The 72,089-nt window shown below is 36.2% G+C and overlaps 3 protein-coding genes, 4 non-coding genes and 1 pseudogene across 9 annotated transcripts; 2 read left to right on the forward strand and 6 right to left on the reverse strand.

Annotated features, from left to right (window-relative positions):
* Positions 1-20,247: 20,247 nt before the first annotated feature.
* On the forward strand, positions 20,248-32,063 carry LOC113357973 (shaggy-related protein kinase alpha). Of its 2 annotated transcripts, none has more exons than XM_026601463.1 (13): positions 20,248-20,492; positions 28,294-28,488; positions 28,579-28,671; positions 28,745-28,804; positions 28,940-29,212; positions 29,522-29,596; positions 30,067-30,123; positions 30,242-30,382; positions 30,468-30,518; positions 30,826-30,921; positions 31,020-31,103; positions 31,439-31,541; positions 31,642-32,063. In XM_026601463.1, the coding sequence occupies exons 2-13, from the start codon at positions 28,375-28,377 to the stop codon at positions 31,722-31,724; spliced, it is 1,230 nt and encodes a 409-aa protein (XP_026457248.1). In that variant the 5' UTR covers positions 20,248-20,492; positions 28,294-28,374; the 3' UTR covers positions 31,725-32,063. The 2 variants fall into 2 exon arrangements, with proteins under 2 accessions (XP_026457248.1, XP_026457247.1); XM_026601462.1 differs by having other exon boundaries at positions 20,249-20,425.
* TRNAQ-UUG lies at positions 23,615-23,686 on the reverse strand. The gene has a single exon. It is a non-coding gene; the product is annotated as a tRNA-Gln (tRNA).
* On the reverse strand, positions 24,830-24,901 carry TRNAQ-UUG. The gene has a single exon. It is a non-coding gene; the product is annotated as a tRNA-Gln (tRNA).
* On the reverse strand, positions 25,596-25,667 carry TRNAQ-UUG. Its single transcript has one exon. It is a non-coding gene; the product is annotated as a tRNA-Gln (tRNA).
* Positions 27,512-27,583, reverse strand: TRNAQ-UUG. Its single transcript has one exon. It is a non-coding gene; the product is annotated as a tRNA-Gln (tRNA).
* Positions 32,064-36,128: 4,065 nt separating the features above from the next.
* On the forward strand, positions 36,129-38,451 carry LOC113357976 (polygalacturonase At1g48100-like). 2 transcript variants are annotated; one of them, XM_026601466.1, is made up of 6 exons: positions 36,129-36,716; positions 36,811-36,978; positions 37,078-37,122; positions 37,211-37,418; positions 37,506-37,587; positions 37,666-38,447. In XM_026601466.1, the coding sequence occupies exons 1-6, from the start codon at positions 36,330-36,332 to the stop codon at positions 38,168-38,170; spliced, it is 1,395 nt and encodes a 464-aa protein (XP_026457251.1). In that variant the 5' UTR covers positions 36,129-36,329; the 3' UTR covers positions 38,171-38,447. The 2 variants fall into 2 exon arrangements, with proteins under 2 accessions (XP_026457251.1, XP_026457250.1); XM_026601465.1 differs by having other exon boundaries at positions 37,211-37,587; positions 37,666-38,451.
* Positions 38,436-40,531, reverse strand: LOC113357974 (pentatricopeptide repeat-containing protein At3g62890-like). Its single transcript, XM_026601464.1, has one exon. The coding sequence runs from the start codon at positions 40,392-40,394 to the stop codon at positions 38,514-38,516; it is 1,881 nt and encodes a 626-aa protein (XP_026457249.1). The 5' UTR covers positions 40,395-40,531; the 3' UTR covers positions 38,436-38,513.
* Positions 40,532-71,889: 31,358 nt separating this feature from the next.
* The window catches only part of LOC113361882, a 1,673-nt pseudogene continuing 1,473 nt past the window's right edge, over positions 71,890-72,089 (reverse strand).

Genomic DNA, 72,089 nt, shown 5'->3' on the forward strand with positions numbered 1-72,089 from the left:
CAATGATCCCAAAGGTTGTAAGTTTAGCACCATCGTTGTTGAAGATCCGTAGCTATAACAATGAGAGAAATCGAGATTCTCGATCATTATTATACAATGTCATAGTATTATTATATAACATCGAAGTCCAATTGTATCATGACTTTAACAATAATACTACGGTGATATGTATCACCCCCCCTTAGTCAATACTCCATCTCGATCATGGAAACCACTCACCCTTACACAATGATCCGAAAACCATATGTATTTGTAGTGTGAACTACAATATTTCTCCCCTTTTTTTCAATAAAATTGGCAAAGGTACAAGAATGGGATCATAATGAAATTTCCACAAGAGACATTTCATGACCAAAAGAAAAATACATACCAACTTAATTTAGATGCAATCTAATAGCCGAAGCTAACAACATTCATCAAGGAGTTTTAAGATATAAGATAACCCCTATAAAATTCCATTGTCGCACTCCCCGTAAGATATTACCATTAAGCACAAGTTCAAAAGAACTCTCCCCCATTTGATGTCATTCCCGAGAGAACAACAAGAGCGACCTTAATTTCGAAAGAAAAGAAGGATTTTTTATTGGACACCAAAAACCATAGGAATGATTTTCTATATCCAAAGCTCAAACAAATTAATCACAAGTAAACCCATGATTAATTCAATTTGAATACGCAACTTAATCAAACCACAAAAGTGATCAATTTAATTGAAAGTGCTCAACATAAGTAAACTCACGGAGCTACGACTAAGTCAATCACACGGAGATGACTAACTTAACCGTTCAAATACTCAACATAAGGAAAACCTTACGGAATATATGACTACATTAACCAAAGAACATGATAGTGTAGCCTTTCATATACTCAACACAAGAACTTGTGGAATATATGAAAACTCAACTAGATTAATTACAAGAGAAGCTATAATTAATCTAATTGGAATAAAAATAACCAAACTAATCACCGAAGTAATCAATTTAATTATTTTGGGCTCAACATAAAAGAACTTATGGAACCCCGACTAAGTTCATCATAGAATATGACAACCTTAGCCGTACATGTATTCGACATAAGAAAGAAAACTTATGGAGTACAAACAAAATAACCAAACAGGTTGATTAATTTAGTTCTTAATGCTCGACATATATCATCTTATAGAACAACCAACAAAGACAAGGTAAATCGACTTAGTTGTAAGGTGCTCAACATAAGTCACACAATGGAGCGTTCATGGTAAAACGTAATAAAATGGATCAATGAAGATCAATACCGTGATAACATACAAGGATCTATTCTATTTTCCATCATAACGACATAATAGACTTTATCCTTGTTGAACAAAAGATTTTATCCTATTTTCCATCAAATTAATGATTACATAGGCTTAACTTTTTTATGTGTCAAAAGTCCATTCGTTCTTTCATTAATACGAATACCGATTCATGAACGACTTTACTTTTGACTGCAATATGGGACCTTCAAGTTCACGGACGTAAACAATACATATCCCATAAAAATATTGCAATATCACAAACCATTAAAATACTGCAAATATTTTAGAATATAATACCAATAAACCTAAAAAATAACACAAGAAGATGAAAACAAAAATAGCTATGTGTAGTCACAATCATCGCTATTCAAAGCACTAGTTATTCTTCCAACTAATCCAAAAAGAAGACATACTAGGCATATAAACTCAACAAAACAAATGACAGGCTTAAAGGGAAATGGATTCTCGTGGATCCTCAACAGCGAACAGGGACACATGAGGTACAGAATCCATATGAGACATGAAGTCTATGAGCTTGTGATCGACAACCTTCTCAGCATCAACGGAGAGATGATTCTCTTTTCGAAGATCCTTGATTTGAGATTTTATGAGACCAAGGTCAGACACAACCTTTTCCAACTCAGTTTTCACCATATCAAGACCTTTAAGAGTATCAGCAAGCTGTTGTTTTGCTTCCCCAAAGTACTTAAGAAAGTCATGAACAACTTCAGCAGAGATCATATCATCCTTTTCAGCATCTTCATGAGTATAAGCAAAGAATCATGAGGCATTGGGATGATCTTCATCTACAAGTGTTCTCTTCCTCTTAGATTCAACCTCAACACCTTTGTCAAGAAATCCTTTTGCAAAACCACCATAGCAAGAAGATGAGGAAGACATTCTTGAAAATCAAAAAACCACCAGGAGTACACGTACATGTCTTGTAACCCTAAGAGGTTGGATATTTTATCCTTGGGGACAACAATTTAGGGTTAAAAAAAACTGTTGACTCAGTCCAGAACGGAATCCGTTCGAGTACAACAAATACCCAAGAAATAAAGTCCTTCAAACATTTTGAAAACATGAACAAAATTTAAGACAGTATGCAACAACTTCTTTTGACTTAAACAATACTTGATCTTAGCGGATCTGCCAACACAAGTTTAGCTATGAACGATAAGAAAATAGCTTAACTTAACAGATTCAAGCAACAAGTATACATGTTTTTAACACAACTTACTCAACAGGATTTTATATGAGTAAGTTCTCGAACCTTATGATTAATTAGCACAAGTACGAGCCCCTGGCTCATTACGAGGTTTGTCTTTGGTTCAGTTTGTATTTCCTCTTAGTCTTAGAGAGGGATCCTGTTTGACATGAGAAATTATCATAAAATTTACTGTCATCAAGATAAGAGACATAGTTAGAGTTCTTACCAGAAGTGTCTTGACATGAGGAAGAGGATAATCTGTCGACAATCTCTTTATATCTTCCAACTATCTTTTTAATATCTTTTCTCATCTCATTGATTTTCCTTTCTTCTGGGATGGCTCTCTCAACAGGATCAACGTTGCTTTCAGGAGCACAACGGTTAACTTCCTTATGGTGATGTTTATTAAGACGTCTATTCTGCCTTTGAACATTGGAGGAACTCACTGTACTGACATTCCTGGGAGCATTCACAGGATAGGTACGAAAACCAATTGGCTCAATCATACGTATCTCAGTCACACCTTTGAGAATCAAATCTAGGGTGTGTTGAAGTTGAACTAAGGAGTCTTTATTCAACTTAGGGTTTCTCTCCTGTCTAACAGAACTCTTGGTCTCACAGACGAGACATACCTTTTGATCATAAGAATGATTGGAGGAAGTCGTCTTAATATCATCATCAGAAGATTTGTGCTTTTTACAGAATGTCCTAAGTTTGGTGGAAATATTAGGAACACATGTTTTTACTTCTGAATGTAAAGCATCAGAAGTTCTTGGTATATTAGATTGCTTTGAACAACCTTGAACGGAAAGTTTATTCAAACGGTGTTCAATATACAAGGCATCCTTTTCGAGGCTGGCCTCAAGAGTTAAGAACGAAGAATGATCTTCAGCATTGCCATGGACTTTGCAATCTCTTACAACACCAAGAAGAACATTGACATGGTGTTTTAGCTGATCCAATCTGACAGCGTGAATACTAACAAGATTTAGAATCAAATTACTCTCTTCAGTTGTATCCCACTCATTAGAAGAGAAGGTCTCTTTCGAAGGGAGATCAACAACACACCTGCCATTGTTTGTTTGTCTCGTCGAACCACAAGGTTCTTTTATATTCGAGATAGAATAGTCTTTCTCTTTAATAGAGTTATACGAGAGAGAATCTTTATTACTGGTGACGCGTTTATCAGAGATAGTACTCTTGCCCATAGAGTCAGATCGCTACAAACACGGACTTGTTAGGTCTTAAACGTGTTTGCCTGCTCTGATACCAATTGAAAAAGCGGGGGTCTAACAACACCACCCAATATTTCGATTAGCAATATGTATGGACTAACTCCGAAACACTTTGCTAGAGAATCAACTAGACAGTCATACTCAATCTAGATATAAAGTATCTCAAGGAGTTATTATCTCAATCTCAATCAAATAGAAATCTGCGAGTCTTTATCAAAGAAAGATAACTTGGACGATACTAAAGACCAATGTCCAAGGATCAATCAATATCAATCAACAACCAAAGGTTGGATTTCCAATTGATGATCACGAACGCACAACCCGTATTATTTCAATTATATAAAATATAATGCGGAAAAGAAATAACACAGACACCAGAAATTTTGTTAACGAGGAAACCGCAAATGCAGAAAAACCCCGGGACCTAGTCCAGATTGAATACACACTGTATTAAGCCGCTACAGACACTAGCCTACTGCAAACTAACTTCGGACTGGACTATAGTTGAACCCGAATCAGTCTCCCACCGATCCAAGGTACAGTTTTACTCCTACGCCTCTGATCCCAGCAGGATACTGCGCACTTGATTCCCTTAGCTGATCTCACCCACAACCAAGAGTTGTTGTAACCCAAAATCACAGATTTGATAATAAACAGATCTGTCTCACACATAAAAGTCTATAAGAGGATAAATCTGTCTCCCACAGATAAACCCTAGGTTTGTTCCGCCTTTAGATATAAAATCAAGGTAACATGAACCAATTGATAATCCGGTCTTATATTCCCGAAGAACAGCCTAGATTAATCAATCACCTCTCTACAATCCTTCCTGACTACACAAGCGGATTGTCGAGGACTCACAAACAGTGAGACGAAGATGTTTGTGACTTCTTTATCTTGCCTATCGGAGAACTCTCACGATGTCAAGTCAATCAATCGATTGTACTCGTACGATAGAAGATACAAGATCAGATCACACAACTATGATAAAGTAGTATCGGTCTGGCTTCACAATCCCAATGAAGTCTTTAAGACGTTAACCTGATTTTAGAGAAGAAAATCAAAGGTTAATAGAGATCGACTCTAGCGGGCGCACTAGTAGCACACATACGTGTGGGGATTAGTTTTGCACAATGCTAGATGTCTCCTTTATATAACCTTCAAATCAGGGTTTTGCCTTAGTTACAAAGAAATTCTTATTCACCGTTAGATGAAAACCTGATTTAGATTCAAGCTAATATTTCTTAACCGTTAGATCGAAAACTTAGCTTGTCACACACACTTGGGTAGACGTTTACTGGGTTCGTGAAAACCATGCCCAAACGTGTACGTGTATGTTGGTTCAACATAGTAACCCAAAGAGGTTAACCATATGAGCATTTCATATTAACCTTGTTCTTCTTCACCATAACTAGTTCAATTGACTCAAATGAACTAGTTAAAGAGTTGTTCAATTGCTATGAGATCTTATGTAACTACACAAGACACAATTGAAACAAAGATGATTCGATTCGATTGAATCGGCTCATGAACATTATAGCCATAGTTTTCATAAAGCATTCCTTAGTAATTTAATGCTTCATGTTCAGAGCACATATTTAGATCATAATCTCTTAAGTTCACAAGAAAGTTCGCGGACTTAAGTTAATCGGTTGAGTTTTCCAAACTTAGCAGAAATTCTCGGAAAGAGAATTTCCGCCAGTTCGCGGGATGGGTTCGCAGACTTAGCACACAAACGAGTTTTGGAAAATCCCAGCAAAAATTCTCGGTCGAGAACTTCCGACAGTTCGCGGACTTGGTAAGCCAATTCCACAATCCCCCCGATTTCTCTTGATCAACAAAGTTCGAAAACTTCGGTTCAAGGAATACATGGTTATGTAATCTAAACTCTCATTTCAATCATTGAGACATTCTCAGAGGACGCTATGTAGCCGTTATTCACAGACCGATTCACGTCAGAGAAATTCTCAAAGTGATTGAAACTTTTCATGACTTTCGTCACTAGGTGAAGATAAACTTGATCAAAGTGAAACGCTTTACCAACACACGATTTCGAGATAAAAGATAAGCAATGAATGCTCAACTTGAAATGTCAAATGTGTATGATCTAGTCTATATAGCATATGAATTTTGTCTCATAAGAAGTAGGAGATAGAAGAGATAGACTTTTGAGTGATAGATAAGTTCAAGTCTCCACATACCTTTTTGTTGATGAAGTTCCACCGTTCCTTGTATAAATCTTCGTCGTTGTATGATGAATCGCCATGAAGTCCTTGAGCTCAACTACACTTTTCTATCCTAGTCCGAGACTTAACTATGTAGGCTAGAAATCAAGACTTATAGTTTTGATCACTAACATTGACAAACATGCTTGAGATAGCAACGCATGCGAGGTTGACCGAGCTATGCTCTAACAATCTCCCCCTTTGTCAATTTTAGTGACAAAACTATTAATACATATGGAATACAAAAAAGATAAACTTTATTGGCTCCTATTCCATAGTCTAATCTTCAACGTTCCTTGAAATCTTCGTCCTTCCAAGTACTCCAATGATCCCAAAGGTTGTAAGTTTATCACCATCGTTATTGAAGATCCGTAGCTATAACAATGAGAGAAATCGAGATTCTCGATCATTATTATACAGTGTCATAGTATTATTATATAACATCAAAGTCCAAATGTATCACGACTTTAACAATAATACTACGGTGATATGTATCACCCCCCCTTAGTCAATACTCCATCTCGAACATGGAAACCACTCCCCCTTACACAATGATCCGAAAACCATATGTATTTGTAGTGTGAACTACAATATTTCTCCCCCCTTTTGTCAATAAAATTAGCAAAGGTACAAGAATGAGATCATAATAAAATTTCCACAAGAGACATTTCATGACCAAAAGAAAAATACATACCAACTTAATTTAGATGCAATATAATAGCCGAAGCTAACAACATTCATCAAGGAGTTTTAAGATACAAGATAACCCCTATAAAATTCCACAGCCGCACTCCCCGCAAGATATTACCATTAAGCACAAGTTCAAAAGAACTCTCCCCCATTTGATGTCATTCCCGAGAGAACAACAAGAGCGACCTTAATTTCGAAAGAAAAGAAGGATTTTTTATTGGACACCAAAAACCATAAGAATGATTTTCTATATCCAAAGCTCAACCAAATTAATCACAAGTAAACCCATGATTAATTCAATTGGAATACGCAACTAAATCAAACCACAAAAGTGATCAATTTAATTGAAAGTGCTCAACATAAGTAAACTCACGGAGCTACGACTAAGTCAATCACACAGAGATGACTAACTTAACCGTTCAAATACTCAACAGGTTGGGGCTCAACTACATTCCAGTCCGAAGTTAACTTGGAGTAGGCTAGTGTCTGTAGCGGCTTAATACAATGTGGTATTCAAATATGGACTAGGTCCTGAGGTTTTTCTGCATTTGCGGTTTCCTCGTTAACAAAACTTACGGTGTCTGTGTTATTTCTTTTCCGCATTATATTTGTTTATATAATTGAAATATCACAGGTTGTGCGTAAGTTCAATCAATTGTGATCCAAACTTTGGTTGTTGATTAAATTGATTGACACTTGGATATTGGTATTTGTTACCGTCCAAGTTATTTTTTATATTCAATCGGGCTCACAAATTCCTATTTGTTTGATTGCAGATTGAATTGAGAAATTGAAATATAACTCTTTGATATACTTTTTTTAAGATTGAGTCTGACTGTCTAGTTGATTCTCTTGAAAATATATTGGAGTTAGTCCATACAGATTTCTAAGCGAAATACTGGGTATGGTTGTTTGACCCCTGCTTTTTCACCCATAGTGAACACAAACACATACAGATTCTTATAAGTTTCTTCTTAATACACATATCAAAAAACAGATTGGTGATCTACCAGTGCATGTCTTCTGGTTCTCAATAACTACATATCGCTATTGAATTCTTCGTAATGCCCTTTTCCTATCTTTTGCAAGTATCATGTCTCCTTCATTTGAACATACTGATAATCATATCAGGAGGCATCTCCCTTAGGAAAATATCTACGTCAATTGGACCTCCCTGCTCAAGCTTAGCACGAATTCTAGCCATGATTCCCTGATCTATCTTATTTTTTTCCTCCTTGCTGAGGTTACAGTAGGCCAATACCTTAGCCTACATAGGATGAAAAAAAGTTTCAGAATTGCATCTAGTACAGTAATAATACCGTGCACGATGCAATTGCCCTTCTCTATATCATATGCTTTGGTAGATGAAACAACTACATCCTTAGGTACAACAATATGATCACAAGCCATGTTAAGTTTGTATAAGAAAATGAAATTTCTGGAAAATGAAATTTCTGGAAAATGATATCTCTTCTCTGCTCTAGATATCCTACTTGACCTTTCTCTTCTTTAGAAAACATAGTTTCTCGGTCCACAAAATTGTTTGAAAAGACCAAAATCAACAATTCATGGGTGAAAAAGACTTGTACATTTTGATACTGTTTAAATGGACAAAAATTAAAAAGATATTGTTCAAATGGACAAAAATATAAAAATAGCCAGGATGTAACCAGTTTTATCCTACCCATTTTCAAATATTTTTTCTTATTTTTAATTTACATGAGGATGCATCCAGTTTCATCCTTGCTATCTTTTAAGTTTAAGCCAGGATGAATCCAGTTTCATCCTTGCTAAATATTTTTTGTCCATTTGAACCATGTTTTAAATTTTTTTGGACAAATGACCCATTTTCCGTTTTCAGTCTTCATATAACTTTGATAGCAGTATCTAATTACACTTAATGAATTAGTCTTTTGGGTTCTCGATACACGGAAACGTCTCATATTCTCTTATCTTTTAAGCATACAATTGTAATGTGTCATTTGAGAAATCTTTTCTCAGTGCAAATATCATATAGCATGCACTAGGCATTGACTAAGAAATAAATTAGCCTTCACCATACGTTTAATAGGCCGAGATAATTTTAAATTCAGATAGACCAAATAAATTAAATCTTAGATGTCTATTATCCATCATAAACGCTTGTGCCTTTTTTGTGATAGGATAGTCGCAATATCTTAACTGGCTTATATCTTGATCTGCCAATTTATCTAACTATTCTCGTTCAGTCACTTATTCGCAAAACCCAAAAACAAACCTTTTACCTTAAGTTCTTTTTTTTAACTAACCTTTAGAAAGACATGTTATTCTAGGATTAGAGGAATTTTCTGAAACATAAGCACAACATTCTATACATATTCACTGGGGTTACAGTGCTCAAATTTTGAATTTTATTTCAACTTATAGTCAAAGCATCATGAGCTTCTTGCTAAGTTACAAGAGTTGGCAGTAGAGTTTCCTCCGAGTCTTTAAACTCATTTCCCTGGTCTTATCATTCAATGTCTAATCTCTACAATCTCTATAGTCATCTTAGTGGATTATCTCTGGCACAAAGATTGGCCAACCATAGTCATGAAAGTCTTTTATCAATCCCTCCTGAATTCATCAGAGATTATGGCATTAAAGATAACAACATTCTCGATAGAGTTTTCTCAACTTCTATTTTAAAGCAATGGGAAGTAAGAGGTGCTCTATGTAATTTCTGGGTAGTAAATATATGTTTCCAAATTAGAGAGGTGGATCCAAATCTTTACATTATCACATTTTACTCAACAAATGATTTAAGATGAATATCCACAAATGGTCAATAGTATCCTTTTGGTAATGTAATGGTTGCAACAACTGCATACCCAGGAATGAGTATCTCTACAGAAAAAGTAAATGAGATTCCTATCTGGGATAGTGTTCATAATGCAAAATATGAACATATATATAGGAGTAGAGAAATTTTAGGTTTAATAGCAAAAAATTAGAATAAGTGAGCAGAGTTTGTGTTGGCAGTGAAGTTCATGCACCTGATTGCTCACCGAGAGTTTTGGTTTAGATTAATATCGAAAAACCTCTTATATATAAACTTCTAGTCAAGGTATGAAGATACCCCATAACTGAGATCTTCTTCAAATATCTAAATCTACCATCAAAATTCTGTAATCATTGCTTGTATCCAGGACATAAGGATAACAATTGTGATATTATACAAGGTAGGCCTTTAGAGGATATTTATGATTATAGTGGAATCACCTTACCCAGGATATGATATCTTTTTTCTCAATGATATTCATATACAAATATGGAATCCAGAGGATAACTTCGGTAGTCTTGGCACTACTATTTCAATAGAAGATTTCCTTAATCAATTAGGGGTTAGGGATACTTATCAAGCTCTTTTTGGAACCTCATATCCCATTGACCCTCCTTCAATTCTTGAGGAACAAGCCCTCATTTATGTTCAAAGTGTCTCAGAAGAAGATGTGGATATTCTTTTGGCTAATGAAATTATTTTATGGAAAAGAACTTTTCCTTTTGCTTTACCAGAGGACTACATTCCTCCTTCTCTATCAGAATCGGTGTCATTCCGATCTGTCAACTCAGAAACTCACCAAGGGATTGAATTGACTAGAGCACTGGGTTCAAACATTCTATTGGAACTGGTCTTCTTTAGGATATTCCTAACCCAGTTCAAAATAATCATGTTCTAGCTTCTCCTATCATAGGCAGAAGATTATCTTTCTCGTCATACGAGAATTCTAGGGATACTTTTGAATCCCCAATTTCATCTTCTGCTTTTCAATTTCCGGTTGTTCTTTTACCTAATTTTGCTTCTCAAATCGTAACCCTTTCACAGTTAATTGAATCGGAAATTAAATATGCTTTTAAAATTACCATCCCAGAATTTTCCTCATCTTCATCTGATAAATTCTGCAACATCTCATCTGAAAAGGGTTTCTCTCTCATAATCAATCAATATGGATCCAATCTTAAGGAACAAATATTCAAGGATGCTGAGTTATATCTCCCTATACCATTTGCGGTATCATCCCCATCATAGTTGAAGGAAGAGACACAGGTACGTACCCTAATTCTTCTCTACTCATTTACCAAGTATTGCTTAATCAAATCACTGCTTATCAATTTCTGCATTTTAGTTAGCGAATTTAACTTTATAATCCGATTATACCTAAAAGGACTCGATACACTTTTATTTTCATCTCAGACACTCGGAGGAAAACTAAATTTTCGTCACAATAGGAGGCACTTAGGATAAATCTTTATCTTGTTCCTTAGAATATAATAACTTCCATACTTTTTTCTAGTTGAAAAACGTAGAATCTTTTCAGTCATTAGTTTCATTTCAAATATCATCTCTTGATCTTTTGGAAAGTATATAGGAAAATGAAAATTCTAGCATGGACTGTACAGGGTTGTGGTAACCCATTCACTCAAAACCAATTAAAAAATTTAATCCAGAATGAGAAACCAGAAATCCTCTTTCTTCATGAGACTAAGTCTCAAAGACACGTAGTCAAAAACCTAGTATCATTTTACCCTAACTATCATATAGTAGATCCAATAAGCAAAGCAGGGGGGACAGTCCAATGGAATATAAACATGATTATTTTCATAGTAAAAACTAATTTCAACACTAATAAATGGGTCTTAACCCGTTTATGTGGTAGCTCTTATGGTAGCTGATATAAGTGAACAAGTTAACAGTAGAAATATGCCCTGGATAATTCTAGGAGACTTAATATGATTTTTGACCAATCGGAAAAACAAGGAGGATTACCCTTTAAAAAATCTGACATTGAATATTTTGCCAACATTCTAGGAAATGCGGGTTTGTCCGATCTAGGTTTTGAAGGATAAGAATTTACATGGAATAACCACAGACAAGAAAATAAAAATATTTAGGAAATACTAGACGGAGCCGAGATAAATGCAGAATGGAACCTCCAATTTCCAACTGCATTTTTGTCTCATCTACCAGTCATAGGATCAGATCATAACCCCATACTTCCCACCTTAGACAATGAATATTCACACACAAGATGGGTGTTTAAATTCTATGACACATGGAAAAAGGAAGATTCGCGTGGTCAGGTTATCAAAAGTACTTGGAAATCTAGTACTTTTAAGGACTCAGTTGTAATCCTAGCATCTAACCTTAAAGACTTAGGTATATCCTTACTGTATTGGAAATGAAACATCGTTGGTCTCCTTTCAAGACAAATAGCAAAGTTAAGTAAAGAAATTGAAAGACTCTAAAATTACAGACCGACGGATTATCAACAGAGGAAACTGCAATATAAACTTTTAGAACTTCAGACACTATATAATAAACAAGAATCTATTGCTAACCAATAATCTATGGATAACATAATAAACCTATGACAACAAAATACTAAGTATTTTCATACATTAACACTAAGAAGAAAGAAATGGAATAATATAACAATAATTCTTTACAGACCGTGCAAATAGACAAACCCAAAACTGTGTTCTACGTGGAATCCCATGTGTCCTTCCAATTAGGTTGAAACTCAGATTCATATCTGAATGCAAATCTGAAAATTTGTGCCTTATATTAGGCGTTCATTTGTGTATTGAAGGATTCAATGGTTCCTGTCCGTCGAATTTAGATCTGATGATTGATCCTACATACTCTGGTCGGCGATTTAACTCCAAATCTCTTCTGTAAAATACTCCCATCGATTTAATTCATGATTTCTATTCTTTGTGATTTTTCGTTTTATTTGTTTCGCTGATTGTTTAACAATTGGTAATCTTTGTTGTTGTGTTTTTTCGTAGAAGAATCAGAATGGAGCCTTGTGATTTTTCAGACTCGGGTTTAGAAAAGCAGCCGACGTTTCAGTCTAGTTGGAAGGACACATGGGTTTCCAAGTATGATACGGTTTTGGGGTTGTCTGTTTACACGGTATGTTAAGAATTATTGATAATATAAACTGCATCTTAAACTCTAACAACTTAGTAAAGAGGAACATACGAGAAATCAACATTACTCTCACCAATTACTTTAAATCTTTATTTTCTGAAAATTCCACCGATTCATATTTAGAAGAAACCATACTTCAAAATGAAACCATTTTTAAAAATGTATTACCATCAGTCACTAACGAAAACAATCAGAACATTTTGGCCATTCCCTTGGAGGACGAGATCTCTCCGTCCTTAAGAAAATGAAACCAAACAATGGCTTCCCAGTAAGTTTCTTCAAAAATAATTGGGATACGGTAGGTTGTCGGGTAGTACAAACAATCCAATTTTTTTTTGAAACAAAACTTGTGAACAAAGAAATAAATAAAACTCATCTTTTCTTAATTCCTAAAACTAAACACCCAAAAAACCCAAGAAATTTCGCCCAATAGGTCTTTGTGATACTGTTTATAAATTGATAGCAAAAATCATAGATGATAGAATAAAACCACTCCTTGATAAAACTATCTCACCTTACCGATATGACTTTCTCTCCAATAGACAAATCTCCGATACCATTATTGTTGATCATGAAATAGTTCAATCCTTTAAGAAAAAGAAAGCAAAAACAGGAGGTCTGGGTATCAAAATTGACATGTCAAAATCTTTTGACAGGGTCAATTGGAAATTCTTACTAACAACGTTAAAATCCTTTGGTTTCTGTCAAGAAGTATGTACTCTTATAGAACAATGTATCTCCACGATATTAATAGGTGTCCTAGTGAATGGTTGGCCTATGGAATTCTTTAATCTCACTAGAGGACTAAGGCAAGGAGACCCACTCCCCCTACCTATTCATAATTTGTATGGAAGTCTTTTCCAGGATTCTTCTCACACAGGAATAATCTAAGATTTTTCACGGAGTTAAAATAACTCTAAAGAGTGAAACTATCTCTCATCCATTCTTTGCGGATGACTGTCTTTTCTTTGTTAAAGCTAGACACTTTTTGTGAAGTTTCTGGCCAGCCCATAAACTTTGACAAATCAGGAGTTTTTTTCAGTAAAAAAGTTCCACCAAAACATCAAAGGATTATGTCCAAGCTTCTAAAAATAAAAGATATAGACCTTAAGGACCCATACTTAGTAGCCCCACTTTTTATAAATAAATCCAAGATTAAAACCTTTGATCCAATTCTAGAAAAAATGGAAACTAAGTCCCAAAGTTGGAAGGGCGAATAACTTCCACATTTTAGCAGAATGATACTAAATAAATCAGTAATGGTCTGTATTCCTTCTTATCAGATGAGTTGTTTTATTCTACCTAAAAAAAATCACTAAGAAAATAGATGTTATGCAAAGAGACTTCTGGTGGGGAAAAAAACTAAATACTAAAGGATTTTACCCAAAAGCCTGGACAAGTCTTCGTAAACCAATGCATATAGGGGGGCTAGGATTTACGGATGCCAGAAAATTCAATTTTACCATGATAACTAAAGAATCTTGCCTTGGAGACTAATTCAGGAACCTAATTCTTTGTGGGCAAAAACCTTAGTGAAACCTACCGACATAAGCTCTTGGACTTGGAAGTGTATATGCACATGCTTAGAACTAATCAACAAGTATAGTATTTTGGAAGTTGGAGATGGACTAAGTATAAACATTTTGGAGGACACTTGGATACCAGGTCTAGGAGACTCCCTGAGCAGATATAGGAATACATGTGACAACTCTCTAACTCTGGTGGCAAATATGATGGACCCACTCACTAAAAAATGGAATACTTCTCTCATTACAACCTCTTTCCCTTCTGAAATAACAACCAAAATATGTGGAACCTACTTATTTTTTGGATAGATCAAATACTCAAAAACAAGATAAATTGAGATGGACACTAACATGTATGACAAATTAAATGAGGTAGGCACTGAAATAGTTAGTCAATCTCTATCAGAAGCTTTCTGGAAATCTCTATGGAATTTTGATATCTCACAAAGGATCAAGGTTTTTTTTTCTGGGAATGTATTCAAAATGCTTTGGAAACTAACACCAAGCTAGTTGGTAAGGTGAAAGATATAGACCCTGTTTGTACAATGTGTGGCACAACTCCAGAAATATCTAAACATTTACTTAATCATTGTAGTTATGCTCAATCCGTTTGGGAATTGGAACCAAACGTTATTAGTATTCAGTTTTCCCAAAACACCAGTATTTTAGACTTATGCAAAAATGGTTTTCATCACACAAGTCAGGTAATAACAATTGAGCTTATGTTAACAAAAATGTGGCATATCTGGAAGCAAGATGAAATAAAGTTTCTGAGAATAAATTTAGAACTGATAGAAAACTGCCTTTTGACATTCAGAAACACCTATTATTCTGGTCCAAAAAACCAAAAGTAAAAAGGACCAACAACAACACAAAGAAGAAAACTAAAACACCATGGACAACACCTAGCACACAATGCAGGAAAATAAACATAGATGCCTCTTCGATCTCAGAGAATTCTTTGTCTACTTATGCATTAATAGTAAGAGATGACACGGGTGAAGTTGAAGTAGGAAGAGCAGGTCACTCATCCAGTGTAGACCCTCAAGAGGGTGAAGCAGTAAGCATCTTACATGCAACTCTCTGGGAAAAAGAAAAAGCTATCAACAACTTCAGTATGAAGGGGATTGTGAAACACTTATTAAGTATTAACCATCTCAATTGACGAATATCTGAGATCTCTTGGCGTAGTAGAAGCATCATCAAAGAAGCGGATAAGGTAGCTAGAACTTTTTCTGAATTTTTAGTATTGTATTTTGTTTTTAGAACAGGAAATATGATGGCAGATACACTAACAAAATTTGTAAGACCTTTACATATAGCCTTGAAATGGACTACCAATCCACCATCTTGTGTTACTCAAAAATTATTACTAGTAGATAAATCTAATATGAGGAGGGATCAACCTTCAATATTAAATGGCTCACTATGACTGTAACACAGACTCTTCAAGGGTCTTAACTGCTTTTCTTAATAAAATGGTGATTCACAAAAAGAAAAGAAAAATAGGTCTAACCATCTAAAATGGAGATACTTTTTTCAGAAAACACTTTGAATTTTTTTACCAAGCATAAATTTTTATTACAAAGTGCTTTTGCACGCTCAGCGGGTCCGCCTGGAACGGTTCTTCCGTGGTGCTCCGATATACCTTGCCTTAATTGGCTTGAGTTACTGGTGCTACTAGTGATGATCGTTGTTTGGAAGACAATACGTGTTGGCGTATGAGTGGTGTTTGGTTCTCTAGCGCTTGTTGGATCTCTTCCCTGGGTAGCGAATGACAATTTAGAGTCCCACGACACACTAGGGAACTGAATAACACCTTCCCTAAGTTGTGGCTTGGCGAACCCAGCGAGGTGACAGGAGGGGAGACCCGAATGGGTCTTTGAATCATCGACGGTTGCGAAGGGAAAGGAATCTAGTCGCGTCAACCAGGGAAACTAGGATTCACGTAGGTAGTTGGAACTTAGGGTCATTGAATGGGAAACGTTGGGAGCTGGTTGACGTAGCGCGCAGGAGGCGAGTGGACATCTTATGTGTGCGCGAAACAAAATGGTCTGGAGGAACGGTAGAAGAAGTTTTAGGTTTTAGGCTCTGGCTTTCGGGAGAAATCACAAAGAAGAACGGAGTGGGAATTCTTATCAACAAGAACCTGGCGGACAAGGTCGTCGAAGTTAGAAGACAGGGAGATAGGATGATCCTCGTTAGACTCCTTATAGGAAAGGTAGCATTGAATGTTATTAGTGTGTATGCTCCCCACGAGCATACTCTTGAGGATGTTAAGAAGAATTTTTGGGAAGCCCTCGATGGGTTGGTAAGTAGTGTACCACCAAACGAAAAGTTGTACATTGGAGGAGACTTCAATGGACATGTTGGCGAGAGAGGGAGAGGATATGAAAGGATACATGGTGGATTTGGCTACGGGGACATGAACCAGAGCGGTGAAGATTTCTTGAACTTCACAAATGCATACGATTTTATGATTGCCAATACCTTCTTCCGGAAAAGTGAATCACTTCGGGTTACCCATGAGAGCGGACACCATGTGACACAAATCGAATTTATTCTTGCTAGAATGAGTGATAGGCAAGAGTGCTCTGACTGCAAGGTCATTCTGGATGATTGTGTTGCAACCCAACATAAATTCCTAGTGGCCGACTTCCATCTTAAGACGGGTTATCAGCGGAAGAGAGGCACTAATCCACCAAGAACTAAATGGTAGAATCTCAAGAAGGATAGCGCGCGGACATTCAGGGAAAAAGTTCTTTCAGACGGTATCCTTTGTGAGGAAGGTGACGCGGATTACATGTGGAAAGAAACCGCTATTCGTGTTCAACAACTAGGGGTGGAAATCCTTGGAGAACCGCGAGGAGGGGGAAAACGAGATCCAAAAAACACTTGGTGGTGGAACACCGAAGTGCAACAAGCCATCAAAGAAAAGAAGGATTGTTTCAGGGAGGCCAAGGAGCATAAAACAGAAGAGAATCTGCAGAAGTACAAGGCAGCTAAGTATCGAGTGAAACGGGCGGTGAGCGTTGCGAAGGCTCGTGTCTATGAGGGCTTCTACGACAAACTTAACACGATTGAGGGCGAGAAGGATATCTACAAGATTGCTCGGCTAAGGGAGAAGAAGACACGCGATATAATCCAGGTGAAATGCATAAAGGATGCGGAAGACCGTGTTCTGACAGAAGATGCAGAGATAAAGGAGCGGTGGAAGGAGTACTTCGAAGGACTTTTCAACGCAGGAAGCGATACCCGTACAATCGATCTTGGAGGCTCTATCGACCCGATAGACGCGAGAGATGATGCCAATTCCAGAGACATCCTTGCGACGGAAGTGAAGGAGGCCTTGAGAGGGACCAAAAGTGGAAAGGCGTTGGGACCTGACAACGTCCCTATCGAAGTGTGGAAATGTCTGGGAGATGAAAGGATAGCCTGGTTGACCAAGTTGTTCAATAAAATCTTCCAGTCAAATCGGATGCCTAATGACTGGCGAAGAAGCGTTATCGTGCCGATTTTCAAAAACAAAGGGGATATCCAGAACTGCTCGAATTACAGAGGTATTAAACTGATGAGTCATACCATGAAGCTTTGGGAAAGGGTCATCAATCGTCGTCTATGAAAGGATACGTGCGTAACGAATAACCAGTTCGGCTTTATGCCCAGAAGATCGATAACGGAGGCAATTTTCCTGATAAGACGGCTTATGGAAAGATACCGGGAACAAAAGCGAGACCTTCACATGGTATTCGTTGACCTCGAGAAAGCTTACGACAGAATTCCGTGTGAGGTGCTTTGGTGGATGCTGGAAAAGAAGAGAGTACCACATAATTACATTAACTTAATCAAGGATATGTACGAGGGAGCTGTCACTGGTGTCCGGACCTGCGACGGAGTCTCGAGTGATTTCCCCATAAAGATAGGGATACACCAAGGATCAGCCCTGAGTCCCTATTTATTTGCTCTAGTGATGGATCAAGTAACGAAAGACATATAAGGTGAGATCCCATGGTGTATTCTCTTTGCAGACGATGTAGTGCTAATTGGAGAGTCCAAGACAAAGGTGGATGAGAAGCTTAAGTGATGGCGACAAACTCTTGAATCTAAGGTGCGACTTCGACGATCCCAGACCGGATAGTGGGGATGTTTTTCTCGACGGACAACTGGTGCCTAAAAAGGATTCCTTTAAATATTTGGGTTCGATGATCCAAAGCGATGGTGGGATTGAACAGGACATTCGACACCGGACACAAGCAGGATGGGCAAAATGGAGATTGGCTAAAGGTGTCTTATGCGACCGGAAAGTCCCCCTTAAGTTGAAAGGCAAGTTCTACAAAACGACGATTCGACCCGTGATGCTTTATGGCGCTGAGTGCTGGGCGACGAAGGATCGGGACGTCAGACAACTGGGCATAACTGAGATGCGTATGCTGAGATGGGTATTCGGACACACGAGACACGATCGCATCAAGAATAAATACGTTCGCAAGAAGCTGATGGTAGCACCCATCAAGGAGATGCTCACCCAACATCGGTTGCGCTAGTTTGGGTACTTATGCCGAAGACCTCCGGATAGGCCGGTTCGCGTAGGACGCATTTTGCGCGGAGAGGGTAGGATAAAACGTTTAGGCCGACCGAAACTTACGTGGGATGAATCGGTGAAGCATGACTTGAGGAAGCAGAACCTAGCTGAGGAAGATGCACTAGATAGACAGAAATGGAGAGCAACGATTCACGTGGAAGAGGTATGATTTCTATTCCCAGTTTGAGTTGGCCCGTGTATGTATGTTCGCGCACGGCGTTTACATTGAGAATGACTTGTCTCGGGAGCTCGTGTTCCTCTTGTCACCACTGACATGAGTTGCTAGTTCTTCCTGAGACAGTTGTTGCTCAATGGACAATACATGTTGGCGTATGAGTGGTGTTTAGTTTTCGAGTGCTTGTTGGCTCCCCTCCCCGAGTGGTGAACGATAAGTCCGATTACCTCTTCATGCCCGTGTCGCACCCAAATTTGGTTCCTATGTTGCCTATATATCGAGTAAATATCGATGGTGTCCCCCGGTTGTCACTTAATCTTACCTATCGTTGTTAAGATAGATCTTTCGCGCACAGCGCTCCCGCTTGAAATGACTTTCCCCTGGTGCTCGTGCTCGCCTGGTCTTAAAAGCTTGGCTGGCTTGTTCTACTAGAGACAGTCGTTCCTTGATGGACAATACGTGTTGGCGTATGAGTGGTGTTTGGTTTTCGGTACTGGTTGTCCCCCGTTTCACGCGGCGACAACAAGCCCGACTACCTCTTCAGCTTCATCCCTGAGTTGCCTGAGGGAAAGACTCGTTTGGTTCCTGTGCTTATCTGTCGAAAAGTTATCGACTATTGCCCCGTACAACAACGAACATGTGAAATCATCCTAGCATATGTGAAGGGAGGGACTCCCTCCTGTGGCTATGCAGGCAACATGATCGTGAAGGGGGGACTCCTCCCTGTAGCCCTGCATGCCATGGACATGGATAAAGTGGGTATGCTATTTTAACGGCCGCGAATGCGTAAACCCTATTAAAATGGTGTGACCGTTCCCTGTTCCACCAGCAGCACGGAAGGTGTCAATGATTTACTACTGTCTCTGACAGATTGCCTAACCAGGTGAGCCGGCGTAGAAACATAACCATATTTTGGAGATAAGATCTTCACGAGATATTATCTCTGCCCTACCTGGTACTTGCTACTGTAAAAGGGGCTTTGGTTATTGGTGCTTTTGATGGGAAAAAAAACAATCTCAAACTGGCTATAATGTGTTCTCTTGTCATCTTCGTGTTATATAGCCAACTATGTGCAGTATTTTTTGTTGGGCACAAATATGCCTTTAACGATCAGAATACGACGGATTCAGTGAACCGTTATGAAAATTTTAAAGCCGGTGGTCGGTGGTGGTCCAATTTGCACAGGCGCGCACACATATTAACGTAAAATGAAGTTTCCATGGGACAACTGGTATTCGCCACCTGGAGATTAATATAAGAGGAAGATTCTGATCCAACGGTTACTTATAAATTCGAATAGATTTCTTTAACCGGGAAAGTTAAAATAAAAATGGAATAAAATACAATAAAATAACAATAATGAAATGAATGAGAGACGAAGTATTTTACTTTTTCTTCTTTTCTTTCTGTCTCGAAGAAAAAAACATGTTTTAGGGCTCTTCCCCCTTTTTGACTCATTCCCCACCGAAACCAGTTTTTTCTTTTTGGGAGGAGACGTGGATCTATTAATCTCTACTTTCCTTCTTCATTTTCAGATTATCCTCATCCGATCGGTATATTTTTCCTTATATATTGCTTTTAGTTTTAGCAATAATTTGGTGTTTTTTTCTTCTATTTTGGGTAAGTTTTGTTTGTTTTGTTTATTTAGGGTTTAGTTTTTTTTCATGATGAGATTTGTTCACTGGTATGATAATTTCATCTCTAATGTTACCTGATCTGAAATATTATTGTAGTTCTGTAAGGGTTTTTTGGATGAATTTATTTATTATTTGGGTGTTATATTGTGTTTGAAGTATGAATATGTGTAGATTTTAGCTGAAATTCGTGATGTTTTAACGGTGTATTTGGTTGTACTTTTGATTGTTGGAAGTTGAAACTTGAGTAGTTCCAATCATTGTTTACAGAGGGGGTAAATTTTAGTAGATTGATGACACGTGTTAGTAACAATTAGGTTGTATCTGTATGAGAACAGAGGGTTAATACAGTTACTGTTGCTAACCTTGATAAGAACGAAGGCGAAGCCTAAATTGAAAGTACGAGCAGGTTAGTTTGGTAAATTTTACTAGATTTTTGGTGCTAGTTAGTTGGAATTAGGTTGAAGAAAATGAAAAGTGATGCAAATGGAAGTGATGTTAGCGAGCTTAAGGACAAATTAATGTTATAGTTGATTTTTTAGGGAAAGATATTTACATGGCACGGTGATATTAGTATTGATATTAACAACTAGCCTTGAATAAACTACGACATGGTGTCATTAATTGGAGTATTAGATAGTGATGGTGGAAAATATATCTGCGGTTTTATTGTAGCATTCAATATCAGTGTCATTAGAACTGAAGTATGTCTTATCTCACATGGGAATGTAGGACTACAACAAGTTTGAAGAAGTAATGAAAAATAAACTATAATACTCGTGAGGCTAATGGGAAGTATATGGTATATTCTAGTTTGTCACTGTTGATTTTATTGGAATCACCATTATCATGGCTCTTGATATCAATCTTAACAACTAACAGCTTCCAACAAGCTACACTACGATGTCACTGTTAGAGTATGGGATATTAATGGTTGTGGACATTTATTGTTGTCAGCACTTAGCATGTCATTAACTACTAGAACTGAAGTAGATTTTGCTTTTGTGTCCAGAGGCACCATAGTACTTCTTATCTTATCTTAGAAATATATAGATTACACAATTGGTAACCTTAAAAAGAACGAATTGATGACTTCTTTTGGAATTATGATGTTACTGCGGTTGGCAGGAAATATACGATACGTATATGTTTGTCACATTTAGGGTAAAACCATTTCTACAGCATGGTGATTAATCAATCTTAACAATTAACATCATGAACAACCTGCGTGATGATGTCATTTTAAACGATATGTGATTGTACTTAGAAGTTCTAATGAGAACATATAGATTTAAACGATTGGTAACCTCAAAAAGAATGAATAAATGACTTATTTTGAAATTATTATCTTAGTACAGCGTCACCAGAAACTTATGTCTGTCACAGTTGTATATGAAGGGAGAACCCTTCTGTTAGAGCCTGGTGTTATCAATCTGACAATTAATTGCGTCGAACAACCCTTGTGATCATGTCTTGTTTTTTGCTGAAAGGGTCTGGAGGTGGTGGAATTTTGCTTGTCTACTTGTTGTTGTTGTTCTTCTTGTTTGAAACATCTTCGTTGTCATCGGATTCTGAGTCGGATGAGGAAGGGAATGATATGGGATGTTAGTGTTGGAGTCGGAGCTGTAGATTTGAGGATATGGGGGTTTTGAATTGAGCTTGAATTTGTTGCTTCTGTGTTCAGTTTGAATGATTTTAAGGTAAGAAATTTGTGGGTTCTGTTTATTGTTTAAACTTGAGTTGAAATTGAAATTATCAGGACCAAAGTTTCCGTTTATTTTTAGAGCAATTTGATTGTTGTTGAATATCTGGGTTAGGCGTGATTTTCTGATGTTTGTCGGTAGTTGTGTAAGGATACTAGTGATGCCCATCTTGGCTTAAGCTAACTAGGTAACTATTTTAGCATGGTACTCAGTCTGTAAAAGCATGTGTAACTTGCTCTATGTAGTATAGACGATGGTAGGGCGTTAGTTTGGCGAGGGTTTAAGTGCAGGTTTTTATAAGAAATTAGACGAATAGTAGCAGCAGCAGCAACAACAGGTAATGATAGTAATGGAGCTTCCAGTGATATAAGTGTAGTGAATTGAATGGGTCAGATGGGTTGAAGGATGAGGGAGAGAGGAATTTTTATGTGTAGTGAAGAACAAGAAAAAAGAACTGCTACTGCCATTGCTGATTGTTTTTGTGTTTTATTCCGAGAGTAACAACAAAAAAAGGAAACTAGGAAGAAAATGAGTGGAGAACCTCACTTTGGGTAGGCTATAGTAACTATAGATAGAAGACAAAACTGGATATAGCAAAACAAAAACAAGAAAGAGGTCCTACCGGAAGTCGAAGTCGAACCCAGGTTGCAGGATCAAAGTCCTGAGTGCTAACCACTACACCATAGAACCAGTTGTGACGTTGTTAGGTGTTTTAGATTCTGACAATTTTTAATGTCACCATCGTGGTACCCAGCATGGTGTTATCGATCTGAACACTTAACAGCGTTGAACAACCTGTGTGATGATGTCATGTTTTTAGCTGTATGGGTCATAAGTTGGCAGAATTTTGCTTGTCAATGTCTTGTTGCTGTTCTTCTTCTTGTTTGAAAGGTCTTCAGCATGGTGTTATCGATCTGAACACTTAACAGCGTTGAACAACCTGTGTGATCATGTCATGTTTTTAGCTGTATGGGTCATAAGTTGGCGGAATTTTGCTTGTCAATGTCTTGTTGCTGTTCTTCTTCTTGTTTGAAAGGTCTTCGTCGTTATAAGATTCTGAGTCGTATGAGGAATGGAATAATATGGGACTGTTAGTGTCGGATATAGAGCTTTAGAATCTTGTTTGGAGTGGGTTTGGGTGGAAGCTTGTGTAAGAAATTAGACGACTAGTAGAAGAGGAAGAAGAAGAGTGTAGATCTCTAACTGAGGCCGGGATTTTGTGTGTAGAGAAGAACGAGAATGAAGAAGAGCAGCTTCTGCTGTTGTTGATTGTTTTTTCTTCTTTTTCTAATGACAAATGGGAAACTAGAAGAGGAAGAAGAAGTGTAGATCTCTCACTGAGGCCGGGCTATTATAACTATAGATAGAAGGCAAAACAGGATAAAGCCAAACAAAAACAAGAAAGAGGTCCTACCGGGAGTTGAACCCAGGTTGCAGGATTCAAAGTCCTGAGTGCTAACCACTACACCATAGAACCAGTTGTGGCGTTGTTAGGTGTTTTAGATTTTGACAATTTCAAATGTCATTGTTGTGGTACGATCCAGTCCTTCTCTTTCGTTCTTTCTTTATCGTTTATAGTTTCTTTCGTTTCTTTTCCTTGGTGCAAGTTTTGTGTTTATTTAGGGCTTAGATTTTATAGGTTTTGTTTACCTTTGATGCCTTTTATGATGATTTCATATCTAAAATTATTTAAGTCACCTGATCTGAGATATTATCGTAATTTTTAAGGCTTTTGGAGTAATTATTTATTTTTGGGTGTTTATTTTTGGTCTTTGAAGTACAAATATCTACAGATTATAGCAGATTCATGATGTTTAATGGTGTGTTTGATTGATACTTGTACCTGTTGACTGAGGGGGTACATTTTATTAGATTGATGATGTGTCAGTAGCAATGAGGTTGTATGAGAACGTAGGATTATATACTTACTATCATTAACCTAGATAAGAACGAGGAGAAACCTAAATTGAAATTACAAGACAGTTTTTGGTAAATTTGGCTACATTTACTGTGAGTTAGTGAGGTTAATGAAAAATTTAGGTTATAGTTGATATCAACAACTAAGCTTTGAATAAGCTACGAGATGTTTTTGTCATTTGGAATATTAGATAGCTATGGTGGAAAATATATCTGGGGTTTAATAGTTGTATCCTGTTGATGTGCAAATATAGGAAGTTGAAACCTGCAAAATTCAACCCATTTTTATGAGCTAGTAGTTTTTTGTTTTGTATATTGGTGATGTGTGCTAATACTTAGTTGTAACTATATACTTGACAGAAATAGTAACCTTAAAAAAAACGAATTTGTCAATGTCTTGTTGTTCTTGTTTTTGTTTGAAACTTCTTCGTCATCATCAGATTTTGAGTTGTATGAGGAATGGAATGATATGGGGCTGTTAGTGTTAGTGGAATTTGTTTAACTTAGATGAGTAGTAGAATCAGGATCGGCAGCAAGTGATGGTAGTCACAAAGCTGTGAGTGATACAATTGCGGTAATGATGAGGGAGAGGAATATTTGTGTGTACGGAAGAACGAGAATGAAGAAGAACAGCTGCTACGCGGCTAGGCTATAATAACTATAAATGGAAGGCACACATGATAACAAAATAAAAACAAGAAAGAGGTTCTACCGGGAGTCGAACCCAGGTCGCAGGATTCAAAGTCCCGAGTGCTAACCACTACGCCATAGAACCAGTTGTATCGTCAGGTGTTTTAGATTCTTACAATTTCAAATGTCACCATCTTGGTACCACAGTTTATTTATTGGGAACACCGGTTTCACGCCACCTTTTTTTTTTGATCGGCATTTTCACAACACTTTGATATCGATCTCAACACCTAACAGCTTTAAGCAAGCTATGTGATGGTGTCATGTTTTTAGCTGTAAGGGTCATAAGTTGGCGTAAGTTTGCTTGTCAATGTCTTGTTGTTCTTTTCTCTTGTTTGAAACTTCTCCATCGTCATCAGATTCTGAGTCGTATGAGGAAAGGAATAATATGAGACTGTTAGTGTTGGATTTAGAGCTGTAGTAGAGGTTTCTGTAAGAAATTAGACGAGTAGTAGAAGCAGGATCAGCAGTAGGTCATGGTGGTAGTAATGGAACTTTAAGTGATGCAATTGTAGAAAATTTTGAGTGTAGAGAAGAAACAGAATGAAGAAGACCAGCTGCCGCGTTTGTTTATTGTTTTATTGCAAACAAACGGGAAACTAGAATAGGGATCTCTCGCTTTGGCCAGGCTGTGATAACTACAGATAGAAGGTAAAACAGGATAAAGCAAATTAATCTCTCGCTTTGGCCAGGCTGTGATAACTACAGATAGAAGGTAAAACAGGATAAAGCAAATCAAAAACAAGAAAACAGGATAAAGCAAATCAAAAACAAGAACGAGGTCCTACCGGGAGTCGAACCCAGGTCGCAGGATTCAAAGTCCTGAGTGCTAACCACTACACCATAGAACCAGTTGTGACGTTGTTAGGTGTTTTAGATTCTGACAGTTTCAAAGGTCACCATTGTGGTACCCCAGTCCATTCTCTTTCTTTTTTTTTCTTTTTGTATTGAAGAAAAGTCGTGTTTTGGGGTTCTTCCTCCTTTGGTTAGTTTTGATGTTTATTTAGCGCTTAGATATTATCTTAGTTTTTAATGCTTTTGGAGAAATGTTTATTGTTTGGGAGTTTTTGTGTGTTTGAAGTATGAACATGTATATTCGCATAAAAAAAGAGAGTATAAACATGTATTGAGTAAAGCTAAAATTCATGGTGTTCTAATGGTGTGTATGGTTGATACTTTTACCTGGTGGAAGTTGAAGCTCCAAAAATTTAATACTACCTCCGTTCCTAAAAAAGATGTACTATCACTTTTTCATTTTAGCCTAAAAATAGGCCAAATTGAAAAAGCAAAAGTAACTCTTTTTTAGGAACGGAGGAAGTAATTGTTTACAGAGGGGGTAAATTTTGGTAAATCTATGACACATGTTAGTAGCAATTAGGTTGTTTGAGAACTTATGGATAATACAATTACTATTACTAACCTTGATATGAATGAAGGAGTGACATAAACTAGGTTGAACTAGAAGGTATGGGTAAGTTATATGATTACAAACTTCAACAATATTGAAAAAGTTGTTTAAATGGAAGTTACGATTTTAATGAGGTTATTGAGAAATTTATGGTACAAGTTTGGTTGGTTAGGGAAATATATTTACATGGCGCTGTGATATTAATGTTGGTATTAACAACTAACAGCCTTGAATAAGCTTCGGGTGATGTCTTTATTTGGAAATAATATTTACATGGCGCTGTGATATTAGTGTTGGTATTATCAAGTAACAGCCTTGAATAAGCTTCAGGATGATGTCTTTATTTGGAAAGTATATCTGCAGTTTTTATCTTGTTATATGTCTTACCCCGCATGAGAACATAGAAGTAGGCCTAGGTCACAGTCAATGAGAGAGCTGATTCATGGACGTCCTCCCCAAACCCCTCTAAAACCCCTCACATACTCCCGATCTTTTCCATAATAGTTGTAGTATATTGAGGAAAACCCTTTTTTAGCATGGTGATGATTTCAATCTTAACAATTAATAGCGTCGAACAACCTGCGCGATTATGTCATTTTGGACGATGTGAGGTAGTACTTCGTAGTAAGTAGTTCCAACAAGAACATATGGATAATACAATTTGAAATTATGATCTTAGTATGGTTAACAGAAAATGTATGATATGTTACATGTTTGTCACAGTTCTATTTGATAAGAAAATCCTTCTTATAGTAGGATTATCAATCTGAAAACAGCATCAAGCAAGCTGTATGCTGACGTTGTGGTTTCTGCTGAATGGGTCATTAGGTGACAGAAGTTTTCCTGTCAATGTCTTATTGTTCCTCTTCTTCTTGTTTGAGACTTCTTCGGCGTCTTCGAAATCTAAGTCGGATGAGGAAGGCATAATATGTGACTGTTAGTGTTGGATTTGAAGCTATGTAATCTTGTTTGGAGAGGGTTTGAGTGGAAGTTTGTGTAAGAAATTAGACGAGTAGTAGAAGCAGGATCAGCAGTAGGTAATTGTAGTAATGGAGCTTTGAGTGCTACAATTGTAGTTGTAGTTAATGGAATGGGTGAGATGGGTTGAATGATGAGGGAGAGGGGAATTGTTCTGTAAAGAAGAACGGGAATAAAGAAGTGTTTTTGCCAGAATAACCGCAAATGGGAAATTAGAAGAGGAAAAAGAAGACGGTACATCTTTCACTTTGGCTAGGCTATTATGACTATAGATGGAAGGCAAAACAGGATAAAGCAAAAACAAGAAATAGGTCCTACCGGGAGTCGAACCCAGGTCGCAGGATTCAAAGTCCTGAGTGCTAACCACTACACCATAGAACCTGTTGTGACATTGTAGGTGTTTTAGATTTTGACAATTTCAAATGTCACCATCGTGGCACCCAGTCCCTTTTCTTTCTTTCTGTTTCTATTGTCTATGTTCTTTTTTACAAGCCTACAAGTTTTTTGGTATTCTGATGATGTGTGTTAGTACTTAGTAGTAAGTAGTTCTAACGAGAACATAATGTAACACAAAAAGTCAACTAGTAAGGCTTGTAAGTAGTATTTTGATAATGTGTGTCAGTACTGAGTAGTAAGTAGTTCTATCGAGAATATAAAGATAACACACAATGTCAACTAGTAACCTTCAAAAGAACGAATAACTGGCTTATTTTGGAATTATGATCTGAGTGTGGTTAACAGGAAATTTATGATATTAAGATATTTACATATTTGTCACAGGTATTTGAAGGGAAATCCCTTTTTTTATAGCATGGTGATTTCAACCTTAACAATTAACAGCGTCGAACAACCGGCCCAATGCTGTCATTATTGTAGTAGGAGATAATGATGGTGGAAAGTATATGTGTGGTTTATTTTGGTGGTTAGGTCTGAATGAAACTCGTGTTAATATTTGTGATTACATGTCAAAGTGTTACTTTTTTGGTTAATCATGTTCCATTTGAAGAGCACTTAGTGAGAGAACCCTTTTTTGATTCATCATACACTATGAGTTGCATCTATTCGTGTCACTAAGTTATTTTATTTCTCAGGCGTATGGATTGGTTTTTTTGAGGTCAAGACTTAATTTATCAAGGTGGTTGAACGAGAACTGCCAACTGCTGTTTTAATTAATGGCTTCAGTCAGCATGGCGCCCACTTCTGGGCTCAGAGAAACCAGTGGTAATAATGCCGGTGTTGATAAGTTGCCCGAAGAAATGAATGATATGAAAATTAGAGATGAGAAGGTAGATGGAGTGCTATTTTTATCTTGGTAGGTTTTTCGCTGATTATTAATGTGTAATCATTTATATGTAAGCTATTAACATCCTTTCTAGGAGATGGAAGCAACCGTTGTTGATGGAAATGGTACAGAAACAGGACATATCATTGTGACGACTATTGGTGGAAGAAATGGCCAGCCAAAGCAGGTATAGCTGTGTGATGATTCATGAAATTTTGCTCTCACAGTTTGTAGCTGACTTTTTTTCCCTTTTCCTGTAGACAATAAGCTATATGGCAGAGCGTGTCGTGGGACATGGGTCGTTTGGAATTGTGTTTCAGGTGTGTTTTCTGGTTCCTAAACTGCAAATGCTTTACATGTTATGGTTCATGGGTTTATCTAGTATAATTCTGTGAACGAAAGTGTCAGTTATTTAATACATTATTTCTCTTTTTATTTCTTGTATGGTTTGTTAGGCCAAGTGCTTAGAAACTGGTGAAACTGTTGCCATAAAAAAGGTCCTTCAAGACAAGAGGTACAAAAATCGTGAGCTGCAGACCATGCGTCTGTTAGATCACCCAAATGTTGTGTCGCTGAAGCACTGTTTCTTTTCAACAACCGAAAAAGACGAGCTTTATCTTAACCTGGTGCTTGAGTATGTACCTGAGACCGTTCACCGTGTCATCAAGCACTACAACAAGATGAACCAACGAATGCCATTGATATACGTAAAACTCTATACATACCAGGTGTGTCTCATTGCATTATTAGTTTTTACCACTGCTAAGTTGGCATTTTAAATTACCGAATAAACTATAAGCTGTGTATGATCGAAGTAACTTTTTCTTGAATTAACAAATAAGTTGTCATCGGCTCTTTTATTGGTTATTTCCCATCCTTGCTTATACTGTTAATAAGTTTTGTTCATTTGTATATTCTTTTCCCTCTTTATTAAATTATTGAGCCTCTGGGGTCATTCTTCCTTCTAGTTTTAACCGTAAATTTGGCTGGGACATTTATTTTTTTCAAAGCTAATAATATTGTGTTTATGTTCTCAGATTTGTAGGGCATTGGCTTATATCCATGGTAGTATTGGAGTATGTCACAGAGACATTAAGCCTCAAAATCTTTTGGTACGTTTAAGCCTATGTTACTCCTCACACTTTGATATCAATGGGTGTGCGTGTGACTCTAGTTCCTCAATCATCTGGTATCTTGTTTTTACCAATAACTCCTCAAATGGGGAAAGTCACTGTGACTCTAGTTCCTCAATCATCTGGTATCTTGTTTTACCAATAACTCCTCAAATGGGGAAAGTCACTGGTTTTAAAAGGGTAAAGCATCATTCTGATGCACTGGTAAGTGATGATAAAGAGGGTAATGGTTGATGTTGGTAATTGTTTTTTCATTGCTGAAGTAGCCTATATGGGAATCTGCATGAAGTTGGTTATTTTTGGGCGTCTAATGTCACAAATTGTCATGGATGGATGAGCAGCCATATCACTTTAGGAATTGATTTGTGTTTTATGTTTTCAAAAATGAAGCAAGTGTCTGATTGCATTACATGAAGTTAAAATGTTGTTTCATTGTTCGATGTCAACAGGTAAATCCGCATACTCATCAGCTGAAGTTGTGCGACTTTGGAAGTGCTAAAGTTTTGGTAAGCAGTTGTATTATCAGCCTATTGGATCGTATTTAAGTCATTTTATATTACCATCTCACTAGTTTAAGCCCTCTGAATCTCTATTCTTGTTATTTCCTTCCCTTGGTATAAACAGGTAAAAGGAGAGCCAAACATATCATACATTTGCTCTAGGTATTACAGAGCACCGGAGCTTATATTTGGAGCCACTGAGTACACTTCAGCCATTGACATCTGGTCTGCTGGCTGTGTTCTTGCAGAGCTACTCCTTGGACAGGTATTTTGATTACTCCTCCTGCATGTATGTGCTGGGCGTTCCACTATAGTTGGAAGCTTAACATGTTTTTTTTTCTTCTTCTCAGCCTCTCTTTCCTGGCGAAAGCGGAGTTGACCAGCTTGTTGAAATTATCAAGGTGAGCTTCAGTAGTAGTATTGCGGTTGAAATTGCTTTGTCAGATACTCATACCCTTGGCTCGACTATTACATCCTTTCTGTAGTCACATGCTCTTTTTAGGAGTTGAAAATGTATATAGCAAATATCCCCCCTGTTCTGGAACACAGAACCATGGTTGGTGGATACGACTGTTTTGATAACTTAATTGCTTAAATCACACACGTGCATTTTCTACTGACAGTAGAATTTACCTGTGTACCTGTTCTAGAACTTGTATGCATCACTGCACAGTTGCGTCATTGATATGTGACATGCTTCATTTGCAGGTATTGGGTACCCCAACTAGGGAGGAAATCAAGTGCATGAATCCTAACTACACAGAGTTTAAGTTTCCACAAATTAAAGCTCACCCATGGCACAAGGTACTAAGAATAGGGATTTAATTTTTGTACGACTTTCTCTTTAGGTTTAGCTCAAGTTTTTATAGAGATGTATTCTCAGAATGTTTATTTAATGTCAGATATTTCATAAGCGAATGCCACCAGAAGCTGTTGATTTGGTGTCAAGACTTCTGCAGTACTCTCCCAACCTACGTTCCACAGCTGTGAGTGCAATCAATTTTTTCTTCCATTGTATATCTAGTCTCGCTTTTCAGATAGCAAAATAGCAATGTACACTAAACTTGAGAATCTGATATGTGATTTCAGTACTCCAATTGTCAAATAAAAATATGCTAGACTTCCTTTAGTGTCCTGCATTACTAATTTAGTTTTTTTCGTCTGGTGGCTGGTATGTTATATACGGTCTTCATGATTGTTAAAAGGAATATTTTGTTAAAGAATTATTATTTTCTTTCTCTTCTCTCCCTCTGTATTCAGCCCAGCCTTTTGCATTATGTAACCATATGTGGACATTTTAGGAAATTTTATTTTGCTGCAGTTGGAGGCCTTGATGCATCCGTTCTTTGATGAGCTACGTGATTCAAGCAGTCGCCTTCCTAATGGACGTCTCTTACCCCCACTCTTCAACTTTAAACCTCACGGTAATGTATTTACTTTCGAACAATATTATCTTTCATTTTCAGTAAAAAAAAATCTAACATTTTGTCTATCCATGGTTTTGGTCTCTCCACTGATGATCAGAACTGAAGGGAGTGCCAGCGGAGATTTTAGTGAAGTTGGTCCCCGAGCACGCGCGAAAGCAATGCCCATTCCTTGGTTTGTGATTTCAATCTGCATATGCATAGTAAAATGCCTCACCTTGATTACCAATTATCATATGTAAGCTTCCGTAATTTTCTCTTCTTTTTCCATAGTGTTTCTACTTTGTTGTAATAGCAGAATAAGAAAGTTTCTGCTTAGGTTTTACCTTCAAATATCAATGTGTGGAGATGTATGTTGCTGACCGATGTTGCTAAACGGCCAAGACAGATTGTAACATTATTGTATGTAGATTTAAGAAGAAAACATAACTTTTTCTTCCCACCTCAGCGATGCATTGTAAAGGGAGATTCATGAATCATGGATGCCGGGAGTTGGTGATAATAATATGTGGTTTTTATGCAGGGTGAGTGAATTAATGGAGGTCGTAAATTATTATAAGAAGTTGGAAGTTGTTTCTAATTAGGATGGGTCTTTTAGAATTGACCTAATTTGGAGTATTTGTGCTATTTAAGCAAAATATCTGGGCTGTTTTATTGCAGATTCCAGTATCTCTCCTAGGGTTGATTGAATTTTACGGTCCCCTACATATTTCCTGACCTAGTATATGTATGGTGAAGGATACAGCCATTTATCTCATTTTTCCTTCTTTGACGTCCTTTTTTCTCCTTTAAGTGTTGTTTTTAGTTATCTTAGTTTTTATGTTTATGTAGTTGCTATCTGGAGAGATTGGAAACGAGATATTCTATTGTTTTTTGTAGATCATTGGCTCATGCACAACATGTGTGGTGGGCTAATGCAAGAGAAGGATGGGGTACTTGGTACACACCTTAGGGGTCTCAATCTTATTCATTTCAAGCAGCAAGTGGCTGTGAAATTCCCGTACATGTTCTCCATTAGGTTTTTAATCACATGCCTTATTTTTGAAGGCTATTATTGGGACGTCACACTCCAATAGAGGGGCTTCATTTGGATTCTTAATGTCCAAAAAAGTGGTTATGGGATATCCTAACACAAATAAAAAATGTCTAGATTACCCTTTAACTAGAAGTGATTTTACGTCCAGGTTTGAATTAATCCAACCGTAGATTTTTATTTGCATGTAATTTTACGTCCAGGTTTAGATTAGTTCCAACCGTAGAAGCTCATTCTACGTCCAGGTTTCTTTTAATTCCAACCGTAGAATCCGATTGTACGTCCAGTTTTCTTTTAATTCCAACCATAGAAGTGATTTTACGTCCAGGTTTGGATTATTTCCAACCGTAGAAGTGATTTTACGTCTAGGTTTGGATTGATTCCAACTGTAGAATTTTATATGCCCAGGTTTGAATTAGTTCCAACAGTAGAAGCTCATTTTACGTCCAGGTTCCTTTTAATTTCAACCGTAGAAGTGATTTTACGTCCAGGTTTGAAATATTTCCAACCGTAGAAGTTTATTTTACGGCCAATTTTTCTTCCCACAAAAATTTTGTCCCAGAATTCACCAAGTATACAACAAAATTCATTAATTTAATTTTAATTAAATTAAATTAAAATTAACTAAAAAAGGTTGTTTAATCATTACAAAATTATTTGAGATAAGGGGTTTTTGATATTACTTATGAATGACCCGTTTTTGTCCTATTAGGTGACGCCCCTCTAATGGAATGTGACGCCCCAATAATAGCCTTCTTATTTTTCGCGTGGCTTATTTCATGTTTTTAACAAAATGTAACAAGATAGTTAAGGGTGAAATTTTGGAGAGTAAGGATGGAATTTCAGACACTGTCCATTCGACAGTCACTTCATAAGGAATGCAGTTGATCTCGGATACCTTGACAGTGTCTATCTAGTTATGAAATTCAGGCCTGCAGCTGAGAGTGTGCCAATTTTTTTTTATAAATGTCAAGCCTGTGTGCATATAATCAGAATGGACCTGTTCTTCCTAGATTCGGTTCAACCGACGTGAGGCCCATTTAAGAGAGTAATAGAGACGTTGCATAAATAGTTTTTTGAAATTTGTCTTATCATTTGGAATGTTTTTGTTATTGTGCAACTTTCTCAGGAATGTTTTGTTTTTATATATATTAAAAACCTTTGTTCCACAAACTCATTTTCCTCATCTTCTATTATCAGCCATTACCCACCAGCCAAATTATGTAACTAAAATATGTATTCATCAACTTGGAAGCGCATTTGCGAATTAACATGGTCCATTGGTGTGTAAATAGACCTACATTTTGGTTTTCTGGTAAATACTAATTGCAACATCCTCAAACTTTTTTTTTTTTAATCATGGTGCAACATTCAAAATGTATAGTCCACTAATGTTACAAAAACATAACCTGGCAGTTATATGTTTGTAGTAATGGGTCTAGAAAAAAGAATACCTTGTGAAATCACAAGAAGGGGTAGCGCAGCACGACTCACATTGCACACTTACTTGTTTTGCTGCCGAAGAAATTAAGTTATCCTTCTAACAATTTGATATGGTAATTAGATTTGGTAAATGGAGGTGGTGAATTATCGTAAGAAGTTGGTTGTTTCTAGTTAGAATCGGGTCTGTCAGAGAATTGACCTAATTGAATTCGAGGGTCCCCTGTCCTATAGTATATATATGTACGGCGAAGGATACAGCCATTTATCTCATTTTGCCTTCTTTGACGTCCTTTTTTCTACTTTAAGTTTTGTTTTTAGTTACATTTTTATAGTTTTTATTTATTTGCTATCTGGGATTCTGGAGATACTGGAAACGAGATATTCTATTGTTGTTTGCAGATCATTGGCTCACTCACAAGATGTGGTGGCCAAATGAGATACTTGGTAGTGGTACTACTACTACCCACCCTAAGGGTCTCAATCTTATTAGTGTATGAAGTAAGTGGGCTGTGGAATTCCAGCTCATGTTCTTCATTAGGTTTTTATCACGTGGCGTATTTCGTGTTTTTAACAAAATGCAACAAGATAGTTTTGAAGGATGGAATTCAATTGTGTCTATCTTCCAGACTCACTAATGCTGATGCAGTCAATCTCGGATACCTTGGCAATGTCTATCCTGCAGCCGAGTATATGCCAAATCTTAATACATGCTAAGCTTGTATCAGCCTGCCATTTCCCACCAGCCAAGCAAAATATATCTATTCATCAACTCGGAAGTACATTTGCGATTTAACAGGGCTACATTTTGGCAATGAATACGGTGCAAGATTGAAATGAGATTATTCCATGACTGTTTAGGTTATCCTTTTAACAATTTGAGATGGTAAATGGAATGAGATTATTCCATGATTGTCGTGTTTGAACGCCAAAATTGAATGACTTACACTCTTGGAAATGTATATCAAGATCACTAGGTTTCTCCCTGTCAGGACGGTGGGGCAAACTAGGCATTGACAAAGAGCAAAGTTTTGATTTGGAGCAGTTATGGGGGCAATAACTAGCCGCCCTCAAGGCACTGTTTAGAGTAAAAGGAGAGGATAGTAAGTGATAGGTACTGTTATCTACCTAAACACTGAAAACAGGTGCTCAATGGAATTTTCTATCTAAAACTTGAAAACAAAAAATAAAGCTATGGCACAGGGTAGACTTTAAAATAAACCTAAAGAAGTATCCTATGATACACTCTACTTAGGCCTAGCAACGGTTTAATGGAGTTATCATTCAATACAGTTGATTTCAACTACCTAAAAAATGAGTTTAGTGGAAAATGTATCTCTTCTGCTTCTTCTAAGTTTGAGGATGAAAACAGGAATTACCCAGCTTTTACTTAATCATGAGGTTAATGCATAGTAAATATTTTGTAGGTTTTTCCTACTCCCACTACCTAGAAAATGAGCTCAATGGGAAATGCATTACACTCTCTAGTTCTTCATGTGTGGGGATGAAAACAGAAATTACTCAATTTTTGCTTATGAAATTGACATATAGAACGAGCGGATGAATCTTGAATGAGATGATGGATCACCACCCTACTTGGTCCGTTTGGATATAATGTCATGTGTATGGTTTAGGAAACTCTTGCTTTTGTGCATCTCAAAATCTCGTGCCCCATTGTGTATGTGTTGGTCAGAGGAACCTTGTTTCGGTGTGGTCCATCGGATCAAGATTCGTACGTTTTTGTATTGGAATGCATAATTCATGAGGCTTGACATGTTTTAATATTTACATGAAAGAATTGTGCTTTTTAGCTTCATTTTACTAATCAAAATGGTTTTCTCTTTCATACCGCTTGAGCATTTTTGATTTAGTAGTACCACAACCAATTATTTTACATACGATTGGCTTTGATGACGCTTGCAAAACTACTTGATCAAAGGATAAACTTGTCAAAATTAACAAAACCGATCAAATATCTAATGGCCTATTGTGATACTGCCAGACCAAAAATGCTCTAGCGGTGTGAGCGTACTTATTTTTCCATCAAAATGGTCTTAATATAGTTAGGCTAGCAGCTATATAAACCACTACACTATTCACGTGAGGTTCCTAACTCTTTGTTATCTCCCTCTCTCTCTCTTTAAGCATCTTCTCTTCATTTTCTGCAACGTCTGAATGTTTAATCTCCTAAACAATTAATTAAGAATATCAACATTTCTAGATACTCACCACCGGCATTCATCCCCAGCTCTTGAAAAATTTGTTCTGAAGAGTTGCTTACTCAAGAATACGAAACGAAAAGCGCGAGCTTTTGGATGGCGTTTTCTGGCGGGCTGTCGTTTGTTTTTGTAACAGGAACATTCATTTTGTTTCTGGCTCTGAAGAGTGCAGAAGGAGGAACCCAATTTGTAAGAAAAGTGTTTAATGTTAAGAGCTCAAAACATGATGCATCTCACTTCTATTTTGATACTTTGCCTAACAACGGGAAGCATTCCGTCTCAAAGCCAAGGCCACGTGTTTTCAACGTGAGATATTTTGGAGCTGTTGGAGATGGTTGGAACGATGATACAGCTGCATTCACAATGGCATGGAAAGCGGCTTGTGAGGTCCGATCGGGCGTTGTTTTGGCTCCTGAAGGTTATATCTTCATGATCAATCCAACAACTTTCTACGGCCCTTGTAAACCAGGCTTAACATTCCAAGTAAGAAGCTTACATAGCACAAATTCTTTCAAGATAGAAACTAAACTGGTTTTAAGTAATTCAGCAGCTAAAAAAAAGTTCTGTTTTTGAGTAGGTGGACGGAGTTTTGATGCCCCCGGATGGACCGTATTTCTGGCCGAAATCTGTTAGTATGGCACAGTGGCTTGTGTTTTTTCAAGTTGATAGAATGACCCTTACAGGCGATGGAATCATTGAAGGAAATGGAGATAAATGGTGGGAGCTCCCATGCAAACCTCATCGGGTAATTCTTGTAACCAAGAAAGCTGCTAAAACCTATCTAGATTTTCTTTTCTTACCATTTTTCCATAACATAGCTGTGTTGAAATTTATTTAATTACAGGGTCCTAATGGAACGACGTTACCCGGACCTTGTGATAGTCCTGCAGTAAGCATTTCGGACGAAGAAAATTTCATATTTCTATCAGTAATTATGGTTCCTTACTGACATTATTGCGTACTCTTGGTTGTTTCAGTTGTTGATGTTCTTCTGGAGCTCAAATTTACATGTCAGTAATCTGCACATCAGAAACAGTCCTCAATTTCACATGAAATTTGATAACTGTACAGAAGTGGTCATTCGAAACATCTCCTTAGATTCCCCTGCATTAAGTCCAAACACAGATGGAATCCACATAGAGCAGACGAAGTCTGTTGGTATTTACGACACCAATATCGCAAACGGTACGGAAAAAAAATCAAACTCCCTAACAAATTTCAGTACTTTTTTTATGCAAGTTTCCTTCGTGATCCTATTTCCTTTTGGAACAGGTGATGATTGCATTTCAATTGGAGCTGGTTGTACGGACGTTGACATCAAGAACATCACCTGCACGCATAGCCATGGAATAAGGTAAGTTTTTACTCCCACAGAGTCCGACTCCGGAATGTTTGATTCTCCAAGCACTCATCAATTTTTTGGTTTCAACAGTATTGGAAGCCTTGGAGCAGAGCAAAATAGACGGGCTTGTGTCTCGAACATAACAGTCAGAAATGTATACATGAAAGATTCAGATAATGGTGTAAGGATCAAGACATGGCAAGGCGGCTCCGGCTCCGTCTCTGGAGTAACATTCCAGGACATAGAAATGGATAATGTTAGAAACTGCATCATCGTTGATCAGTACTATTGCCTTGCCGAAGAATGCCAGAACAAGACGTCGGCCGTGTTTATCAACGACGTCTCTTACATTAATATAAAAGGAACTTACGACGTGATAACTAAACCGGTGCACTTCGCGTGCAGCGACACTGTACCGTGTATGAACATAACAATATCAGAGGTCAATCTTCTGCCATCTGAAGGAAAGAGTGAGATTGACCCATTCTGTTGGAATGTGTACGGAAGACTAGAGACTGAAACAGAACCTCGAATAAGATGTTTACAAGAAGGAGAGCCTGACTCAGTTTCAGAGAGATTCCGCGATGTTTGTTAAAGAAATCACACTCTATACGAAGAATAACCGAAAGCTGAATATTGTACAGGTGCCCATGAGCCACTCATACAATTTTGCTATTTTTGTTCCTATTTATATATACTTCTCATTTCTTATAGCTGCTGGTTACTTGCAAGAGCTAGTCAGTTTGATTGTTAGCACTTGCAAGATCTTATTGTGATAGCTTCATAACGTGCGTAGCTGCAAGATCTGTGCAGTTGCTGTAATTTGGAATGTGTGTAATGTGGATAATCCAGATACAACATGTGTAGAAAATTATCATAAGTTCCTGAACATACACAAATTTGTATTTCCAAATTCCAAACACTACGATATGTTATTGTTACCAATAGTCATTACAAGAACAACTCCCTTCTCTAAATATATGAAAACGGCTACGATCCCTCACTATAATCTCCCTCTTAACAACTTTAGAGATGATCTTGGCTGCTTCATGACAGTCGCTACAAACTCGCAGATTCTTCACAATTCGTATTGTGGTTCCTTCGCTAGTGTTGACGAGTCCAAATGCAATTGCTAACTTCTCACTGTGAGTGGAAAGTGCATTTTCCTTCTCTTCCTCATCTACACTCTGAAGCACGAGATCCGTGTTTGGTTTATACCCAGCAATCTTCATCCTTGGACCTAACTCGCGAATCTTAGAGTAGATCTTGTCGGCTTGAGGGTGCGACCTGTCTCCCATGAAGAACTCATGAACCCTGTTATCTACCTCAATCCAACTGCAACCAGGTACTTTCAGAACTCCATTTTTTCTCATCTTCAACATAGAATTTGCAGAGTCATCAAGCCTACCCATGGAAGCATATATGCTAGCCAGATAAACATAACTTCCGGAGTGTTCAGAATTTAGCTCAAGGATACGTTGAACAACCATCTCTCCTCTCTCAAAATCTTTGTAGATCCGACAACCCCCGAGCAATGCACCCCAAACTATAGCATTTGGTTTGATTGGCATTGAATTGATCAAATCTTCTGCTTCATTTAGTCGGCCAGCACGGCTAAGTAGATCCACCATGCACCCGTAATGCTCGATTTGAGGAGTAATTCCATACTCTGATTCCATCAGCTTGAAATACTCAAGTCCCTTCTCGACCAACCCTGCATGTGTACAAGCCGATAATAATCCCATGAAAGTAACCTCGTTTGGATTGACTCCAGTCTTGAGCATTTCAAAAAAGTAAGAAAAAGCTTCTTCAGCATACCCATGCATTGCCAACCCAGTAACAATTATACTCCACGAGATCACATCTTTCTCTTTCATTGTTTCGAATACCCGCATACCTTCAGCTAAACATCCACATTTGATAAACATATCAGCCAGCGCGTTCCCTAAGAAGAGCTTCAACTCAACTTTGTTCCTTTTAATGAATAAATCGATCCACTTGCCCAAATCAAGTGCACCAAGCTGCGCACAAGCCGATAAAACGCATACAAGAGTTATGTCATTCGGTTTTACACTTCCAACTTGTTGCATTTTGCGAAACAGATGTATCACATCAGAATACTTCTCATTTTGTGTGTAGCCAGCGATAATTGCATTCCAAACAACCACATTCCTCTCAGGCATCTCATTAAAAAGGCAACGAGCCGAATCTAAGTCTCCCGACCGCGCATACCCTGTAATCATAGCAGACCAAGAGATCATATTCTTATCATCCATCTGATCAAATACACACCTGGCAGAGACCACGTCTCCGCACAATGAATAACCATTGACCATTGTGTTCCAAGAAACCACATCTCTCACAAGCATTTCGTCGAACAACAACTTAGCAGTTATAGGCAGCCCAAATCTAAAGTACATATCAACAAGAGAGTTACTAACACAAAGATTAGACTGGTGTCCCATCTTCGCAACAACAGCATGCACCTTCTGGCCATCGAAAACCGCAACAAGGCCAGAACATGCCTTCAAAACTGAAGTGAAAGTATATTCATCTGGCTGACGAAACGCCGGAGAATGCAGCTGGTTGCAAAAGCAATGAAGAGTTTGAAACCATTCACTATTTTGCGCGTAGGCTTTGAGCAATGTATTCCAAGCAATGACACTGGCATTAGGTAGTTGGTTGAAGATGAGTGCAGCATAGCGAACTTTGGAGTGAGTGGCGCAAACACCAATTATTTTGATGGTTATGAGATTAGGATCTATATATGGTGGAGCATTTGTAATGAGTTGTGTTTGTATTTGTAAGACATGTTTCATGTTCAGTTGGGACGTACATTTTAGTAGCAGCGCCGTGAGCTTACGGTGGTTATGCGGTGGAAGTGCCAGCTTGTCTCATTAGCAAGCAAGCATTTTACTAGCAATCACAACCGAGAAAGAGAGGACTTATGGCACGAAGCTTGAGAGACTTACTCTGATAGGCATATCAAGCTTCTCCAGTTTCATTTTAGCCCGCAATTGCCGAAAATTCCCCAAAGCAGCAAAGCTCCCTACCCTAGGGGTGTGGGCCGTGTCACGGTTTCTCCGTGCCACATTTCATTTTAGCCGTACTGATATTGTCAAATTTACGTTGTCTTCAATTTTTTTTTTCTTTTTCCGGAGCATAGCATTGAAATTATTAATTTTACAATATTTTTGATATTTTGACACTATTTTTTTCAACCAACTAAAAATCACTGCTAGATGATTACTACTAATTCAGAAAAAATTGACCGTAGCATTTGTGGTCCCTTTATTTAGAACGTGTGATTGGGGATACTTATATTAATTTGGGGATATAGAAAAAAGACAAAAACGGGATTTAAATAGTAAATCAAGGTCACCCCATATCCATGTATTTTCACTAATTCCTAATCTACCCCTTATTAATCAGATTTAGTGGTTAATAATAATTAGTTATGTTAATTGATTAGTTTGAAAACGGTTTATAGAAATCTTTATCATTTTGGAGAGATTAGAAGTAAGAATGTTGGGTTCCAAATTTTTAGTTGAGATGAGTGACCATAGTGACCAGAGAGATGTCTCTGAGTCTTTACATTAGCAACAAATATGTCTTTTATGTTAAATCTTCTCCAGATGTAACTTTGGATTCATCATGGCTGCATCTGAAAAATATCCTGCCGGCATTGATATAACTATGAATATCATGCCGGAACAACCTAAAACGGCATAGTATTCATAGTTATATCGATGCCGGCAGGATGTTTTTCAGGTACCATGGAATATTCAACCAACACAGTGTGCCGGCGTTGTTATCCGTCGTCCATCCATGCTGGCATTTGTTGGAAATTTTCATAAATGTTTGTCGCTTTCTGGGAGGGCGTAGCCCCTCCGGGCAGCGCCCCCTAGCAGAGTGCGAGACAGCGTCTCGTAGCATTTTTTTTGGTTTTGAAATTCAAAACCTATTCCGTTTTGAAATTTTTTCTGGTTTTGAAAAGTCCACTGCCGGCATAGTAAGTTAATTCTCGAGCATGCCGATACTACTAATGGCATAGTATATTGCTTAAATTTCTTTGCCGGCACATGATGTAAAGTATCCAGAAAATTGAATTTTTTTTCACTTGACTACCGGCATTGATAGATTTCTATCGAGCGTGCCGGTATATAGTTACGACATTGAATGTTAGTTAGCAAGCATGCCTGCACCATTTTACGACATGGTCTTCATCAATTCCGGCATGGTCTTCATCACTTCCGGCGATGTAAAAAAAATAATTTCCGAGATGATCTTCATCGCTATGACATGGTCTTCATCACTTCCGGCATGGTCTTCATCTATACCGACATGGTCTTCATTACTTTCGGCATGGTCTTCATCACTACCGACATGGTTTTCATCACTTCCGCCGTGGTCTTCATCACTTCCGGCATTCATCACTTCCGAATGTAAAAAAAGATCGTTTTTAAAGTGAGGATCCGACAGAGAAGGAGAAGAGAATTTGAAAGGGAGTGGGGAAAATTTAGAATTTGAAAGGAGTGGGGAATATTTAGGTTTCAAATCCCTAACCCTAAAAGAGATTAATAAGAAGTGAAGATGGAAACGGGGATATGATTTTGTTTTTTGATTTAAGTTTTTTGATTTTTATTTTGAGGAAGGGTATTTTAGTATTTTTGCCCGTAAAAAACCCCTTAGCAGATACTATTGCTTGGGAAAAGTAATTTATATCCCCAATTAATATAAGTATCTCTCAATCGCGCATTCTTTATTTATTCATACATTTTTTTCTTTTCTTTCTTTTTGTCATTCGCGGTATGGTTTATATATATATATATATATATATATATATATATATATATATATATACATTAATATATTAAAAGAGAAATAAATTTAAAACCTAATTTTTTTAATAAAATGATATATTTCTCTCTTTCAATCATTTCATGATATATAATCTCCCTATCTAATGACTTGAATTTGAACCGTTGATAATTATTACTAAAATTAAGTACTAAGTACAATTTAGGTCATAGAGTGGATTTTAGGCCAAATGGTACACTTTGGCCTGCAAGAAAATTTCGATTGAAAGTCTCGAGGCATAATTGTAATGTGAAATCCGGATGTCAATGGAAGAACATTTTTAGGTGCTTTTTCGGTTACTCTAAAGTTCAGGAATGTGCATGATAGCTTTGAATGGCTTTTCAATTCAATTTATGGTGCTTCTGATCCAGCGGATTATGAGAAGTTTTGGCAAAAACTTAATGATATCATAACTATTATGGATTAACCCTAGTGTTTTGGTGGTGATTGAAATGCAATTCTATATCAGGATGAGGGGAATCAAAATGGTGGGCATAAGAGAACGGAAAGAATTTCAGAAAATTAATTCCAATAACTTAATTGATATTCCAACACCTGGTGGTTTTTTTATTTGGAAAAATTCTCAAAATCCACGTATTCTGAGTAGATTAGACATGCTTTTTTCACAGCTGTTTGGGTGGAAAAGTGCATTTTCTTGGTCAATTCAGATTAAAAAGACCTATTTCAGATGACACTCCAATATGGTTAGACTCCGATATGGGTAGCCTAACTAAACCTCTTTTCAAATTTGAGAATTATAATTTATCTCATCCTGATATTTTAACACAAATGAAGATTTGGTGGTCAAATTTAGTGTTTTCTATTTGACCTAGATATGGGCTAGTTTGGGATAAACTTTAAAACAAATGAAGATTTGGTGGTCAAATTTAGAGTTTTCTAGTTGACCTAGACATGGGCTAGCTTGGGATAAACTTTTTCACTAAAAGCGGGGAAGGGAGGTTCTGTGTCATTGCAGAGAGAGGTTTATAAAATAGAAGCTCTGACTGATGCTCTTGATAGTCTTGGAGAGTTTAATGGTCTTACTCAGGATGATTATGTGGCAAGAGAAGCTGCTAAATCAATTCATGAAAAGGTCACACTAAATTTGGCAAGGAAGTGGTTCTCTAGAATAAAAAGATAGTGGATGACCATGGGGAAATATACTCAAATGTTTTCCTAACAACCATAAAGTGAATGCCATCCATTCTCTGGTGATAAATGGAAGTGTGTGTCATGACAGGATCAAATCAATCAATAAGCAAAGAACTTTTATGTAAGAATATCTCTTGCAGACCAAAACTTGATGATATGGAGTTGTCTCTTTTAAGTTTGCACCATGCAATCGTGTTTGAGAAGCCATTTGAAGAAGAAGAAGTCAAGAAAGTGATTTAAAATTTTGGCACCCACAAATCTCCTGGTCTACATGGTTACACCATGGAGTTTTTCAAGGTTGTGTAAGAATTATCAAAGTGTACCTTATGGATGTGATCAAAGAGTTTGAGCAAAATGGTTGTATTTATTAGAGATTGAATTGTACTAACATCATCTTGATTTCAAAATGTGACGGAGATATATGCAAAATTTCAGGCCAATAAACTAATTAGTGGGGTATATAAAATAATCTCTAAGTTGTTGACAAATAGATTGAAGATTATATTTCCTACTATCATTTCAGAGTTTCAAGAGGCTTTTATGGATAATAAACAAATAACTGAGGGTATCTTTATTGCTTCAGAACTCGTAGATTCTAGATAGGGGTGTCAACAGGTTTTATAGGGCATGAGTAGTAAATTATCCGGAACAAGGAGTTGTCATTTTATTCGGTACCGGATCCAACTCCTAAATTAACGGTTAGAACCAGATCCGAGTAAAAGGTAGGGTATCGGTTGGTATTTAGAAAACAATATATTTTCTTTCTTCTAAAAAGCACATATATTCTCCACTTTATTTTTGAAACATAATTTATTTTAATACAAAATTAAAGTTATTTTTATGAATGGTGTAAATAAATATTATTTTTTCTTTTAAAAAATGGATAATAAAAAAATATCAAAGTTAACTAGATAAATGTTCTAGATCTCGGTAAATATACTTTTTTTTTGATAAAGGGAAATTTTATAACAACTAACTGGAAAAACATACATTGTTTTGCTTACATAGAATACCTAACCAGATTTCCTTTCTAGATTTCTCCCAACATCTAGAATCGACATGCACATCCGCATGTCTATTAAGGAATTTTGCTAAATTATCTGCTAGACTATTACACGATCCCGAATATAAACATAAGAAGAACTAACAAGAAAACTTTGAAGATCTAAAGCTTGTAGCAGAAAAGATTTTGACCTCCAGTTAACATCAAAATTTTTCTTTTTTAGACTACTTATCACATTATAGTTATCATTGAGGAAGATTAGTCTTTCCTTTCCACTTCTTTGTCCCCATCTTGTAGCTTCTCGGCAAGTTCTGGATTCTGCCTCTTCAGCACTTGAGCACCATCATGTCCCTCCTGTGAAGTCACCAATTAAACCTTCATTATTTACTTCCACAATACCATAAACAAATTTGTTAGTTTTGCTCTGAAAAGCAGCATCGAAATATATATACGCTACATCCTGCAATCTGTTGCAACTCTCATGGATACATCCTGGATGAGAAATATCACACACAGATGGAGACCTCAAATTTACAGCATCACATTGAGAAGTAGACTTCAGATTAAAAGCATAACCTAAACCTTTCCGCAAATATTGGAGACTGTCCTTCTTAATGAATTCTATCAGATCATTAGGATTAGGTGTAACATTATCAAAAACAACTTTACACCTATATTTCCATATATACCAAAGAACATAAACAAAGAAATTTATGTTAGTGCAATCCTTCAACCACATAAAACACCAATTCTTGTAGGATATATTAGCAGCATAATAAAAATTTTGAGAGAAAGAGAGTCCTCTCCATATAGCTTCAGAAAACAACATCTAGTAAAGAGATGATCAATTGTTTCAATCACATAGTTATTACATAAGGGACAATTGACATCAATAGGTGTATATTTTCCTAAAACTTCCCTAACAGGCAAGCAACCACTTAAAGTTTTTCAGAGAAAGAGTTTAACCCTAGGCAGGATATTAAGATTCCATATTCCTTTCCACTCTACAGGTATCTTCACATGATTTATATCACATAAGAAATTATAGGCAGACTTAAAAGAAACAGAGCCATCTTTAGTGCCTATCCACATCATGGTATCTTTCTTTCCAGTGTCACAGTCCGGCTTAACCAATCTAATTTTTTTTTGATAGTATCATTATCAAACACCTTATTGATAAGATTAAGGTTTCATTTAACTTCTACATAAATGATATCTGCAACTTTAGTAACTAACTGAATGCAACTGTTTTCTTTTGGTTTAGGGGAATCACCTTTAGGTAGCCATCTATCAGTCCAAATTTCTATGTCTCTACCGTTTCCTAACAACCAACAATGATTTTCTTTAATAATGTATAAACCTTTACATATGCTGGTCCAAACCCAAGACTTAACAGACTTCTTCTTGTACTTCAGGGGATCAGAGTTAGGGAAATATTTATGCTTAAGAATGATGCACCAAAGTTTTTCCGGATTCTTAATTAATCTCCATGCAAGTCTAGTAAGCAAAGAAAGATTAAATTTATAAGGACTCTTTATGCCCAAACCTCCATTAGCTTTACTAGAGTAGATGAAGTCCCAGGCTTTTATGTATAGACCTCTACTACTTTTACTTTTCTGCCACCAAAACTCTCTTTGCAAGGTATCTAATTTATCTAAGGTTTTTTTCGGAAGAAGAAAACACATCATTTGGTACATGGGCATAACACTGGTGACAGAACAGATGAGAGTAGTTCTACCTGCTTGAGAGAGAAATTTTGCCTTCCAACCTTGAACTCTATTATAAACTCTATCTAACAAATTTTGGTAATTGAAACTTTTGGATCTGTTAAAAAACAGAGGGGTCCCTAAGTAGGTGTCATTTTTTTGTGATTCTACCAACTTTAAGAATTCTAGCCAGAAGCATACAATGTTTGTTTTCAATTTTTTTGCTAAAATATATTCCTGATTTCTGATAATTTATAACCTGACCCGAAGAATCACTAAAGATTTTAAGAATATCTAGTAGGTTTCTAGCTTGAACTATAATGGCAGAGGTAAACAAAAAAAAATCGTCTGCAAAAAATAAATGAGAAGTAGAGGGACAATGCTTAATAACTTTTATACCAGAAATCTAACCATTAGCTTTAGCATAAGCAAGAAGTCTAGAAAGGGTTTCCATACATATAATGAAGATATAGGGTGACATAAAGTCACCCTATCTAATACCTCTAGTAGGAAAAAAAGTTTCCCCTTGCGAACAATTAACAAGCACAGACATAGAGACACTAGATATGCAATTATAAACTAAGTCACAAAAATCTTTAGAGAAACCAAACTTTTATAACACAAACATTACAAAATTCCATTCCAGCCTATCAAAGGCTTTCGAAAGATCTAGTTTAACGGCCATATGGCCATTTTTCCTTTTACTCATGTTCATGGTATGGAGGATTTCATGTGTCACTATAATGTTGTCTGTGATCTGTCTGTTGCGAATGAAGGCCGATTGGTTCTGAGATATAATCTTGTATTTCAATGGCTTAATTCTATTGGCTATTATTTTAGTCACTATCTTATAAATAGCATTACCAAGACTAATCGACCCGAAATCACTTGGTGTTTTTGGCATTTTAGTTTTAGGTATAAGAGTAATAAAAGAATGATTAACAGTCTGATTAAAACATCTGTTTCTAAAAACAATTTGAACCCAAATGACTATGTCATCTTTAAGAAGTTCCCAATGTTGCTGGTAAAAACCAGGGGGAAAGCCGTCAGGCCCTGGAGTCCCCCAAACATTTATCATAAATAAAGCTTCTTTTATTTCAGATTCACTAAAAATTTCATTCAGTTTTTCGTTGTCGTCTACACCTATAGAAGGACTTAGAAACTCACCAAAAATGGGATTTATGACATTTTCATTGCTGCTAGCTATGTTTCTGAAGTGGTTTGTTAGCAAGTGACTTAGCTGTTGTTGACCTTCAACTAGAGTCCTGTACTATCTCTTAAGGCATGAATCCTGTTATACCTATTTCTATCAGAGGCATACTGGTGAAAAAAAATTAATATTGCTGTCATTTTCATTGATCCAGGTTTCTTTAACATGTTGGCCCCAATAGGCCTTCTCTATCTCATACCAGTTAAACAGATCATTTTGAAGCTGCTCTATTTTGATTTTCGTTTCTAAACTAAATGGTTTCTTATTATCATTGTCAATATTCTCTAGGATATTAGATATATTCCTAAAAATGTTACCAAAGTCTTTTCTATTCCACACCCTCAAATCAATTTATAGATTTTTAAGTGTCTGAAACAGATTGAAGTTCCCTGACTTACTTTTTTGAATGGATGTTTCTATAACTTTACTATAATCCTTGTGTTCTACCCAGCATTTCATGTACCTATAAGGTTTCATACATTTATTACTAGTGGGGTATGTTTCTAACAGTATCGGGGCGTGGTACGAAGCGACCCTAGTAAGATGTTTATTACTCGATTTTGCAAAAAGCTCTAGCCATTTATGATTTACTAAGACCCTATCAATCCTTTCTTGAATATGTTGTGTACCGGTTCTTCTATTTGTCCATGTAAATGGGAGGCATGTGAAGTTAAGATCTACTAAACCTAGGGTTTGTATACAGTGAAAAACGTAAGAGAAACTACTAGTCGGGGGACTATTCCCTCCTTCTTTATCATCCTTATGAAGAATAAAGTTCATATCACCAATAATAACCCAAGGAGCATTCACAGAACTAATAATTTTAATGAAATTCCGTTGTTCATTCCTAAGATTATTATCTAAAGCACCATATATAAAAGTAACGAAAACATTCATGTTATCTTTAATAACTTGAAAATGAAAGACATTATCTTTAAACATGCAAAATTTTGCAGAGACTCCCTGATTCCATGCAATGGCAAAACCACCTGATCTGCCAATTGATGGCATAATAAACCAATCTTTTACTTTTAACCTCTTAAAAACTTTCTCCACTACTGAAATGTTAACTTTTGTCTCAGACAGGAAGATCATGTCCAAATTATGAGATTTATTTAAGTGCTGCAAATGATCTTGTTTTACCCTGGAGATTCCAGGATAAAACCTTGAAGTCATACCAAAATTCCTTATCTTCCATGACCATGTAACTGAAAAATAGCTTTTATACAGTGGTAAAAAACTATCCATGATGCAATCGAGGAAAAAACATAAATAAGTGCAAATGCCTATAACACACTTTTTTTGAACAAATCTTTCAAAAATAAACATGCTTGACTTTGGTTTAAAGGATTTATAGATCATCATAAAGGACATAGCTATGCAGAAATTTATATGTAAGATATACTTATAATTTAAACAACTTAAAAAGGTGAAATCTTTAAAGAAGTAGTTTTCACAGTTTACCTCATGAATAGTAGTTTGCTGCACAGAGAAAGAATTATCAGAGCTAGTATCATCTTTGGATATATCCATAGTCTTCCCATCAAATTTTTCAGCTTCCTTTTCAATAATACTCCAGCAGAGAGAATTCTCCTCCTCGTTAGTAATTATCTCAGCAGTTTTTCGAGTTTCCCCAGCCATATCCACTACAAAGTCACTGTTATTCTTCTTGACCATGACCCAAGAGTCATCCTTCTTCCTATCCATTGCAGTATCCTGACTTAGGAGTCTAAACCAGTCTTCTTGCCTTATCTTTTGTTTCAATTCCTTCTGGCTAGATCCACTGTTATCAGTAATAGGAGATTTTCCTTTCATTAATCTTCTTATTTCTGCATTCACCCTATCTTCAAAGTTACTGCTACTTCCCTCATCAGGATTTTCTCCATCACCACATGCAACTCTCCTTCTGTCGCCAATCACATCTACTCCATCCATCTCCTCATTATTGAAGGTGAAACTGTTGTCTTCATCTATTCTCCTCCTTTTTATACCTCTTCTTTGAACATTTTCTCTATCAATTTCACTATCATATATTCTTATTCCAGCAACAGCAGAGGCTAAGTTCTCCATTCCAATATTGTTTTGAGTAGACTGATTTGTCTCCCTTGTTTGATCCTCTTCTTCATTATAAACAAACACTTTAGGACAATTTTTATTGTAAACTCCTCTTCTAGCTTTGCACTTCTCCTCAGAATGAGCAGCATCAACATGCCAGCACTTAAAACAGGTACCACGTGGAATCTCCATAAAGAAAATTTTCACTTTGATTGTTTCTCAGTCATTTGAGTCAATAAGGATAACTTTAACTTCATGGATAAGAGCTTTTCCTTGGGAAATATCAACAATAATATGAGCTTTAAACTCTCCTTGATTGTTCAAAGGACTAATAAGAGTAAGCACTTTTCCAATTTTTTCTGCCACTTGTTTTGCCACAAATCCCATCTCTACCAAGTCTCCTCTTAAGATGAATTTGACCTAATAATCCTAAGCCGTAAAGTATACTTCCTCCACTCTAGTTTCATTGTTCCACATTCTCATAGAAGTAAGATAACCTTGGACTCTGTTCGGTATTGAATAGATGGCAGCAACAAAATCAGCATCATTTGAGAATCTGATGATGAATATCTTGGGATCAGCTGTCTTCTTTATAATTATTCTGCCAGTTGGAGAACAAGACAAGTTAAGAGCATGTACTACTTCTCCAGTCTTAAGACCCCTATGATCATCACTTTTCTTCATTTCCTTAAAATTTTTGACAATAACTCTAGGATTTTTTTTGTTTTCTATATCAACTGCAGCATTTCTAAGAAACTCTACATATTTCTTAACTGAAATTGTAAGAGGTTGAGAATTATCCTCTAAAATATCAGTAAGATGTGAAACGTAGTTCCTAGTTGGAACATCAGACATTTCTCCTGGTAGCAGAAGAAAGAAAAGTTAATGTTTTTTGTGTGAAGTGTAGAAAGAGAAGCTGTGGATTTGGTTTTTTGTTTCTTATTTGTAAAGGTGTACTGAAAGATTTGGCTTATGGGGTTTTTAAGAATAATAGACATAGGATTTATGTATATATAGATGCAATCTCTGAGGTTAATTGACACTTGTATGCAATGCCAAGGAGGTGACAGAGAATTGATATGATTACTACTACGGATTTTATGATTGCATGCAATCCTATAACTGTAGCTTCTATAAAAATTTTCCACTTGTGTAGACCCTCTCAACATTTCTGATTTATAAAGTCTAGAAATAGTTTTATAGTTTTTAGAAGAAACATTACTACTCAAGGTAAATGGCACTTGTAGCAGGAGATCGATATAACCGAAGTTCTGATAAAAATAGCCACTGACATGAAGGGTAATGCTGATGCTATCACTGACAAGAAGACTACTGCTGATGCTATTCCATTTTTTTGAAGTATTCCCCAAGTAATTTATAAACCTGATAGTAATGATTACTTCTATAAAATAATAACCAGGAAATGGCTTGAGGGGATTGTCCTTACTCAAAAAGAAAGATCCTTTACTTGCACCCAAAGAAAGTTCCTTTTGCTGACTAGAGAAACCTTGTAAACACTGTAGTAATTCTCTCATTCTCGGAAAGAAGCTGTTGACCGGAGATGGCCTCAACTGAGCATTAGCTCCAATAATGCTTTCCCTGCATAAACAGAAAAGCAGGCAACAAATTGTGATAATTAAACAAGAATTAAAATTGCTCATATTAAAACCTAAAATAAGACTAATTTTGAAAATTTGAAAATCAGAAATTAAACTATCAAATTGGGCACCAAGAAAAAAAGAAAGGAGAAATTGGCTAGAGGGAATCCAAATATAAGAAAAGTTTGAAAGAAATCAGGGAGGTAGATATGGATGAGAAAACAGGAGAAGACCTAAAATCGCTTTGACAAAAGAAATCGATGAAACTAAAGAAAACCAGTGAAGAAACTAAAAATTAAACCCAAAAAGGTTCAAAGAACGAACGAAAATAAAGAAAAAGAAGATTGGGGCTAGTAATAATCTTCCATCTACGAAGAATCAGAGTTTCATGGAAATTTTTTGAAGGATTTTTGAAACTGGGTTGACTCGGTTTTATCGCCGATCCGCAGAGCCATATACCTATCTCTCAATCTTAGCTCTTGTAGTCAATCCTCTACTCACTGCCGTATGAAACCTATTGTTTAACCCTAATTCTTTCTTTCTTTCTTCCTTCTTTCTTCTTGGTAAATATACTAAAAAAATGATGAATAACCGGGTACCCGTTACCTGCGAGTACCTTTCAGGTATATAAATTACTAGCGGCAGGATCGTCCTAGGCATACCATCCCGCCCTAGGCCCAAATATTAGAGGGGCCCAAAAAAATGCAGGTTATAGATATTGTCATTGAGATCACTAAATAGTTTTTTTAATGATAGTTTTTATAATTTTTGGCTCACATTTAATGATTTTTTTTTAAATTTTATTAATCCTTATAAATCATCCTTTATGGCACAAAGTTATTATAAATCATTAAGTTTAATTTAGTTATTTATAAACATTTTGCACCAAATGTTGTATTTTGGTGATGTTTTTTTAGTAAAAAGCAATTAAAAGTGTTAAAAAATGTGGGCGGCCTTTGGCTGCTATTAGTTTTTACAACGGTGTTAACCAAATAAATTTTGGTTACTTTTGAATTCTTATTGGACTTTTATATGCACGCATAATTATATTGTTCAATTAATTTAATATATTCGATTCATCATTAATCATTTATGTTCATGTACTTTTAAAAAAAAAATCCATTTTTGAAAGTTTGCCCCGAGTCCTTAAAATGGTAGAGGATCCAATTTTAAAACTCGAAACCGAGTGATTTGGTTCCTATTGACAACCCTGATTCTAGAGAAAGAACTAGTTCTCATGGTCTTATGGTTAAAGTTGATCTAGAAAAGGCTTTTGAAAACATAAGTTACAACTATCTAGATTACACTCTTGAAAGATTTGGTTTTGACAAGGTATGGAGGAACTGGATTAAATGGCGTCCTTGTACAACAATCTATGGTCTTCAATGGAATTACATCCCCATTATTCTGCAGTAGCAAAGGGATTAAACAAGGTGATCCTATTTCACCTTTTCTTCTCAGTTTGGTTGTTAAAGTTTTATCTTTAATGATTAAGAAAGTTGTTGCTCGGAAACTCATTTCTGGTTTTAAGCCTTCTCAAGATGCAAGTCCAATTAATCATCTGCAGTTTGAAGATGATGAAAAGGAGAGGGTACCAAGTACACCACCAACTTTTAGCTCGGTTACCTGTATGGAAAAAAACTAATAGGATTTAGATCTAATTAAAGGTCCTTGAATAATATGTATATAAAGTTTTTCGCTTATCTCTTCAACAATCAATATATCTAGACAACAAAGTCTGTGAACCTGATTGTGTAGGAGAGTTCTTGGACGATCTCACCAATGATTATCCAAGATCAATCTAGTCGTATCCAGATCAAGAAGATCCGAACTCTGCCAAGTATGAAACTTATTATCTATCTTTCAAGATACTAATTTTACATAAACAAGTCTCATAATTGATCACAAATAATAAGGACTTAAATTACGTATATTGAATATGTAATATTTGTGTTATTCCTTTTATAAAGGTAAAAAAAATATAATGTGGAAAAGGAAAGACGCAAGAACCAGAAGCTTTGTTAACGATGGAAAATACGCTTGAAGAAAAATCCTGGGACCTCGTCCAACCTTGAACACTAAACTTTATTAAGTCACTACAGAACTAGCCTACTATTAGATTACAGACTGGAATGTAGCTAAGACCGAACTATCCCTCCAAGTAATACAGTTGCAGTCGTGCTCCTTACGTCTCTTGAACCTCGAAAACATCTATGCAATTGATTTCATTAACTGACATCCTTTATAGCCTAAGAATTGCTTCAACCTTACTGAAAACTTTTGATACTAATCTTTCTCTAACAGATAAGGCTATTTGATTTCCCTTTAGATCATTCTGATCAAGACTTGAAAATCTGTTTGCAATAGACAAAGCTGGCAAACCTCACAAATCCTGAACACCTACACTCAGTTAGCTGAGAATCCTGGATTACTACGACGTGTCAAGAATAATCTTAAACTGATCAACAAAGAAGAGTTTTAGATATCTATCTTGATAAATCACAAAGTCTGATGAGAGGAAGATAACTTTGCGATTTATATTTATCTCGTTCTTGATCTAAGATAAAAAGAACCTCGAAAATCAATAAGAAAAAGATCATGACACAAGAGCGATCAAGGTAAAGATAGCCGTACCCAACTTCACGAATCCCTAAGTGAAGTCTTTAAGCCTTAAGCGTAATTATGTTTCTCATAGGAAGCCTAGGTTAATAAAGGACAACTCTAGCATACAACTAGGACGCAAAAGTTTCAGGGATTAGAATTCCAAGTTGTTTGAGTACTTCTATTTATAAACTTTCCAGACTATAAGTAGCTTTGACTTCAAGCTAAGATAACTTGACATTCAAGCAAACACTTTCTCAGTTCAGATGAAAATCTTGTAAGAATTTCATGTAAGCATGTGAGAAGTTCGTCTTGAAATTACATAGACGAATATACACTATGGTCCAGGGTTTTGGAACCGTGTACAATGATAGTTCACGACAAATATGCCATATGAACGTATAAATATAATCGTGTTCATTTAACACTCAAAACTTAAATCATGATTCACAAATACATAATGATTTAGTAATCAAAGATGTCTTAGAAGTTTTTATGAGAGTTGTAGTATTTTATGAGTGTTGGGTGAGTATGTAAAGGGGTACACGTAGCTATGAACCATTTCGCAAATTCAAGGAGTTAGGGTACGCATGTTGAGTATGCATACCCTAAGCTATTCACGAACTCAGTCCCTTTTGGTATGTGTACTAGGTATTCGTACCTTCCACTTTTATATGAATTAATTAAGAACCTAAGGGTACACGTACTGGGTATGTATACCTACCATGTCTCCAAAATCTCATTAGTTCTGATAACTCTCTTTCAATGATCTGAAATATTCCCAATTGCTATAGATATGAAATATCATTGCTTGAGCGGTTTTCAAATGATCAACTTGAAACAAAAGTATTTCTTGAACAATAAATTGTTTTTTAACTAAGATTGCTAAGGATCAATGAACACCAATGCTTGAATCATATTTCAAGATATTTAACAAGACAAGCTTGACTCGAATTTTTTCTTTGCAATATGAAATCTACTAAAAATCATACGATATAGTCTCATAAAGATAAAATGGTAGTGTCATGCAATAAAAACCTCTTAAATAGTTTATAGACCCCCTTCATTGATTCTTTCTTTGTATTCCATCTTCAAGCATAAAAACCTACTTCAACCTAACTCTATATTCCCTCTTACCCATCCTACACTCCCTTCCTGAAGCTAGACCCACTTATACTCCTCACAATGACTATTCTATCCTGGAATTGTCAAGGCATAAACACCCTACCTTCTATTCAACACCTAAAAGGGCTGGTCTCTCTCCACAAACCGAACATTTTGTTTCTCTCTGAAACTCTAGCTAACGATCATCATATGAGAAGCTTACTCCGTTCCAAAAATTGGAAGGAGAGGAGGACTATGCTTAATGTGGAAAGATAACCTAAACATCCAAATAATATTTAACTCACAAAACTACATCCACACGAAAGTTACACCACCACTCCATGAACAACCTTGGCTATGCATGGGTATTTATGGCCCACCACATCTGGATATAAGAAAAAACTTTGGCAAGAATTTCCAACAATCTTCAACAATATTAATCCATCCATACCTTGGATCTTTCCAGGAGACTACAACGACGTCTTAGATCAATCGGAGAAAAAAGGAGGAAGGCAAGTAATATATGCTCAATATCAATCGCTCCTCACCTTAATGGATCAGATGGGTTTTATAGATCTAGGATTCCGAGGAGATCCCTACACCTGGACAAACAACCAAATTGGGCAAGATAACATTCATGAAAGATTAGATAGAGCATTAGCAAACCAACATTGGAGGACAGCGAATCCGCATGCGGCAGTTACTCATCTTCCGAGAATAACATCTGATCACGCCCCAATACTACTGCAAGAGAAATCAATAAATTAGAACAGAACAAAAAAAATACAAATATGAACACTTATGGCTCTCTCATCCCCAACTCAAGCAAGTGTTTGAATCAGCCTGGGAGAAGCAACAAGATATTGGACCTACCCTTGATCTTCAACTAAAACTCATAACAACCGGTATACCCTCTTAAAATGGAACAAGGAAACCTTTGGCCACATACCAACTATGATCAAGAAATCGACAGCCAGCATAAAACACACTCAACATCAATGTGCTACCCAATCAGGCAGCAACATGGAATTTTGGCTGAATCAAGAAAAACAACTAAGACTAGAGCACATGGAACTATTACAATGTCATGCAACATACTGGCAACAAAGATCTAGAATTCAATGATTGCAATCAGGCGATCTCAACACAACCTTTTTCCATACTAAAGCCACCATTCACAGAGCATGCAATAATATACTTCAATTACAAGACTCTCAAAACAACTGGGTTAACAAGAAAGAAGACGTTGTTCAGCTCATTCTGGATCACTATTTTCAAATATCAGCCCAAGATTATCTCCCATACAATCAGACATACTTACAAAAGAAGTATCTGTAGCAGAAATCAAACAAGCCCTCTTCACCATAAATTCTGAAAGTGCTCCTGGTCCAGATGGCTATACAAGTAAGTTTTTCAAAGTTTTCTGGGAAACAACGCATACTCAATAAATAGCGATGGTTCGAAGTTTTTTTAATAATCTAAATATGCATCCTCTCATGAATCACACAAACATAACATTAATACCTAAAATCGACCATCCTTCAAAACCTTCTCAGTTTAGACCCATGGGGCTCTAGCGTCACTTATAAAATCATTGCAAAAATTATAGTCAACCGAATTAGACCCCTACTCCCTTTCTTAATAATCCCTTATCAAAGTGCTTTTGTACCACAAAGATTAATTCACGACAACATAGGAATTTCTGGAGAACTCTTCCATCATATCAGAACCTCAAACCTCACCAAAGAACCAAAAATAGCCCTCAAACTGGATATCCAAAAAGCCTATGATTGCTTAGATTGGGGATTCATCATAACCTCATTTACAAAACTTGGATTCCCATCAATTTTTATAGAGTACATTATGTTATGTGTAACAACAGTTACATATTCAATCAACATAAATGGTACACCTCATGGCTGCATCAACCCAACTAGAGGCATCAGACAAGGTAACCCTCTATCTTCCTATATTTTTATCATATGTGCTGAAATTCTATCTACAAATCTAGGAAACCTTCAAAACCAAAATTTAGTTCGAGGACTTAACATATCAAAAAAAGTACCACCCATTATCCATTTAATGTATGCGGATGATTTATTAATCACATATAAAGCATCATAACAGAGTAACCAATACCTCAAAACCCTACTTCATTCTTATAGCACCTCTGCAGGGCATGTAATTAATACTTCCAAATCAATAATCATTCATCATCCAAAACTGGACCAAGTCAAGGTAAATGATCTTCAACAGTTCTTCAATATGCCAGCGACATCAAAACCTCCAACCTACCTAGGAGTCCAATTCAAATAAAGAAGATCATCCAATAAAACCTTCGCACCCCTTATACAAAGATTAGCCAGAAAATCTAAAAGATGGATGATAAAATGCCTAACTCAAGCTGGAAGATTTACTCTCAGAAAAACCTCCCTAATACCCACCTCAAACCATATCATGCAAACACAAAACCTACCCAACAATGTTCATAAACAAATAGATCGTATCACCAGGAATTATTTTTGGGGACATGACTCAGCAAGTAAAAAACTCCATCCTATAAGCTGGGATAAAGTAATAACACCAATTTCCGAAGGTGGTTTAGGCATAAGAAATAGCAGTGATCATAATAAGGCTCTTCTCATGAAAAGAATCTGGAACCTGCATGAACAACCTAACTCCATATGCGGAAGTCTATTCAGTGAAAAGTATCTTGACCAACAACCAACTCTACAACGCATCAATTCCATACCTTCCTCTTCCAGTTCTCAATGGAGACAACTAGCATCAATTGTCCCTTCCATGCAACATTTGATATTCCATCGTATTGGAAATGGATTATCGACTCCGATAGAAGCTAATTGGATTCCATACTCACCAAATCTAGACCCAACACAATGCTACCCAAATTGAATGGTTGCATATATCATTGACCCAATAACCCACTCCTGGAATCAGGAAAAATTAAGCACCCTGCCCAATCCCATAACCCTAAAAATCATAAACATACACCTTCCACAAAATAGCCCCCAAGACGGAATTATCTGGCCACACTCAAAATCTGGAAACTACACTACCTCTTCGGGATATAAATGTCTAACCCTTGGTCAACCAACTCACACCCCTATACCATCAACCAAATTCCTATGGACTCTACCATGTCCACCAAAAATTCGGATTTTCTTGTGGAAAGCAATCAATGAAGGACTACCAACCTTCTTTCACTTATATCACATCCACTTTACCAACTCTGACATTTTCCCCAGATGCAACACCGATCCAGAAATGGAATGTCACCTTCTAATTCATTGTCCAACGGAAACTACATCCTGGAACACCTTGCTCACTCAACTCTCAAACACACCAAACTCCAATCCCCCTCACAATCTCACCTTGACACCCCAGACGACCATATGGAAAATCCTTCAACAACCTGCATCAACATCTGCAATCTCCTCTTTCTGCTTTATATTTTGGACCTTATGGTTAGCTAGAAATGGTCTAATATACCGACAAAAGCAAACGACATCAGAAGAAATCTCAGCACGGGCCTAAAAACTGCAACAAGAATTCTCGACAACTCTACAATCCTCACCACCAATCATCCCAGGAGACACACCGATATTAAACCACCAAAAAAGAGACAAAAGGATAAAAACAATATCAGTAAGATGGTCCATTCCGAATATCAACTGGATCAAAATTAACACAGATGGACCAGCCAGAGGTCACCCGGGTTTTGCAGGAGCATGGTTCATCTGCACAGACTCTTATGCAAGAACTTTAATGGCTCTGGCTCAACCACTAGGAATTACGACATCCTTAACTGCAAAAACTTTGGCTCTGATATTGGCTTCAAGAACATCAACAGAAAGGCAATGGCCAAAGGTTCTCTTTGAAACCAACTCTTAAAATCTTCTACGCTCCAACACAACCTCTACCCCTACCTTGGCACATATCAGTGATGATTGAAGAAATAACAAACAGATTTCGACAGATCCCACAGGCGTCTATTCAGCACAACTACCGGGAAGGAAACCAAGCAGCATATGGACTAGCTAATCATGCGGCAGATGGGAGTCAAATGGGAAGTTTATCGACCAAAATATGGGACCAGGCAATCCCTTGTTTTATTAATCAAATTTTATTTCATGACTCCGTGGTTACCACATACCCACGCCAAATTGTAACTTAAGCTCCTATCAATAAAATGCATGCTTCAAAATAAAAATAAAAAATATGATGGTTTAGTCTTCACATACCTCTTTGCCGATGAAGTTCTCTAAATGTCTTCGTTTGGTCTTCAATCTTCAGTCTTCGACGGTTATACAATGATGTATGATACTCAACTTCCATACTTTAATCCTTGTCCGAGACTTGACTTTATTAGACTAAAAATCAAGATATAGTTTTGTACATCTAACATTGACATCAAGCTTGGGATAGAAAAACTTGCGATTTCGACAAAGAAGTTCTTTAACAGATGATCTTGTAGTTTCTTCTTCTTTTTTTTTTTTTTTTTTTTTTTTTTTAAATAGTGATGTGCAGAAAATTAGCAATGTAAAGAATGTTGTTTTGGTTTTTGTGTTTGTATCTATTCAAAAGTTATTTTCAATAAAAGTGCAATTGCAGCAGTTGGTAATACTAGCAATGCTTCAGAGTGCCTATAATTTTTGGTTGTCAGTTGACTTCTTTTCCTATGAAATATCTGGCATACCTTTGGGGAGTAAATCTATAGTTGTGGATGTTTGGAATGTTATTATGCAGAAATTTTTAAAAAGGTTGAACTCTTGGCAGAGAAGTTATTTATCTAAATATAGCAGATTAATGCTAATTAAGCATGTTCTTTCAAGCTTTCCGATATACTACCTCTCTTTTTTTCAACTACCTATCTCAGTTGAGAAGCAAATGGAGAAAATAATGAGGCAATTCTTATAGGGTTTATCAAATCTTAAGCCAAAGAAGAATTGGGTAGGATGGTGAAAGGTGTGTTTACCAAAAGAAATAGGTGGAGCTGGTATAAAAAAGTTGAGGTTGATGAACAAATCACTCCATGCTAAATGAATTTGGAGGTATGGAATTGAGGATAAACTTCTATGGAGGAAAATCATTAAACAGAAGTTTGGAGATAATGACAAAGATTTTTATCCAAATATGACAAATAAATCCATTAGTAAAAGCTTATGGTATGGAATTTTAAAAAGCAGATCTATAATGCAACTACACTGTGGCATCCAGATTATAAGTGGTAACAAACGCTTGTTAAAGAAGGATAGATGTGTAAAAGGAAGCAACTAAGCAATGATGTGCTAGCAGTGATGGTGGATTCAATTTGGATTTTTTGCAGGAATCTAAAGACAAATCGTAAAATATTATGGATAAATAGAAAGACATCTTGTTCATTAACAGGGCAGTCAAACCAACTCTCGTATGAGCTCCCGTTGGTAAATGACGGTGAAGTGGACCAAATTGCTCAACTTTTGCAAGTACTTCCTAGCATTTATTCTCAAAATGGGGATGATCAAAGAATATGGAAGCTTGGAAATGAATTTTTGTTGCAGGTTGTTATAAAGCTCTTGAAGGTAATGGATTGTTATCATCCACTCATTAAAGTCTCAGGAATCCAGAAATTCCACAAAACGTGATATTTTTTTGTTTGGACTTGGTGCTACAATGCTGATCCAACAATTGATACATACATAAATTCTTTTTGCAGTATATGGTTGCCTTTTGTGCAAAAAGGATTTTGAAACAATCACCACATTTTCTTTCACTGTCAAACAATTAGAGGTATCTAGAACTATTTTTTGCAGGGATGATATTCAATGGATATTTCATGAGACTGTCGGGAAATCTTTATGGGAATTGAATATGAAGAAAGGTAAAATCTAATTTCTTTGAAGCAAATTTGGGACTTGTTTCCCTTTGAACTTTTATGGGCAGTCTGAATTGAGAGAAATAATAGGGTCTTCAGTGAAGATACAATAAGGTGGAGTTTATCATTGATAGTGTTAGCACTTTCATTTTCAATAGGTGTGTGGGTTCAAAGGTTTTTGAGGGCATTACTTTGAGTAATTGAAATGCTACTATGAGTCCTTTGTAATTTACAGTACTCTACTGTAGATGAGACACTGTCTCTATTTTTGTCCAGCTGAACCACTTCCTTAATAGTGATGTTATTTCATCTTTAATTCATTGCCTTTTTCGTGTTAAAAAAAGAAGAAGCATATTTCAATTTATTTTGGTGAATTTTGGGCTACAAGGCCCATAATAGGTCAAAAGCCAAATATTAAGACACATTGGGGAAATATAATTATGAGAGGCGTATTTAGGGCGTGTAACATTTAGGTCAAAATATAAATACTGAATACATGGAACTTTTTTGTGATCATGAAAACAAATTTTGAATCACGTGGCATATATAAAATCACAGAGCAAAACTTGGTCCACATTTTCATTGGGTCTCCAGCACATTTGGGGACCTTGACAGATATTTGCTTACAGAAAGACACTCGTTCATGCGGCGGCTTTTGGATGACAGTGAAAACTTTTGGGCACATATGAGGGCCACACACGAAAAGAGAATAAACAATCTTATCTGAACCTAGCTACAATTTATGTTTTAGATCGGTTATTCTAACACGTCCGAACCAGTTCTCTAAAAAATGATGAACTTTTTCCCATTTTCTTCCCATCTTTAAACGACAAAACTAGAGTTCTGAGCTTAATAATTCACAAACATTTTGACATTTAAAAGATTTGATTTTGTACCAGACTGATCATTAACTTCATTTTGAGCATCTCTATCCATAAAGTACTCCCAACCTTGAGGTGTTTCGGTGCAAAAAAGTTGAGATATTTTTTCCCCGCATAATTGGGGACTGTTGCAAATAATTGGATGAGTCGGTTCACAAGTTGGTCTGCCCGGTTCAACACGCTTTTTAACAAATTACATGGTCAATGTTTAATCAACTCACCTTTTCTATCCAAGGATTTATGTTGTTATTTTGTTGATTTTGGTTACATGAAACTAAAGACGAATTTGCTTAGACCATCTCAAAAAAAAAAAATTCAATTCAATAATCAATACTCAATAGAGAAAAATTTAACTCACAGTCAATAGAATGGAGAATAACATGAGGAAATTCAGTTAGCTAAATCACCAACTAAAATGATCCATACCGTGTAACAAGGCTTGTAAATATTGGAATATATGGCGCGTATAATGGAAAGACCAAGGTGATTGTGCAGAGACCGTGTGCGCACGTGAAAAATAAACCAAATATCTAGAAGATATGTATAATCTTTAGTTTCCTAATAAGTATGTTTTCATATTAAGTAGGAATATATTATTCATCTTCTCAACTCTATAAATAGAGTGCAGATGTAATTGTAATTATCATATCAGAATGTTCTGATGATCATCAATATAATTCACCTTTATGGGTGGACGTAGGTCGAGATGTCTGAACCACGTAATTTCATTTATCTCCTATTTTTTTGGTATGTGATAGACGCATTTATGTGTCTATTTTGTTCTCAATGTTCTGTATTGTTAGACTCGATTAAATACTTATTGTGTTATTTTATGTTTTTGGAAAAATAAGCTCTTGCGGCGAAATTGGCTCGAAAAGTGGTGTTTTACACCCCAGGATAGAGACTAAAAACACCCCAGAAATGCGCCGGAGGAACCCAGAAAAAATGCTGGAAACACCCCAGAAAAGTTACTTAAGGCACCCCAAAGGACATGTGTTATTCGGACTCCAGCAACGGATAAGGGGCGACCACTGGATAAGGGGTGACCTTCTTCACAAATTCAAAAAAATATTTTGGCCGGAAAATATTTCTTTTCACAAGCAGATTTTTCGATCGGATTTTGGAGGAGTTTTTGTGCGATTCAATCGCTGAAACTTCATGGGTAGTTGTGATATGTCCTAACAAAGCTAGTATGGGTGTTTCTTTCGATCAAATTTGTATGGATAACTTGGTTTAATTCAAACAGGGAGTTGGAGGAAAAACATGAGCTTACACGAGTTGTGGTGAATCTAAACGTGTACTACACGTGTTTGGAAGCCTTAATCAACAGTTTGGAACGTGAAAAAGATTTATAAGGAATTTAATCCAGCTGCAGATGCGTAAAAATCAAAATCATTGATAAAAAAAGAAAGAAAATATCCCGAGAAGATTATTTGGATTTAATGGAGGAGATTAAATGTCGCAATCACGTATAAATATGTTCACAAGGTATCATAGAATGGATATCGAGAGTCTGGGGAAGAAAATAGAGAGTTGCATAGCAACTTCTCTGCTGCTGCAGAGAGAAGAAGAAGAAGAAGAGCTTTGACGCCTACGGACTGTCGCAAGAAATTGTCGTTTATTGACAGTACTTGTAACAGTCTGTCTGGCACGCTTAATTTGTATTTGCAACATCTATTGTAACAGTGATTTCTGTAACGCCGACACAGCGTTGCAGATTCATTGTATTATTAGTTTTCTTTAATAAAAACACCATTTGAGCTATAAATTATATCTTTAAGTTTGTATTTATCATGAGAAGCTAAACCCCAACACTGGGTCGACGGAGGAAGACGAATTTCATACATGGGTAAAATTATTTAATTCTTTATAAGACTTTTGCATTAATTTTAATTGAAATATGATTTGAAAAAATTAGTTATCATTTTATTAGATGGGTCATGCTTGCTTAGATGTTTGATGTCCCATGCTTACGATTTATAACTAATGTTCGGAGAATCTACCTTGGCAAAAATAAGAGTCAATATTGTTTTATTTATTGAGCGATAATTGTTTGAGAATGAATAATTGAACCTCTTGATATGAGTTTGGCCGAATCCTAGACCCAGTAACTCTCTATTTTATTCCTTTAAAATTAATCTTAGCAAGTCTTAGAGTTCGAATCCCTATTTACTACAATTACAACGACAATAAAAAAAAATCATAATCATTTTGGCGCCGCCGACGCGGATTTGTGCTTAGGTAGAATTTTTAGGTTTTTTTTTTATTATTATTATTTCATTTGTTCTTTTTACGTTTCTTTGGGTGTGTCTTTGTATTACAGGTTTGAAGTTGGATACTAAAGACTTGGAATCAAAGCTTAAAGCCAAAAGAGAAGGAAAAAGACAAAAAAAAAAAAAGCGAAAGAAAAATTAAAAAAAAAGAGAGAATTTATCATTTTTTATAAAGACCTTCCATTTTTTGTAATTATTTTTTTTTTATTTCTTTTCTTTTGCACTTTATTTGGACTTTGGACTTGGAATTTTTTTTTTTTAAACCCTAAGGAAGGGTACATTAAATATAAAACTGTTTGCAGGGAAGGACGACGATTATAATATCGTCTCGGCCCCTCGGGTTCGCACATGACATAGGAGTCGTGGCCCGAGTCGACTTCAGCGGTTCTGCGCCCGTCTGGTACGGGAGGTAAGCTTTCGAAACACCCGCGAATCCCCTGTCAGCGGGTTTATTGTATTCCTTAAGGTGAATATATGCTGATGATTTGAATACGGTTGTTTTAATTTCCTAGTAAAGGGCAAGGCCTGGCCAAATTAAGATAAGGACTCGGATTTCATCACTGTTTCCTTCTTGCCCGCCTTAGGAAAACGAAACCAAACGCGAACCTAAGCTTAAAATTTTGACTAGAAGGAGACCTATAGGGTAACGAGCTTAATAGGAAAGTCGTTCGAAAAATATTGGTTACTCTTTTGAGCATACTTTGAAGTTCATGATGGTTTTTGCGAGTTGAATGCATGACTGCGCCGCCTTATAATACCGGTGAGACCTTGGGTATCAAAGCTCCTCGCAGCTTCCCTCGTCTCAATTCAACTTAATTAAACTCGGATTGATTCCATAGAGGTTTTCTCAGATTGTAACGAATTCCTTTTCGAAAGATTAGAAGCTGGTCTAGAAACAATCTTAGTGGAGCCATCATGCTTGTTGTTTGCTAGATTTTATAGGTTTGATTTGGTCGAGTCAGCCTTGTTTGTGATTGTGTAGAATTCTCTTGCAATTAAGAATGTCGAACTGGTATGATAGAAGCCAATACAATGATTATCGACCTGAATTTGAATATGGACATCATCCTTTTTATGACCATGTTGGGAATAGTGGTTGGGAACGCCATCTTTTGGAAGGATATGGGTCATACCCTGGTGAGCCCAATTACTATCCTGACATGCATCAGTCTTACGATCAAGAAGATTATAGTACTAGTTCTTCGTCTCTAGAGGATACAATCAAACTATTGAAAAGTATTCCTTTTTATGATCCATCTGTTCCTATTCCTCCTTTAGAAGAGTCCCTCAGGAAGTTAGATGAGTCGACGCGTAAGTTAGATGAGATGAGTAGTATAATTATAGGCGAAAGAACTACAATAATGAGTGAACCTTCTTTAGAAGACCACCTCAAGCAGATAGCTGAGACGAACGAAAGAATTGCTCGAAATTACTTGAATTGCCAATATAGTGTATCCAATAATACCCTTGAGAATGAAGATAGTTATTTACATAATCAAGATAACAAGGTTAGAATTGGTAGCACTACTTGTTTTGATGAGGTTCGATCTTTCATGTTATTATGATGAGGATAGTGTTGATGGAGAATCATACTTATGTAGGAATAGTGATCAGGAAATTGATACTCCAATTGAGCTTTACAATGATAATATTATTTCTATTTCAAATCCAAATAATTTTAATAATTATTCACCTATTCAAAAGGACGAGGATTTGACTAGAGATACCCTCGTTTTACACGATGTAGTATTTCCTGTTTACAAAGCCGATAATGATTTAGAGGAACGAGTTTATTCTGAGAATAATGTTTTAGAGTCTAGCGATTTAAAAACAATAGTCTTAGACGAAGAAGATGAACTCGTAGAGATTTTAAATATGAGTGAGGATGCATCACCTGAGTATAACCTAACAGAAGCAATTGACCATTTTCAGGATTCCGATGATCTAGAAATTAGGGAAATTGTAGTTAGTCTACCTAGAGACACCCAAAACTCTAAGTTTGGGGGTGATTATCATTCTCCCGTGCTTTACCTTTAACTCTTAGAAAGTTCCCTCGTGTAGGGCTTGACATTTGTGCCTCAACCATCGTACAAGATTATCTCCATACACGTTTTCCCGAACCTAATAATGTCCAGAAAGAAGTTCAGTCATTAGAAACCCATCCTCTGGTTGATGTGGTTTGCCCAGGCTATGATACCCTTATTGACTTTGTTTTCCCACCAAATAGTTTTCTTCCAAATGTGGGAACGTTTATATTTCAAATGTGTCGAATATTTAGTTGTGAGACTAAACCTAAATGCTTTAGGAAATTAGAATCAACACATTTTCTTAAGAATGACTACTACCCTCACTGTGGTCAATTTTGTAAGTCAAACCTGATTGACTTAGAGGATCCTCAATTATTTAGGTTATTATGTGCTTCTAAATTTTTATTTGAGTTTTTACAGACTCTAGGACCTAATAATTCGGATCTCACTTTTGAGGAGTTGCAGCCTAAAGAAATATATTTAGACCCTTTTATAGAACCTGAACCTGAACCACAATTAGATAGTTGTCTTAATCAGGAAACTAGGTAAGGGCATGCTAGTCTTGTTCATTTTCTTGGTTTACTGCAGTTTCCTTTGGTCAGCTCTATTTGGTTTTGAAGACCCACAGTTATTCCGGCTACTGTTATACGGTTCGAGTTGACTAATCCTTTCCTAAGTCTGGCTGAAGACTTTAAACTTAGCACTTCTTGGGAGGTAACCCATGCTCATGCAACATGGTAATATCTTTCCTTAACTCTTTTTCTTCAAGTGGTAACAGTTTCTCCTTGTTCATGCTATTAATTTTATCTTTAGAACATCGAGGACAATGTTAGATTTAAGTTTGGGGGTGGGGAAGAACTTTTTAGTTGCACTTTTGAAACTTCTAGCGTCACATGGTATCCGGTTAGCTAAGTTTACATACTGTTTCTCACCGAAAAGATAGAAATTGGAATGCTAGGGATAACAACCTTTTGAGACATTAGAGAAAAAGACATTGAGATCCTTGAAATTCAGGAGAGAACTTGTTCCTTTTAGAGGGTAACCGTGATGGACCTAACCATACATGATGGAAAGGCAAGTAGGTCAGGAAATGCCAGAAAGACAAAGCAACCTCACAATGTAGTCTTAGTTACTGGATTGCGACTCTCTCTCAGTAGAAACTTATCATCATCAACAAGCGGAGCGACATCAAAATCTATGAAGAAAGTTGAAGACGTTTTAGGTTTAAAGCAACAATAGAAAAGAATAATTCAAAAATCAAAGTTGAAGTTATAAGAGCAAATGATATAAGTTGTTAGAATCCATGATACCAAGACATCACAAGTTGCGAAGATCCAAGTTTTGAAAGTCCTTCTCTCATGGCCATGTAAATTGTTGTCTTGTAATTTTTGTTTCCAAAAAAAAAAAAAAATGAAAAAAAATGAAAAATGAAAAAAATCATCGTTACGTTTTGTTCAATAAGGCCAAAGGGAAGTAGAAATTTATAAGTCAAGCAAGAAATCGAAGAGAAGAGTTAATTGTCAAGGTTCTATGAGGTTCGATAGTTTATCATCAACAGTTGAAGACCGAAGAAGACGTTGTTTCTACTGAGCACTATGAGAGAGTCGAAGAAAGATACATTTGGTTGCTTTGTTAGTGCTTTCAATCTGGCACAAGATCTTTCTAGCACTGGTTTAACTCATCACACGTAATTAGTCCAGCTGTGTAGCAGATGTCCCTCTCATTTTATCTCTCTCTAATCTTATCCAGCTGTAAAGCAGCGGACGCATCTTACAATGTTTATCTAGCTGTGTAGCGGATATCTCTTTATCTAGCAGTGTGCGGATGTGTCTCCCCTTTTCTTCAGTCAGCTTTAGAGCTGACACCTTTAATTTCTCTGGCATTCTAGTTACTTGGAGATAAGTTAAGAATATGTATGTCCTCATATCTCTTTGGATACTTGTGACCAATTAGAAGTCATGGTTTTGTGGGCACACCTCTGGTAAACCCTCCCGAGATTAACTCGGTTTTATTTTTTAGTTTTGCTCGAGGACTAGCAAATAATAAGTTTGGAGGTATTTGATAGACGCATTTATGTGCCTATTTTGTTCTCAATGTTCTGTATTGTTAGACTCGATTAAATACTTATTGTGTTATTTTATGTTTTTGTAGATGTTTTTGGAAAAATAAGCTCTTGCGGCGAAATTGGCTCGAAAAGTGGTGTTTTACACCCCAGGATAGAGACTAAAAACACCCCAGAAATGCGCAGGAGGAACCCAGAAAAAATGCTGGAAACACCCCAGAAAAATTACTTAAGGCACCCCAAAGGACATGTGTTATTCGGACTCCAGCAACGGATAAGGGGCGACCACTGGATAAGGGGTGACCTTCTTCACAAATTCAAAAAAATATTTTGACGGGAAAATATTTCTTTTCACAGGCAGATTTTTCGGTCGGATTTTGGAGGAGTTTTTGTGCGATTCAATCACTGAAACTTCATGGGTAGTTGTGATATGTCCTAACAAAGCTAGTATGGGTGTTTGTTTCGATCAAATTTGTCTGGATAACTTGGTTTAATTCAAACAGGGAGTTGGAGGAAAAACATGAGCTTACACGAGTAGTGGTGAATCTAAACGTGTACTGCACGTGTTTGGAAGCCTTAATCAACACTTTGGAACGTGAAGAAGATTTATAAGGAATTTAATCCAACTGCAGATGCGTAGAAATCAAAATCATTGATAAAAAAAGAAAGAAAATATCCCGAGTAAATGAAGATTATTTGGAGTTAATGGAGGAGATTCAATGTCGCAATCACGTATAAATATGTTCACAAGGTATCATAGAATGGATATCGAGAGTCTGGGGAAGAAAATAGAGAGTTGCATAGCAACTTCTCTGCTCCTGCAGAGAGAAGAAGAAGAAGAAGAAGAGCTTTGACGCCTACGGACTGTCGCAAGAAACTGTCGTTTATTGACAGTACTTGTAACAGTCTATCTGGAACGCTTAATTTGTATTTGCAACATCTATTGTAACAGTGATTTCTGTAACGCCGACACAGCGTTGCAGATTCATTGTATTATTAGTTTTCTTTAATAAAAACACCATTTGAGCTATAAATTATATTTTTGAGTTTGTATTTATCATGAGAAGCTAAACCCCAACACTGGGTCGACGGAGGAAGACGAATTTCATACATGGGTAAAATTATTTAATTCTTTATAAGACTTTTGCATTAATTTTAATTGAAATATGATTTGAAAAAATTGGTTATCATTTTATTAGATGGGTCATGCTTGCTTAGATGTTTGATGTCCCATGCTTACGATTTATAACTAATGTTTGGAGAATCTACCTTGGAAAAAATAAGAGTCAATATTGTTTTATTTATTGAGCGATAATTGTTTGAGAATGAATAATTGAACCTCTTGATATGAGTTTGTCCGAATCCTAGACCAGTAACTCTCTATTTTATTCCTTTAAAATTAATCTTAACAAGTCTTAGAGTTCGAATCCCTATTTACTACAATTACAACGACAATCAAAAAAAAACTTAATCAGTATGTAGATTTATTTAATTTGTCATTTTATTATTGATTAATATTTATATGGTTTGTCAAATCAATGATATCCATGTTAGTTTTGATGTACATATCAAAATCTAACATGGTATCAGAGCAGAAATGCTCTCGATCCAATCGCTTCCGCAATCTATTTCATTGGCTCTAATATTTTGTTTTTGCTAATTCAGTTATCGTTATACTATTGATTTTATCCATGTGAGTCAAATCAAATCATTAATTTTTTTTTCCTGTCATCGAACTTTTGTTCTTTGTATCACTCTATTTCTTTCTCCCAAAGTTGGGATGTTAAGTACGGTGAATCACCAATTTTCTTCCGAACTCAAATCCATTTTATCATAAGTTTATTATGATGAAAATGAGTTTTCGATTAATCAGTTAATCAACATTATCCTCCGGTTAATTACTTCTTGGAGAAAATTCTAAATTTATCAGATGAATCTCCAAAATATGTTATCATCTCTGGTAATCAAGTGATTACCGGAAATATTTTTCATATTTATGAAATCGAATTCGAAACGATTTATATATTTATCCCAAAGTATCCTACATGGATTTAATATTATCGTTTGGTCACAATGTTACTTTCTTTTATGCACTGTCACTTCAACTCATTTCACAAATTATGCTCTTTTGAGCTCATTAGCTAATGCTAATGATCAATCTTCAAATTCCAACACAGGGAAGTAATGACCATTTTTGTTGTTCCTGATGCTATGGCTTTGTTTTGTGCTAATGATATTAAGAAATGTACATGATAAGTGGTTTTATGTCTTGCTTGATTTAGCAATCAATGTGTGGAAATATTTTCCATATTTTCCAAAATCAATCTGAGCAAGTGGTTTCTAGTTTTCAGTTATCAAACTGATTTGTGTTTTTTTTTAATCAAACACACATGTTATCTTGGAGTTTCAGTTCATGGATTTTATCTTTATAATACGGGAAATCCCCATAATTACTCATTGCCATTTCGGCAATTAAAAATAAAAGTAAAAGTTTGGTATTCCAAAAATTAATTTTGAGAATCCCAATAATTTATTCTATCATCTTGGTAAATGATTTCTTTCCAAAATGGTCTTCGTATGATACTTTGAGTGCATATTCATGAATATCTTTTATATTTCTAAAAAATAATCTTAATAATTTATAGGATTTTATTTATATTCATGGAATATCCTTGATATTTTTATAATTATAATCCAAAATGATTTCCATCTTTATCCGATTTATAATCTTCGGAAGTCATAATTCTGCCTTTTTTATTGGGCCGTTATTTTTTTATTTTTATCCTTGAAATTCATTATTTGTTTTCGGTATAATCTTATTCTCATACCGAAGATAAGGTATGTTTTCTCATTCCAAGAATCTTTTCATTTATCGAAAATAAAGTTAATAAATTGAAACTAGTTTATAATTTATGAAAGTCTTCTAGACGGTCCGTAAGTATTTCTCAAAATGGACCAACATAAAGTTTCCAATAAATTTTCCGGTATGGTTAGTATTTAGCAAACCATGATCATTGGCCATTAAAGACAATTCACGATACAAGATCTATATATGGTATGCAAAATCTTCCATATATATCTCAAAAAAGATCAATTGAAATCATCTTATTCGTGCCATATGATTTTCTCTCCAAAACTCATTATTTTCCAGATATTCCCCTACATCAGGGAGATTCATTCAATCAAAATTAATATTATTTGTTTTTGAGCTTTATGTTTCTATATCAAAAAAAAAGCAAAAAAAAAAGAAGGTTGATATTTATTTTACTTATGAAAATCAGCCATCTAAGTTAAGTTTGGTGGACCCAAGATCAAATACAACAGTCGATAATCAAAAGTTTCAGCAACAAGATTCAAGTTCAAGATTACTTTTTCCCAAGATATTGTTTAAATTGTACACTACAATTTTCTACGTGTCCAACTTGTCCAACTTGAGGGGGATATTGGAATATATGACGCGTATACTGGAGAGACCAAGGTGATTGTGCAGTGACCGTGTGCGCACGTGAAGAATAACCAAATATCTAGAAGATATGTATAATCTTTAGTTTCCTAATAAGTATGTTTTCATATTAAGTAGGAATATATTATTTATATTCTCAACTCTACAAATAGAGTGCAAATGTAATTGTAATTATCATATCAGAATGTTCTGATGATCATCAATATAATTCACCCTTATGGGTGGACGTAGGTCGAGATGACTGAACCACGTAATATCATTTATCTCCTATTTCTTTGGAATGTAGATTTATTTACTTTGTCATTTTATCATTGATTAATATTTATATAGTTTGTCAAATCAATGATATCCATGTTAGTTTTTATCTACATATCAAAATCTAACAGTAAATACCACCATTGATGCGTCTCAAGCTTGGAATTAGGAATCTATGTTGTAAGAAATCTAGCATAAAGAGGCGACTACCTCCAATAGCGAAGCAATGAACTGTATTTGAGTTTCTTCATCTATAGTGATGAATGCAAGAACGTGCACAAAGAGAGACTTGATCGTATTTTCCTATGCAAACCGAAGAGAATGATAATAGACGGAATTTCACACAAAACGCCCTGCGTTGTTGGACCTAGTGACCCCGTAACCCATCT

This window comes from Papaver somniferum, chromosome 3 (assembly GCF_003573695.1).
Source record: "Papaver somniferum cultivar HN1 chromosome 3, ASM357369v1, whole genome shotgun sequence".
NCBI lineage: Eukaryota > Viridiplantae > Streptophyta > Magnoliopsida > Ranunculales > Papaveraceae > Papaver > Papaver somniferum.

Coding starts and splice junctions, on each gene's coding strand:
- LOC113357973 (XM_026601463.1), top strand. CDS start 28,375: ATGGCTTCAGTCAGCATGGCGCCCACTTCTGGGCTCAGAGAAACCAGT. Junction 29,597..30,066: donor TTAAGCCTCAAAATCTTTTG/GTACGTTTAAGC, acceptor CGATGTCAACAG/GTAAATCCGCATACTCATCA. Junction 31,542..31,641: donor CTTCAACTTTAAACCTCACG/GTAATGTATTTA, acceptor ACTGATGATCAG/AACTGAAGGGAGTGCCAGCG.
- LOC113357976 (XM_026601465.1), top strand. CDS start 36,330: ATGGCGTTTTCTGGCGGGCTGTCGTTTGTTTTTGTAACAGGAACATTC. Junction 36,717..36,810: donor AACCAGGCTTAACATTCCAA/GTAAGAAGCTTA, acceptor GTTTTTGAGTAG/GTGGACGGAGTTTTGATGCC. Junction 36,979..37,077: donor TCCCATGCAAACCTCATCGG/GTAATTCTTGTA, acceptor ATTTAATTACAG/GGTCCTAATGGAACGACGTT.
- LOC113357974 (XM_026601464.1), bottom strand. CDS start 40,394: ATGAAACATGTCTTACAAATACAAACACAACTCATTACAAATGCTCCA.